This window comes from Phascolarctos cinereus, unplaced genomic scaffold (genome assembly GCF_003287225.1).
Source record: "Phascolarctos cinereus isolate Bilbo 61053 unplaced genomic scaffold, phaCin_HiC Scaffold_726;HRSCAF=1367, whole genome shotgun sequence".
NCBI lineage: Eukaryota > Metazoa > Chordata > Mammalia > Diprotodontia > Phascolarctidae > Phascolarctos > Phascolarctos cinereus.
The window spans coordinates 416,093,197-416,165,285 of NW_027556098.1; the positions used below are offsets into that span (position 1 = coordinate 416,093,197).

At 42.6% G+C, this 72,089-nt stretch overlaps 1 protein-coding gene across 1 annotated transcript; it reads left to right on the forward strand.

Moving 5' to 3' along the window:
• Positions 1–14,876: 14,876 nt before the first annotated feature.
• On the forward strand, positions 14,877–45,451 carry LOC110220154 (uncharacterized). The gene is made up of 6 exons (XM_021004072.2): positions 14,877–14,951; positions 19,262–19,491; positions 21,957–22,045; positions 38,927–39,053; positions 41,469–41,564; positions 43,459–45,451. Exons 2-6 carry the CDS (start codon positions 19,458–19,460, stop codon positions 45,354–45,356), a joined length of 2,244 nt encoding a protein of 747 aa, XP_020859731.1. The 5' UTR covers positions 14,877–14,951; positions 19,262–19,457; the 3' UTR covers positions 45,357–45,451.
• The last annotated feature ends 26,638 nt before the right edge of the window (positions 45,452–72,089 follow it).

Sequence of the window (72,089 nt, forward strand, 5' to 3'; positions counted from 1 at the left end):
TCCTTTATCTGACAATCTTTCTGCTTTCCTTTTTGATCTTGGCTACATCTGTTTTAATTGTACAAAAAGATTTCAGTTTAATATAATCACCACGATCCATTTTACACCTAATTTTGCTCTTTATCTCTCATTTATTCATAAATTCTTCACCTTTCCATAAGTTTGATGAGTATGTTCCATGTTTTTTCTAATATTCTTGTAATATCAGCCTTTATATCTAGGTCATATATCCATTTTGACCTTATCTTGGTAAATGGTGACTGTAAGTTATTGGTCTATGCCCAAATTCTGCCATACTGCCTCCCAGTTTTCCTAATAATTTTTGCCAAATAATGGATTCTTATCCCAAAATTTTGCATCTTTATACTTGTCAAATACAAAGTTATTGTGTTTATTTGCTGCTGTGCATTGTATGTCTACTCTATTCCATTGATCTACCTTTCTATTTCTTGGACAGTACCAGATAGTTTTGATAATTACTGCCTTATAATATAGTTTAAGATCTGATACTGCTAAACTTCCTTCCTTTACATTTTTTTTCATTATTTCCTTTTATAGTCTTGACTTTTTATTCTTCCAAATGAATTTTGTCATTTTTTCTAATACAATAAAATAATTTTTGGTAATTTAATTGGGATAGTGTTGAATATATAAATTAGTATGGGCAAAATTGTCATTTTTGTTATATTGGCCCTCCCAGCCTTAATCACTGAATAGGCTTTGCCTCAGTCAAACTGAGACCTGTTAAGGACCTTAGATTGAAAAGGCCAAGGCTCCCCACTGCATCCTGGACCATCTCCAGTTGTTCTGATCTATATCTGGCCACTGGACCCGGATAGCTCTGCAGGTAAAAGTGAGGCTGGTGACTTTGCACAACCCTCCCTCACTTAAATCCAATTCACTTGCATGTCATGGCATTATCTTCCTCATTCAGTGGTGTTCTTTGAGAATGAAGGACAAACAGCAGCAACCCACGAACAATTAATATTTCTCTAACTATTTAAATCTGATTTTATTTGTATAACAAGTTTTTTTTTATAATTTTGTTTACGTACTTCTTGGGTTTGTTTTGGCAGGTGTACTCCTGGGTATTTTATACAGTCTAGAGTTATATCAAATGGAGTACCTTTTTCCATCTCTTCTTGCAGAGTTTTGTTTATGATCTATAGGAATGCTTATGATTTACGTGGATTTCTTTTGTATCCTGATACAGTGATCTGTTAGTGTAAAAGCTGGTAGGTCTTGTGAAATCCTGACTGCTTTTCCACAGTATTTAAATGGGTTTTTTTCTTGTTGCTTGCAATATTTTCTTCTTAGCCTGGGAATTTTGAAACTTGGCTATGACACTCTTGGAGGTTTTCTTCCTGGGATCTTTCAGGTAGCAAACTGCATATTTTTTCTATTTCTATTTTACCCTCTTGTTCCAGAACTTCAGGGCAATGTTCCTTGATAATTTCTCATAATACTGCATCCAAATTCTTTTTTTTATCATAACTTTCAGGGAGTCTGACAATTTTTATACTGTATTTCCTCAATCTGTTCTCCAGATCAGTTGTTTTCCTAATGAGATGTTCCAGATTCTCTTCTATTTTTTCCTAGTTTTATTATTTCTTGATGTCTTATAACATCATTCAATTGCTCTTACCCAATTCTAGTTTTCAAGGAATTAGTTTCTTCCTTAAGATTTTATATCTTTTTTTCCAATTATTTAACTTTCTTTTCATAATGTTCTTGGATTATTTTTAATTTTTTCTTAATTTTTCCTCAATCTTTCTTATTTGATTATTTAATTCCTTCTGAAGTTCTTCCAAGAGTTCTTTTTGGGATTGTGACCATTTGACATTACTCTTTGGGGTAGGAATAGCTTTTTTTTACCTCACTATCTTCCTCTGAATATGAATCCAGATCTTCATAGCTATTCGTGGTTGAGTTCTTTTTCCTTTGTTTACTCATTTTTATTTTTAATTTGTTTTATTTTATTTTTAGCAGCTTGATATTATTATTTTATCAAGTTTTAATCCTGAGTTGTAAGTAATGTTGCCCAAGGCCTCAGTTCTTCCTTACTGTTGTTTTTGGAATTCTATCCAGGCGCTCAACCTCAGGGACTCTTCTCCTCTCCTAAGCCACAGTTAGGTCTCCCAGCCACACTGTCTCAAAAATGTTCTTGCTCCCTGTGGTACTCCACTCATCCAGCGTGTGCTCCCTCCTGCTAGCCCACAAACACAGCCCAGGATCACCTCTGGTCAGCACAAGTAGGCCTGCCATCCAGAAACATCAGAAGTCCTTCAGTCTTTCCCCGCTCAGCCTTCTGCTATTCCTTAGATCAAAGCTTGTAAGGCAAATGTTTGTGAAGTTCCTGAGGCTGTGAGGTAAAAGTTCCTGAGGCCATGAGTAAGGTGAAAGTTGAGGTGAAATTTCTTGAGCCCTAGTCTGGCTCCTGACAGAGCTGCTCCAGGGCCTGCTGTTTGTTGATTCAATGGAGTTGGCCTGCAGGTGTATGGCATTCTGATGGATGATAACACCTGTAGTACCTACTTGGTAGAGTCATTATGGGCATCAAAACTGTTACAAAGTATTCCCAGCTCTCCTTTGGTGACAATCACTTTGCTATCATTTTTGGCAACTGGTACCTTATTGTGACAATTTAAAAAGTTTGGAATACATAGTTTCTGAGTAATTGAATCGTATCATTAATAAGGCCGGCAAGATAATAATAAAAGGATGGTCATTTGGCCACCTCTCTCTCAGACCAAAGACAATCATGGCAGTAGGCTCAGGGCTTATATGTTCTTTTGGAAGAGGAGTAGCAATGAACTCTGATTGGTTAACACAATGGGAGGGGCTGAGAGTGACACTATGTCACCCTTGACAGAGCAACTATATCTATACCCAGACCCCCACCCCACCCCCACCCCCTTTGGGCTATCTATTCAAAGAATGTATGGCCACCCAAGCCTGACCAGGAGCAGCCCCCAGAGGTAGGGAACCTGCAGCCTTGAAGCCACATGTGGCCTTCCAGGTCCTTGGGTGCAGCATTTTGACTGAGTCCAAGTTTACAGAACAAATCCTTTTATTAAGGGGATTTGTGCTGTGAAGTTTGGATTCAGTCAAAGGGCCACACTTGCGGACCTATAGGGCCACATGTGGCCTCGAGGCTGCAGGTTCCCCACCTCTGGATCAGCAATGTCCTTCAAGAGGCTGAACTTTTACAATCAGGACTTTAGAAAAAGGGAGGACTCTGGATCTCTCTGAATCATTGGTTGTTAATAATAATTTTCTCATTATAACTATTTTAATGAAGAGTCAGTTTACTTCTTCCAACTAGGTTATACAGCTATGGTCCTCAGATGGGTCACAGAATTAAGGGGGCAGCGTTCCAATATGACTAGAGAACAGGATCTCTGTGATCCAGAGATGTGATCTGACAAATACAGGACTGTTCATTTCCAAGACGGAAAAGAGGAGAATATTGTGGGGTAGGTAAAGAGCTGTGTGAGTGGTATGGGAAAGGAACTCTATATACTACTTAGAGTCTGGAAAGAATGTATGTGTTTGGAGTGGGCTCTGCAAGACTAGAAAGCCAGTTACAATCAATGCCTCCAATTCCTTTCCTCTCATTGTCTTCTTAACCCTCTACAGCATCACTTCCAACCTCATCATTCAATTCAACCTGCTCTCTCCAAAGTTACCAGTGAGCTCTTCATTGTCAAATCCAATGAACTTCCATCATTCTTCAGCCTTCTTGATCTCTATGCACCCTTTGACACTGTTGATCACACTCTTCCTGATACTCTCATCTCTCCCTATTTCTATAACTCTCTTCTATCCTGATTCTCTTCCTACCACTCATGCTCAGTCTTCTTTGCTGGATCTTCATCTAAGTCATGACCACTAACCATGGATGGTCCAGTAGAGCTCTGGACTGCATCCTCTTTTCTTCTACCTTTATACTTGGTGATCTCATAAGCCCCTATGTTTTCAATTATTATCTCTATGCTGATAATTCCCAGATCTATTTACCCAGTCCTAATGTCTCTCCCAATCTCCAAGCTAGCATCTACAACAACCTATTGGACATTTCAAATTGTTTATCCCACGGACATCTTAAACTCAACATGTCCAAATCTGGATTTATTCAATCTCCCCCCTTCCTAATATCCTTCTAATTGCCAATGGCACCAGTATCCCCCTAGTCCGAGGCTGAAGCTGATGACCTTGGTGTCACCTGCGTCTCCTCACTCTCTCTCACTCCTCATATCTGATCTGCTGTCAAGTACTTTTTTCTACCTTTGTAAAATATATGCCCCATTCTTTGATTCTACATTTGTAAAATGCCTCCTTTCTTTCCTCTGCCACACTTCTTCTCCTTCTCTTCCTCCTCCTCCTTCTCCTCTTCCTCCTTCTCCTTCTCCCCATCCTCCTCCCCTTCATCTGATGACTTTACACAGCCCTGCTTCACTTGAATCCAAGTCACATACAAGTCAAGACATGATGTCTTTGGTCCCCTTCAAGAACAAAGGATGAACAAGATGAATGCTGCCTCTGCTCTGGTATAGAGCCTTCTCACCTCAGAGCTAGACTACTGCCATAACAATAGCCCATGGGTTGGTATCACTGCCACAAGCCTCCCCACTCCTGTCCATCCTCCAGTCAGCTGTCAAATTGATCTTCCTAGAGTCCAAGTCTTATCATGTCACCCCCCATATTCAGCAAATTCCAGTGATTCCCTATAACCTCTGAAATCAAATATAGAATCCTACTTGGTTTTGCAGCCCTTTATAACCTGGCCCCTTCCCATCTATTTAGTCTTCTTAACCCTCATTATGTACTCCAATACTGGTCTCCTTGTTGTTCGTAACACAACACTCCACCTCTCCACTCCTGGTATCTTCACTGGCTCTACCCCATGTCTGGAATTCTCTTGCTCCTCTTCTCCACCTCCTGGCTTCTATGGCTTCCTTGAAGTTTCATCTACAATCTCACCTTCTACAAGAATCTTTTCTTGATCCACTTTAATCCTAGTGCTTTCCTTCTGTTGATTATCTCCAATTTCTCTTTTCTATATCTTGTCTTTATCTTGTAGTTGTTGCATGCGGTCTCTCCCCTTACACTGGGAGCTCCTCCAAGGCAGGGACTGTGCTTTTTGTCTTTCTTTATATCCCCAGAGCTTAGCCCAGTGCCTGGCACATAGTAGCTGACAACAAATGCTTGTTGACTTGACTTGGTGGATGAAACTCTCCAGGGCTGGAATGAGGGAAAGATGATGGGGAGAGGCATTCTGTAGAGGGGGAGTGACAGGGGGGGTGGAGTTCTGTCTGGGAAGGATTTGTGGGAGAGTCATCAGGATGGGAAAAGAGTTGTCCATAGGCTCAGCAGAAATAGGGATATTGCACTGGATTCGTGGTGAATGGAAGGGGATAAACAACTATTAAACAGTTGTTTGTGCCAGATGTTGTGCTAAGCAATTTACAAATATTATCTCCTTTGATCCTCACAACAACCCTGGGAAATAGGTGATATTATTATCCTAATTTTACAATTGAGGACACTGAGGCACAGAGAGGTTAGGTGACTTGCTCGGTGTTACACAGCTAATATCTGAGGCAGATTTTGGACTCAGGTCTTCTTGATTAAAAGTTCAGCAATTATCCACTTTGCCATCTAGCAGAGGCATGAAGAGAGGGGGCAGGATGGGGGAGCAGGTAATACCGCAAGGGAGGAATACAACACAATGTTACTAGTGGTGGAAATGAAGGTGGGCAAGGGTTCTTTAGGATTAGGAGTAAACACAGGGGTGGAGTAAGAGAAATGGGCTCTGCTGGGCTGGGAGCAGGGAAGAGTATGTCTGTCTTGGAAGAGAGGGCAGAAAAATTATAGGACGCTCGAAGAGACTGTGGGGAGACAGTATATTGGGGGGAATGATCTGTACTGGATAAAAAGTGGGAATGAGAAGAGGCATGTGTGAGAAGGGGGAACCTCTGCTCATTCCAAGTATATCTGTGAGCAGTGGGAGGGGAATGGGGAAAAGGGAGGTTACTCTGCAGGATGAGAGGTGGGAGAACCGGAGATAGAAGCAGGGCTTAGAGGAGACAGGAGAAGAAAGCGGTGTCCCAGCAAAATGCAGACGACTTCTGGGAATGTGGCTGTGCAGTACTGAAAGTCCCTCCCACCAGCATCCTTCTAATAACCACAGAAGCCCATCCCATAATAGTTGTTTACAGCTTCATTATCCTTTGTCTTCCAGTGTTTAATGATTAAGGGGGAAGGGGTGATAAAAGGGAGCTGGGCTGCAGCATATTTCCTTCCCTGTATTGCCTCGGGTGCTTTCTGGAGTCCATGAACAGCAACCTGGTGCTGACCCCTGTTTTGTGGATATCTATCCTGGTGTCCTTCCCCCAGTGTGAAATGCCTGGCTGCCCGAGGCTTTTCTTCTCTTTTCTCTTTCTCTGTCCTTAAGCAAAACATCCATCCCTTGTTTGAGTCCTTTGCTGTTTTTAGCGCCCCACTCCCAGCACTCTGCAGGCCCAGGGTTGGGAAAAAGCAGGTGTTTGAGGAGGGAAGAATGGCCCTGCTAAACTGGGAGTGGGGAAAACCAGTCTGTACAGAAGATGGAAGAGGGCTGGGCAAAGGGGATTGGGCTTGTCTTTGTAAGGTTTCAGGTGGGTGGGAAAGGGTTGGGCTCCTTAACTGGAAGGAACTACTCATGCATATAATTCATTGGCTTTATTAAGGGGGAGGAAACTCTGACCCAGAGAGGTGGAAGAGGGCTCTTCAGTACCAGACATGGGGTTACTTTGGGTGGAGGGAAGCGATGTTTGTAAGTGTAAGAGCTGGGAGCATGGGAATAGGGTATGTAGGACTAGAGGTAAGGGATAGGTTGCATGAAAAAACATCTTTGTGAGAAAGAGAACATTTGGAGTGTGTGTGTGTGTATGTGTGTGTGTGTGTGTGTGTGTGTGTGTGTGTGTGTGTGTGTGTAAAAGTGAGAGGTGTAGCATTGGAGGTTGAAGGGGATGAGTGCTGGGGTTGGGGGATGTAGTCAGTGAAGAGTAATGGAGGGGAGGGTTCTCTGCATGTTCAGGAGTCAAAGGAGAGGTTAGGCTAGTGGGGGTTGGGGGGACCTGTGGACAATGGGGCCTCAAAGCCACAGGTTCCACACACATATGCTAGGGTTTGAGTATTGAAGATTTAGAGATGGGGAATGGATTGTGGATGGGATTGGGGGAAAAGGCCTTTTCATAAATAGGTATAGGAGGGAAAGGCTCTGCGGGACCCACCATGGAAGGTGACCATGGGGTAGATGCTTATACTGGGGTTTGCATGATGGGGATAATGGCAGTGTGTGTATAGGGAGTAGAGGAGCAGGAATATGGGTTTTGAAAGGATATGTGGGAAAGGGACGAAACTCTTAAAGTCTCTTGGAAGACTAGAAATGGAGTCCAAGTGAGGTGATGCCTCTCAAGGATTGGAAAAAGCACTCAAAGTTTAAGGAATCTGCTGGGCTGAGGGTAGGAGGAGACTGTTCATGTGTAGGATGGGAACGGATATCTGCAGGACTTTCTTTGAGTATGGGGGAACTGTACAAATTCTGTATGGCATTTAAAAGCAGCTGGGTGGTGCCAAGCCTGGATCAGGAAGACCTGAGGTTAAATCTGGCCTCAGACACTAGCTGTGTGACCCTGGGCAGGTCACTTCACCCTGTTTGCCTCAGTTTCCTCATCTGTCAATGAACTGGAGAAGGAAATGGGGAAGCACTCCAGTATCTTTGCCAAGAAAGCCTCAAATGGGCTGAGAAAGAATTGGATAAGGCTGAAACAACTGGACAAAAATGGCATTTAAAGCCATTCACATGCTAGCTCCAACATATTCTTTCAGTCTTACTAGATATAATTTCTGCTTCATTCCCTCTTCAGTCTCAACAAAATGGCCTTGCTGTTCCTCATGCACAACCTCCCCTCTCACATCTCCATGCCTTTCCTCAGGCTGAGTCCCACACTCTGGAGATGTACTCCATCTTCATCTCCATCCCTTGGAAACCCCAACTGCCTTCTAAGCTCAGCTCTCAAACACCCCCAACATGGAATGAGAAGAAGAGAATTGTCCTGATCCTCCCAGTTGCTAGCGCTTCCCTCAATCTTATACTGTCCTTGTTTGTTTACTCTGACAGACTATAAACTCCTAGCTGAAGGTAAGAATGGATTTCCCTTTTTTCTTTGTCTTCCCAGACCCCAGTACCTGGGGGCTTACCTCAAGTTAGCTTTGGGACCCCTTTGGCAGTCTGGTGAAGCCCCTCTCAGACTCACTGCTTTTAAATACATAAAATAAAATTTAAAAAAATAGCACTGTCTCCTGGCTTCCCTGGCCTCCTACAATCTCAACTAAAATCCCACCTTCTGCAATTCCAGGGCCTCCTTAATGCTAGGACCTTCCCTCTATGTTTATTTTTCCATTTATCCTGTTGTTATGGGAGACACATCTCCCCATTTAATTCCTGTGATAGATAACAGCTGTCAGATAAATCTATCACAACACAGAATTTTAGAGGTAAAAACCTTGCTTTTACTATGCTTAAGTACAGGTTCATGAGGTAGAAAAATAACCTCCAACAAAGATGAAGATTCTAATGAGGCTTTTTATGGCAAAAATGATGTCATGGAGACAGAGTAATGATTTTTGACACACAGCAACTTCATAAACCTCTTAGGCCATAAAAGTTGGACAAACTTAGTTAAACAGAATCATAATCTCATACATTTCCTACGGAAACAAACCAAATTCCATGGACTCTATAGATAAACTGTCACGTAACATATTAAATTACACTTAAAGGGCTCAAAATGAGCTGTTTGAGAGAAGCAGATGTACAAGTCACAAAGAGAATGAACAGCTCAGAACCAGAGAACCCTTCCACAAAGAGCTAAATCACTTCGGGAGGCTCAAACCCCCCTGTGGCTTCTTACCTGAGGAACTGCCAAAGGTCTTTCCCTGATACTGTCACTCCCTGAGCTAGGTTTTTTGCCAGGTAGGGTTCATATTAGCAGGAAACAGGCATCATTTAGCCAAATGTTCCAGAAGGACCAGCATAATTAATAACAATAAAACTTGCTTATATTTATTATATAATCTATTAATTTTAATAATATAATATATTGTATAAATATACACCCTACATATTATATATGTATGATAATATAATAATGAATGTAATCAAAGAAAAATGAAAGATGATGGTCACACCGCATATATCTTGCTTGACTCCTCCCACTTCGATTTTGAGCTCCCTGAGGCAAGAACTAGTTCTCTCTTTCAGCACCTAGGACAGTGTATACCCCTTGGTTAGAAACCCTTGCACTATAGAATCGATATCATTAGAAGGGGAGAGGAATTCAGCTGCCCTAGAAGCTGTTTTAGGAACTCTGGAAGGGATGTTCCCCAATCCTGGGTTTCACTGGGATGGGTCCACTGATCTCAGTCCTTCCTGCCACAGCTCTGGTTGGTAGTCACTTGACCTAGAGGAAAAGAAAAGCCTATACCAGAGAAGCTGACAAATCCTGGACCTACTGCTGAACAGTGTCACTCCCTCCAAGCATTTCTCCTTCTACCCCTAATGTATCCTCAACTCAGCTGCCACATTACTCAAAGTAATTAAATCAAGCGAAGGGAATTTACACTCCCCCCCACCCCCTGCCTCCACCCAACTTGTAACCTCTACAATCAAGGCTCATGCCAATGTCTTTTTCCTGACACCATAACTCAACTGAAATGACCTGAGTTCAGTAGCACTTACTTCCCAGGGTTTTTGTGAGAATCAAATAAGATATTTGCACAGGGCTTGAAAACCTTAAAGTGCTATAGAAATGATAGTAATTATTATTATTCTGCCTTTTCATCCTCATTCTCAATCTCTTTTTAGCCTAAGACACTTTGTCATTGTCTTCATTTTCCCTATCCTTATGATCTTCTCTTCTCTGTTCCTTTACCATTTTCCTTCACCAGTTTTCTTCCTCTCTTCACCATGGGCTTTCTCCTTCACTTTTTCTTCCTTTTCCTTCTGTCAAGCAGGAAGGATTTATTAAGTACTACTCTGTGCCAGGCATCCTAATGCTAGGGGCAGAAGATATCAAGAGTAAAGTGAGAAGTCCTTCCTTTCAAGAAATCATCCTTGGTACTGAGCTCAACTGAATCTTGTAGAGATAATGTGCAGATTCGTTAACCTTGCTTTCTTGGCTGAAGGAGCTATAGCTCTATAAAGAGCTGCTGATTACCCCCTCTAGTGGGTTACTATAGAGCCTCCCTGGAGGGCTGGGCTGATATAGTTTTTATTGTGTGATTCCAAGGAGAGCCTGTCAGAAGGTCGATCATACCATGAGTAAATACAGTAAGTAGTTGGTGAATGGATGAATTATATCTTGGACATTCTTGCTATGCATGCTACTTCTCTCCCCCAAGGTATGAGGGTATCCTAAGGCACTGGGATGGAGGGAGTTCTTTTCTCTACCACCAGTCTGAGACCCCACTGGCTGGGTTTTCCCATTTCTTAGGGACCATAGACTAAGGCCCCAGTTCCATTTAGCTACTTCACACAAGGCAGTTCTTTACAAAGGGATATTTACTTCAAAGATATGGCCAGAACAAACACACAAACATTTCTCTCAAACATCCTTAGGTCACACCCTTCCCCTATACCACTTCAGTCTGTGGGGAAGTAGGCTCAAAATTTTGCTCACTTCCTACAAAGTGTTAGACCCACTTTGTTCAAGTACAAAGGTGGGCACCACTGCTAGATGAATCAATTTAGCTTTCAATGACATGGGGCCCCAGAAGATGAATATCATGGCCTTGTTCCTCCAGACATTGATGCCAAGTTGAGTGCCACCCAGGCCTAGAGCCCAGGTTCTGAAGTTCAGGCATTTGATTGACCCTTGGGGGCAGAGCCAAGATGGCGGAGTGAAAGCAGTGACTTACTTGAGCTCTCCCCCAAACCCCTGCAAATAACTATAAAAAATGGTTCTAAACGAATTCTAAAGCAGCTGAAATGCAGGCATTCCAAAGTGTCCTCAGCATGGCTTTTTGAATTCACTAGGTTGAGAGGCTTCACTCCTTTAACAGCATAGTATATCAGTAAACATACTGAAATGAAAGAGGCACCCAGATTCCCCAGAGGCAAAGGAAGGGAAGAAGGGGTGGAAACTGATTTAAGCCTTTTAGAAGACACCCATAGTTCTGACAAGGTTGGCAATGCAGACTATATAAAAAGGCTCCCCTGCCCCAGTCAATCAATCAACATTTATTGAGTGCCTATTATGTGCCAGGCACTGTGCCACAGACATGGTCAGCCAAACAGAACTAGTTACAGAACATCCGCTTCTGCTCAGTCTCTCAAAGTCACTTCCCTTACAAGTCAATGGGCTTCTCCAGGAGCTATCTCCTTCACACGGAAAGGTTGCATCTGCAGAGCAAGCTGCATGCATCAGATGCTATTTTCGAATGAAGAAATGAATGTTTGCTGTTTGTCCTTCATCCTTGAAGAGAAACACGACATCAGGAACATGATGCCATGACATGCAAGTGAATTGGATGCAAGAGAGGGAGGACAGTGCAAAGTCACCAGCCTCACTTTCTCTTCTGAAGCCATCTGGGTCCAGTGGTGAGATATAGATCAAGATGACTAGAGATGGCCCAGGGTGCAGTTAGGGAACCTTGGCGTTTTCAAGCTAAGGTCTTTAACAGGTCTCAGTTTGACTGGGGCAAAGCCTATTAAGTGATTAAGGCTTAGTAAGAAATGAGGCAGAGAATGGCCTCTTTAAAAAAAAAAATAGATGGAGGGGGGAAGACCCTCAGGGTTTCTGGGTAAAACAGAAACAATTGCTGTTTACATTCATTTTGAGCCAATCTGGGCCCAAACAAAGACCAAGTAGGGCTTGGCCTGGGACCTATTATTGGCCAATAACAGAGCAAAAGTGATTAGGAGAGCCAGTGTGACTTGGGACTTAAAAGAAGTCTTTCAGAGAAAAGAGGGGGAAAGTTTCAGAAATTAAAAATTTACATTCCCTTTGGGCAGAGCACCCAAAGGTAAGGGTGTAATAGGAAGGAAGGAAGGAAGGAAGGAAGGAAGGAAGGAAGGAAGGAAGGAAGGAAGGAAGGAAGGAAGGAAGGAAGGAAGGAAGGAAGGAAGGAAGGAAGGAAGGAAGGAAGGAAGGAAGGAAGGGTTGTTGTCCTTTGTTCTGGAAGAGGGCCAAAATGACATCACTATGCTAGACTCAAGTTTCATTGTGTCTGACTTCGGCTGATCAGACCAATACAAGCTCAGAATGTTCTACCACAAGTCAGGTATAAACAGTCCATGCGAACATTTTGGGTGGATTCTCCAAATTTGAGCATCTTGTGTTGTTTTTTTTTAACTATTTCAATTCTGCTTTGCTCATAGAGCACAGCACCTTCTCTGATGAGGGTATGCCATCTGGGCTCCTGTGCCAGTGTCTCCCACATCACATAAGCAATTCCAAAGTTCTTATGAGAGACTTTGAAAGTGTCCTTGTATTGCTTTTCTGACCACTATGAATGCTTGCCCTGTGTGAGTTCTCCATAAAATAGTCTTTTTGGCCATCATACGTTTTACATTCGAACAATGTGGCCAGCCCATCGGAGTGGTGCTCTCTGAAGCAGAGAGCTTAGTTTCAGAAAAGTCTTCAGTCTCTGGTATCTTATCCTGCCGATGATCTTCAGAATCTTCCTAAGACAATTCAAATGGAAGTGATTCAGTTTCTTGGCATGGCAGCTGGTATACTGTCCAGATTTCACAGGCCTACAACATCAAGGTCAGCACAACAGCTTCATAGACCTTCAGTTTGGTAGTCAGTCTAATACCTCTTCTCTCCCATACTTTCCTTCAGAGCCTTCCAAACACTAAATTAGCTCTGGCAATGCCTGAGTCAACCTCATTATCAATGTGTACATCCCTGGAAAGTATACTACCAGATGGGGAGGAAATTTGCAACTCAAAATCTTGTGGAAGTGAATATTGAAAACTAAAAATAAATTAATGTTGAAAAAAATTAAATTTAAAAAAGTGTTCCAAAAAAAGTACACTACCAAGGTAAGTGAACTTATCCACAGCATTCAAAACTTCTCCATTTGCTGTAACTGATGGTTCCAGGTATGGATGGTGTGGTGCTGACTGGTGGAGCACCTGTGTTTTCTTTGTGTTCCGTTGTTAGGTCAAAATTAGCACAGGCAGCAGAGAATCGATCCATACTTTCTCGCATCTCAGCTTCAGAGGCTGCATTGAGTGCACAGTCATCTGCAAACAGAAAACCATGCACCAACACTCCCTCCACTTTGGTCTTGGCTTGTAGCCTTTTCAAGTTGAAGAATTTACTATCGGTAGCTGACCTTAATACCCTGTTCATCTTCACTGAAAGCATTTGACAACATGGCTGAAAACATCATGCTAAAAAGCACGGGAGCAAGCACACAGCCCTGTTTTACTCCATGGGTTACTGTTAAAGCACAAGAGCATTGTCCATTATCTAGAACAGGGTAAGCATACTGTCATGAAATTGACATACAATACTGATAAACTTCTCCAGGCAACCAAATTTTGACATAATTTTCATCTCCAGAGGACAGTGGGGCAGGAATGTGTAACTCAGTATCTCCTGCTGAATGCACTTTCCAGATATTTTTCATTGCAAACACCAACTACATTCCAGGGCAGATGCTAGGCACCTTGTATACAAATTCCTTGCCCTTCTAGCGCTTACATTCTACTTCGCAGAAGGAAGATGACCTAGTCTCCCTCCATAGAAACAGCCTGTGGAAAAACGTCTACCCAGTCTTATTTCAGAGATGGACTATTTCACGCATCAGGCAGCAAGCATTTATTAAAGATGTACTATGTGCCAGGAATTGCGCTGGGGATACAAACACAAGCAAAAACATTTTAATGGAGGAAGACGACAGATTAAAAGGAGGTTACAAACTGGAGCTGGGGGCTAGAACATGGGGACCACTGAGGTATGCCCATAACGGAGGAGGTGCACAGGGAAGGAGGTGAACGATGGGAGAGGGGGCCAAGCTGAACAGGGAGGATGTGATACCTTGAGGCTGCCCAGCCTCCCTCTCACTGCGACACTAGCACCCGAGGTTGAGGCGACCTTCCTTTTCCCTACTTTCTACCCAAGGGCACCCAAGAGGAGGACGAGCCTGTGCGTTGCGCTCCATCTCATCTCCGCTCCTCTGCACAGACTGCCCAACTGTCCTGCACTCCTGGACTGCCTTGGACCCCCGTCCCCAGCCTATGCTTCCCTGAGCGCCGCATGCCCGTCACCTCTAAACTACTTGTCTGTCTTCTGTGTAGACTTATACAATGTGCAAATGGTGTTTTCCTCACTGGGGGGTAAGCTCCCGGAGGGCAGGACTGCGTCCTTTTCATCTGTGTGTGCCCTGAATTCAGCTCGAAGCCTGCTACACACTAGGCGATTAAGAAGTGCGCCTGGCTCTACAGACCCTGTAAGATCAATGATAAGTGTTTCCTTGGCACGCGCTTCTAGTTCTCGTGGTGAGTATAAAGTTCTTCGGCACCAGGGAGAAGGGAGCCACTCAGTTCGGAATCACGTTCTCAGTGGGCACTTCCCGCTCTGAGGGTCCGGACCGGAGCAGGACCCTGCAGGTGGATCCCAACTTGGGTGTGGGAGGTGTGGCAGAGAAACTTAGACGCGTGGCCTGCCTCCACCAATCATCTGCCGCCCTCCTGCTCGTCCCGCCTCCCCATCACTAAGGCTCCACCCCATTTCTGTCGTCCTGTCTCGGCGTCCGGCCAAGTGCCTTCTGGGACTTGTAGTTCCCCTGCTTCTGCGCAGGCGCAGTTCTCAGACGGGGGATGTGGGAGGGGGTAGGGCAGTCCCCTTCAGGCATCGGTTTTTGGGTGGCTCCCGGGGCTCCTTTGGAAGGTGAGTGTGCGCTGCGGGAGGGCGTGGGGCATTGTGTGGCATTTGTGTGTCTCCTGCGTGTTGTCGGGTATGTGTGTGCTCTGTGCCTCTCTAGTGTTGTGTTTGTGTCTCCTGTGTCTGTAGGCTTTGTGTCTCCTCCGTGTTGCTGGGTGCCTGTGTGTGCTCTGTGTCTCCCTTGTGTTGTGTTTGTGTCTCCTAGGTGTTGTGTTGTCTTTGTGTGCCTCGTCTGTGTTTTGTTTCCCCTGGGTGTCCATTCTGTGGCTCTCTTGTGTGTGCTTGTGTCTGTGTGTGCTTTGTGCCCCCTGGGCGTTATTAGGTTTCTTTTCTGTATCTTGTCTCTTGTGTATTGTTATCTCTCTGTGCTTTGCGTCTCTCGGGTGTCGTTGCGTGTCCTTTCTGGGTCTGTCTCTTGTGTGTTGTTATGTCTGTATGTGCATTGTGTCTCCAGGGTGTTGTTCTTTTTTGTGTGTGCCTCTCCTCGTGTGTTGTTGGGTGCCTGTGTGTGCTCCCTTGTGTTGCGTTTGTGTCTCCTGAAGGTTGTGTTGTCTGTGTGTGCCTCGTCTGTGCTTTGTGTCCCCTGGGTGTTGTGGGGTGCCTCGTGTGCTTTGTGGCCCGTGGATGTCGTCGGTGTCCGTTCTGGGTCTGTCTCTTGTGTGTGGTTGTGCCTTGTGTGCTTTGTGTCCCCTGGGTGTTGTGGGGTGCCTCGTGTGCTTTGTGTCCCCTGGATGTCGTCGGGTGTCCGTTCTGCGTCTGTCTCTTCTGTGTGGTTGTGTCTGTGTGTGCTTTGTGTCTCCCGGCGTCTCTGGAGCTCCGTAGCCCGTGCGGTTTGTGCGCGGCGCCTCGCCGCGTGTGCACCTGCCCCCGCGTGTGCCTCGCGTGCCTCTCGGGGCGTCCAGGTGTGCACCTTCCGCGCGTGGGGCAGCGGGGGCGGGGCGCACGCGCTCTCTGCAGGGCCATTGATCAGATCGATCTGCTCGCGGCCGGTGCTGCGGGCTCTGGGCTCGGGCTCCGCGATCTCGTTGATTCGCCCCCGCCCTCCGAGGGGGCCGCCCCCGCTCCCTGGCTCCGCTGCCACATCTCCCTCCGTCCTGGCTTCCGTCCCCACCACTCAAGGGAATGTGCTCGCACCTGAGTCCCCTGGCCCCATCCCCCTCCCTGCCTTCTGAGTCCTGATCCTTCTGACCCCCCTCTTTCTGCTTGGGGGAAGGGCAGTTGTGGACGGTGCTCAGCTGGCCTGTATTGGGGTAAATTGACTGAAAGCTCCCTGAGGACTTGAACTGTTTAATATTTTCTTTGTGTTCTGCTGTTCTTCCTACTCTTCTTGTTGAGTTGTTTCAGCCGAACCCCCGCTCTCCGTGACCCCATTTGGAGATTCTTGGCAAGGATACTGTAGTAGCTTGCCATTTCCTCCTTCTCTAGACTGGGAGACAGGGCCCCAGTACAGCAGGAATTGTGGGTCAGAACTGGGGGACCTGACATATCCAGGGCCCAGCCTCAAGGCCCCTTCCACCCACCCCAAGACACACCCTGACTGGTCCCTTTCCCTCCCGGGTCTGCCCTGCCCTCCCCAATCCATTCTTTCCCCAGCTGCCACCATAATCCTCTATGGTCACTGTGACCGTATCACTCCTTGGACAAAAAACTTACTGCTTCAACCATGCCATGGGCATCAAATGCAGACCCCTCTGATGGGGGGCATGGAAGGCGCTCTGTGAGCTTGCTACTGCCCCTCTTTTTTAGACTGCTGCCTTTCCTGCTCTTGATTTTCAGGCCAGACTAGCCTCCTGGCCCTCCCCTGTCTTGTCTGTCCACTGAACTCTTCTCACTGATGCTTGTTGAAATCAAGCTGTCCCTGGAAGGGCTTTGTCTGGGCCCACTGCCTTCAGGAAGCTTCCCTTAACCTCTGCAAAAGCAGCTTCTTCTGCTTGTTTTGGAAGGCACCTAGTTCTGTTAGTATACATATAGATGGGTGTTTGTTTCCTACTTTGTATCCTATTTACTTTTTGACATAAATATGCATGGCGTAGAGAGGTGATGTAGTGGATAGAGTACTGGGCCTGAAGTAAGGAAGAGTCCTCTTTGTGAGTTCAAAACCGGCCTTAGACACTGCCTAGCTGTGTAACCCTGGGCAAGTCATTTAACCCCTGTTTGCCTCAGTTTCCTCACCTGTAAAATGAGCTGGAGAAGCAAACCACTCCAGTATCTTTGCTAAGAAAACCCCAAACAAGGTCACAAAAAGTCCAACATGACTGAACAACAACAACTATATATGCAGAAAAAGGTGACTGCATTTATGTATATATGTAAAATTGTTTTCCATGATAGACTATGTCTCTGGCTGTATCAGATCCCATTCCAGGAACTATTTAGACTGTCCCGACTGTAGCACTGTGCATTGTCTGATACACTAGACTGGGGGAATCAAAAACCCATTAAATGAGAATATGGCATTTTGATTAATTATTTATTCCTCCCAGTCTCCCCTGCATTAATTTTTTTTAAAGGGATAGACAGAATGGGAACATGTCATGGCCCCAGGGTGGTGCTGTTGTCTGTGTGGGGCCTGTGGGTGTGAGGGATTCATCAGGGAGCCCCTGATAAATTGATCCTACCCTCCAAACACTGTATACACTTACCAGATTAAAGGGTTAAATTCACAGTCCACAAATTCAGTCTGAAACTCAGAGTCTGAAAGGGGACAAGCCTTGTAATTTCCTCAAGAGGATTGGGAGGATTTAGTTAAGCTGGATCCCCTGGTACACTCGCATGGTGGGAGAGCTCAGTTAGGCCTGGGGATCCCGTGTAATAGAAAGCTCTGCTTTGAGGAATCAGGAGACTTGAGCTGTAGGCCTGTCTAGCTGTTACTAGCTGTATGACCCTAGGCAAGTCATTGAAAATCTCTTTGACCTCAAGTTGCCACCTTTGTAAGAATGAAGTAGTGATATTACTCCCCTAGGGTGGTTGTGAGGCTTAAAATGTGTTCTTTAGATGAGGAGCTTGGGAGGTTGGGCGCAAGGGAATCCTGAGGTCACCAGGAGTGGGGAGTGAGTGGATGTGGATTTGTGGAACAAGCCGGGGGCAATGGGGAATGGCAAAGTAGAAGAGCACCTTGGGGAGCCCCAGGGATAGGGGAAAGCTTAGGAGCTGAGAAGTTATGGGAGGTATGGAGAGGATAAGGAAGGAGGCCAAGGATATAAGAAGGATGCTAGAACCAGGTGAAGGGCTGCCTGAGTGCTTGGCACACAGTAAGCGACTAATACATTTTTTTCTGCATGCACTCATTCATTCATTGCACCTCTGGGCTGCAGTGGGAGCTCCTGGGCCTGAAAGCTGAGCCTCGGGCCCAATTCTTTGACTTCTGCTTGTAGGAATATACTTTGTCCACCTGGAGGTTTCCTCCTAATGGGGTTGTGGGACCTGAACCCCTAAAAGGAAAAGATCAAACCGCCACACTCCCATCTGCCCCGTCATCTGCCTTCTCTTTATCTTCTGTCGCTTCAGCCTCTTTCCCTTCCATTCTCCTCCACCGCATCTTTCCTTCTCCCTTTCCTGCTGCTTTTCTCTGTTTGGATTTTCCTACTACGGCCCTTACTCCTCAGCTCAGCTACATCTGTGTGTGTTCTATGTAGACTTAATCATTTATTTTGGTTACTAGAGTCACACCTATTCTTGGAGAGCCTATGGAAAGCAGACCTTAGCCTGTTCTTGTTAAGCTCCTTGAAAGCAAATCCCTGGGAGGGTGTAACTTAAATTATTACATAGAGTAACAATCATCATAACAATAGCGGCTAGCAATTAGATAGTGCTTTAAGGTATGTAAAGTGTTTTACAAATATTATTTCATCTGATCCATGTGACATCCTTGGAAGGTACTATTATTATCCCCATTTTACAGATGAGGAAACTGATGCAAAGAGAGGTTAAGTGACTTACCCAGGGTCACATAACTAGGAAGGGTCTGAGGATGGATTTGAACTCATGCCTTCCTGCCCCCAGGTCCAGTGATTTATCCACTGTACTACCTAGCTGCCTCTACATGTAAATGAATTAATCGTGAATGTATAATCTCATGCACTTTTGTATGGTCTCTGGGCATCTCCAGAGAGCCCCCGTGTTAGAATGTAGGACTGAGGCATCTGAGCCCCTGCTACTGATTTTTGCTGGTTTTCAGCTCTTTCCCCAGAAACCTTAGGTGGAAATCTCCTGGCCTTAGCTTACCTAGTATAACCAAGAGATGGCTCCCTTCCTGGAATGGGCTCTGAGCCCAGCCCAAAGGCCAAGGGCCGAACTAAAATGACCTCCCTCTTAAGCCCACAGGCCCCAGCCAGCTCTGCAGGCAGGCGAAGGTGTGGAGGATCCCTCTCCTGAGCAGAAATGAATCCTCGGAGGAGACACAGCTGACCTGGGACCTTTCAGAGGGCTGAAGGACAGAGCCTCCTTTTGCCTCACCAGACCCGACTTGGGTGAGGTCAGAAGATTCAGACAACAGCAGGGAGGGCCGTGGCCATGGAAACCTGGGTTTCAGTGCTGGAAGAGAGAGGTGAGAGCTTGGGGGGGCGGGGAGGGGGGCTGTGCCTGGGGGTCTGGCTCTGCCATTTTACTGACTGTGGAAGTTAGGGCAAGTCACTCAAATCCCCTCATCATCACATGCACTGATCCCTTCTGGTTCTGAATGCATGATCCTGGGATCCCCAGTGGATGTTGGGGGCGGGATTAGAGGTGTATGGGAGGAAGGCTCAAACCTACAGCTGTCTCTGCCTCTGTGTCCTTGCCATCATCCCCTTCCCACCACTGTACCCAGTTTGCCTCAATCTCATGGCAGCCACCTCTTTAGAGTCACACAATGTCCTCCCCATCCTCCCTGGCCAGCAGGTGTGGATGGATCCCTTTGGGACAGGGGTGGCACTTTTTCCAAAGGAACTTTTTACTTGGAAGCTCTGGGGAAAGAAAAGTTATTGGAACACCTGATACCACACCCCCCACCCCAGACTCGAGGTTTGTTGTCTAATGCAAGTTTACCTGAATCTTGACCCCGGCAGATTTTGGCGGGCCCAGCTCATAGGGACAACCCAGCCCTGCTTCTCTATGTTTCCTGGGGATTCCTGCTGACTTGGAGGTCCCCTTGTGGGCCCCCTTTGTCTCTTCTCTCTCCTCCAGCTTCCCACCTCCGGGGCTAGGGCTGGGTTTGAACAATGGGTTGTTAATTGGTTCATGGGAAGGAAAAATTCTTCTATCAGCTGATGATCGTAACTGACATGGAGAACTGATAGAAGGAGACAGGGTGGCCTTCCCACCAGGTTGGCCTCTCCTTCCTTACATCAGTCTTGGATGCCTTGGGGTAATTGTTTGTGACCATGGTCTGGACCTGTGATGTAGTACTGGGAACTCCCAGTATGGAAATGTCCTTTCCCAATGCAAACGTGCACCTGTTCTGCCAGGCAGAGTCCTAGAGAGCTTCCCAGGGCACTGAGAATTAAGTGACTGAGTACTGAGGGGCACCCAGCCAGCAGGTGCTGGACTTGAACCCACATCTTCCTGGGAAGCAGCCTGCCTCTGCCCGCTGATAATAGCCAGCCTTTGGAGAGTCTCATAAGGGTTACGAAGGATAAGGGAGGTTAGGATTGGAGAAGCTGAGCTCCGAGGGATCTTAGGGGCCATTGAGTCTTGCACCCTCATTTTACAAGGGAGACTGAGGCACAAGTAGGCCATGGGCCTCTTTTAAAGGTAACGCAGCCAGGAGGTGTCTGAGGGAGGATTTGAACCCAGGTCTTCCTGACTTTGGCTCTAGCACTCTGTCCTTCATGTGATGGCTGCCTCAGGGACGAGGAGAGAGGAATGTGTCCTGTCCTCACTGAGTGCCGGGATCAGTAAGCGAGTGTGTTTGGGTGATGGTGATAGTGACAGTAACTGTAACAGCTAGCATTGAAGTGCATGTTAAGGTTTGCAGCATGCTTGATATATTTGATTTTGTAACCAACAGCCCTGGGAGGTAGGTGCTCTTATTTCCCCATTTTACGTGTAGTGAAACTGAGGCAGACAGCCCCAGACAGAGGTGAAGCAGTTCGTCCAAGGTCACATGGCTAGTATCTGAGATAGGACTTCCTGATTCCATGCCAGACACTCCATCCACTGTGTCACATAGCAGCCCCTCGTACATCACACCCTCCCCTTCCAGCTGTGCTGTGGGCCCTCTGAATCCCAGAGGAGGAGGCACCGTTCTCCACTGGCTGTTCAGTATAGCCCAATCACCCAAACAGCAGCGGAGCTGGCCAGCGACCTCTGTAGTGCACAGAGAGCCAGACCAAGAGTCATGAAGACCGGAGTTTAAATCTGGCCTTGGACTCTTAGCAGCTGTGTGACCCTGGGAAGGTCACTTAACCCTGTTTGTCTCAGTTTCCTCAACTGCAAGTGATTGTAAAGCATGCAGCACAGAACCTGGCACACAGTAGGTGCTGCATAAATGCTTATCCTTTCCCCTTTCCTTCCTAACAATTGCACTCTCCCCTCCCAAGACTTCTGCTGCCCTGCCCTGAAATCAGTGGTTCCAGGCAATCAGCTTCTGTAAACTGGGGGTTATAGTATAGTTATGACAAGGCTAGATGATTCTACTGAAGGTGTTTTCTCATCTCCTTTGGGGTTTAGAAGATCCCCTCTCTGAGGCAGATGGACCTAGGAGGTCCAAGGCCTCTGCCCGTTTCCCACAAAGTATCAGCCAGTGGGGGAGAGAGGGTAGGACATGAAATGGGGACACTGCCTCCTTTCCAGCATTTACATGGAAGACCAGAGCTCATTGAGAGAACCTTAGAGACCTTGTAATGCTGCTTCTTGGGGCTCCTTCCTCCCTCTCTTCTCATATTTATTTCTCCAAGAAGCAGCTTCACCTATAGTAGAGGGCCCGCAGGCCTGGCCACAAATCCTACCCCCTGACTAAGTGATCTTGTGCAAGGGTCTTCCTCTGTCAGTGTCCCCAGCGGCTCGCTCATGTTTGTTATCTCGGCCCAGCAGATGTGAAAGGCCATCTACAAAGATGTGGAGAATGGGGACGAGAAGAAAAGGAGGAGATGACCTCTGGATTCTGGACAGCCCAGGCCAAGGTGAGTTGGGTTTCTCTTTCTTCTGACAGTGTAGACATGTTCTCTAAATCATCTCTGCCCAACCAAAGTCTCTTCCAGGCCCTGGCACCTAGTGTCTTACCTGAAAGAACGCTGTTCAATTAGCAGAATTCACAGGATTCTCAGTCCAACTCTGGGAGGGAGGTTGGAGTCCATCTCCCAGTCCAGCCCCTTCTTTTATAGGTGAGGAAGCACAGAAGGGTTCAGTGGTTTCTCCAAGGCACACAAAGCATTGCCAGGCTCTCTCCTAGAGAGCTTTAGCGCTAGAAAGATCCCAAGGTAATCCATTTAGAGCTAGAAAGAACCTTAGAGATCATCTGGTCATAGCTTTCATTTGACACAAGAAAAAATTGAGGTCCAGGTGGGTGCAGTAATGTGTTCCAAGATACCGGTGGCACAGCTGGTACTGGGACCCCAGCCTCCTGACTTCTGGAACAGTGCTCTTCCCACTAAACCTGATAACTCGAGAAATCAAAGATCTCTGTTTGCCTAGAACCCTCTCTCAGTGTTCCTTCCTTTTCCACCATTGCATATGGACTCTTCCACAGTCTGCATAATTTTCTTATTTATCGTACTCATTGGTGCCCTAGTGTTCTCTTGTGTTAGTCTAACATGGGCTGCCATGCATTTGGGTTGTTTCTGATTTTAATAATTACGTATCACATAGCTGTAAACATATTTGTTCAAATCAATCTTTTTCCCCCATCTAAATTATTTCCCTGAGATTTATTACCAGTAGTAGGTTGCCAAGTCTAAGGCTATGACCAGCTTTATGATTTGTGTTGACCTTTGCCAGTTTATTCTCCAGCACACTAGGCTGTACCAGTCTGCAATGCTACCAGCTATGTATGAGTGTACCTATTTCCCCAGAATCCTTCCAACTTTTGATTTGATCATTTTTATATATTTTTAGTGTTTTGCTGTCTCTAAGGTTGTAGATACTTCTTAATAATGTTCCTTTCCATTTTTCTAATTATTGAAGAAGCTGAACATTTTTCAGTGTTTGACTGCTATTTGTTTTAACTCTTTTGTGAACTAACCATTCATATTGTCTCACTATTCATCCATTGCACACTTTTCTCCATTCTGACATTTGTTCTTTTATGTTTTCTCAATGCTATAAATTCTGTAAATCAAGAGCTCAAGGGGTTTCATCTTTCTGAGCCTCACTTCCCTCATCTGTTAAAATGAGAAATGACATTTTAATTGATTTTGTCTACACTGTGTAAGGCATGAGGAAGGCACTCAGTTATATGGATCTTTATTGGGCAGATAGTTTTAATTTCTGTAACAGTCTAGCACTCTGGTTTGCAACTTCTGCTTGGAAATTTCAGCTATAGTAACATCTTATCTCATTTGACCTTCCCAACAGTGCTTTGAGATGGGCACTATTAGCACACCCATTTTGCCAGTGAAGAGAGTGGTGTGTAAAGAGGTTAAGTGACTTGCCCAGGATTATGTAGCTAGTAAATATCTGAGGTGGAATTTGAACCCAGATCTTCTTGTCTCCTATCTAACTTACCAGCTTTCTCCTTGATAATTTCTTCTATTTATTTCCCTCTGAACATATGGTCCAAGTATCCCAGTTTTTTCCATTTAAAAATGTGCGTGTGAGTATGCATATACAAATGTGTACACATGGGGGCTTTGTTTTTGGCCTCCGTTTTTTGCCTTTTGTCACCGGGCCGCCAGTCCGCTGGTGATGAGTGCCTCCCGACTTGACTCCATGGGTCCCTGTGTCCCACACCCATGGAGCCCATGGCCGTTCACATCCTCCAGCTGTTTCAGCCCAGGGGGCCCAGCCAGGGCCTCTCTCTCTCGGCAAAGTCTTGGAGAACCCAGAAGTGCTCTCAGGCCACTCCCTGTACTTGCCTCACAAGTGCACCTAGTAGTATCTGGCACATTACAGTAGGACCTCAGTGCCTGTTTCCTGCAGACACCGGGGCCTGACGAGACCGTCTGTCCCCTCCTTCCACCGGGGGCTGATTGCGTCCCTTTCTACATGACTCTGGGTGCCCCTTATCAGATAGCTTTCCCTGGTATGTTAAATGTACTAGATGAAGGGGCCTGACCCTTTGCATCATTTACTCAGCCAGTTCTTCTGTTCATTGATGTTTTTGTTGTTTATGATGTCTGTTCCACTTCTGGATACAAGCTCTTCCTCCATCTGTGTTGTGTGGGTGAAAGATACAGCCATCCTTTCTCCTCTGTTTAACAGCATGAAGGTTTTGTACTTAGATTGCATGGAATTTATTGTACTGTGTGGTGTATGGTACTAGTTTAAACCCATTTTCCTACATTCCAGTTTTCTTGGCACACTCTGTGTTTGTCTGGAGTCAGAAAGACCTGAGTTCGGATCCAGTCTAGCTGTGTAATCCTGGGCAAGTCACTTAACCTCTGCCTCAGTTTCTTCAACTGTAAAATATAAATAATAGTGCCTACATCTCAGGATTATTGTAAGGCTCAAATGAGGTATTTGTAAAGAATTTAGCACAGTCCCTAGCACATAGTAGACACTTAAAAAAATCCTTCCTCCCTCTTTTCCTTCCTCCCATCTTCCTCCTATCCCTTTCTTCCTCCCTTCCCTTTCTCTCTCCCTTCCTCCCTTGCTTATTCTCTCCCTTTTCACCAGTAATTTCCCAGATGCCCCAGCCAAGTGTCTTAATCTCTGTGTTCTGCAGACAGTAAATAGCCGAGGACTTCTCTACTGTTATGTCATAGTGGTTTGGGATCGGCATTAGTAGACAGAGTTCTCATATAAAGAACTCCCCCCACTGAGAGTCACAGGTGGTTTGTAGAACCGTCCTGCCAACTGCCAGGTTGACAGCCTTAGAATTACCATCTTCTTGGGGCAGCTAGATGGTGCAGTGGATAGAGCACCGGCCCTGGATTCAGGAGGACCTGAGTTCAAATCCGGCCTCAGACACATAACACATACTAGCTGTGTGACCCTGGGCAAGTCACTTAACCCCATTGCCTAGCCAAAAGGAAAAAAAAAAAAAGAATTACCATCTTCTTTTCACTCAGCCTCATTCTGCATTTATGTTATCAAGTTAGTTACCAAATGTCATCAGTTCTTCCTTCACAACATCTCTTCCCATCATATCCTCCTCTCTGCTCACACAGCTACCATCCTGGTTCAGGCCAGGATCCTGACGGATCTCCCTGCCTCCCTCCCCCAGCCTCCTGACAGATCTCCCAGCCACCTGACAGATCTCGCTGCCTCCTGACAGATCTCCCCACCTCCTTCCCTAGTCCATACTCCACACAGATGCCAAAGTGCTCCTCCTAAGGACCACCCCTGTTCCAGAAGCCCCAGGAGATTTCTTGTATCTCTCAGGTCACCCGTAAAGCCCTTCACAATCCAGGGTCCAGCCTGCCTGCTGGACTAGTTACATACTTCTTCACCTCACCATGAGCACCTGAGAGCTGATATGTTTTTGTTTGTCCTCCAGTTTCTTTGTATCCTAAAGGTTTAGCCCAGTGCCCTTCACTTGCTTAGAAAATGCACACTGCCTTGACTGGTTGTCTTCCCAAACTCTGGCCTCACTGAACTGACCTCCTGGCTGCTGACCTCCTACTTCCTCCGCTTTGCACAGTCTGTCCTTGGTGTCTGGAAGGTGCTTCCTCCTCCTGCCGAAGCCTCCCTGGCCTCCTTCCAACCTCAGCTCTAGGGCATCCTCCCCCATCAGGCCTTTCCTCATCTCCCCCACTGTCCCCAGCCCCAAGCCCCTCAGGCTACCATTTATTTACTTGGTAAAGAGCTTGTCTCCCCAGGTCGCAGGTGCCCCCATTTAGGGAGGAAGGGTTTGATTTTCCTCTTTGTGTTCGGGGCCTAATGCAGTGCTGAGTGTGTTAGGTGCTTAATACTTGTTGACCGATTGCTTGCTATAACTTTATATATTTTTTGCATAACTAATGTGCATACATTATACTCTCTCCCAGTAGAACATTAGATCTTGTAGGACAAGTCCTGGTTCATTTTTGTCCTTGTTTGCCAAGGGCCTAAAAAGAGGGCTTTGCGCGTAGTAGGTGAACAGTAAATGCACGTTGGATTTTTTTTTTAAATTGAATTGTGTTTGACATCCTCTAGAGAGTGGGGGGTTTTCCATCCCTGATCTTGCTGAGACAGTGTTTCTGTATTATAAATCATGCTAGCTCTTGGTTATAGCTAGACGCTTTTGATGCTGTTAAAGAAAGATCCTTCATGGCTCTGCTTTTTAAGCACTTTTTGAAAACATAAATCAGTACTGCATTTTGTGTAAAGGCTTTTCCTGCTGCTATTGATATCACTGGGATTTTTGCCTTTCTTATTAATGCCATCAATTATGTTAATGGTATTCCTCCCATTGAACTATCCTTCTAGGCATGTTCTAAATCAGACTTGGTCGTAATGAATCATTTTCAGATCTCTTGCAGCATCTTTGTTAATATTTTATTTAAAATTTTTGCATCGATATACATTAGCGATGTCAGTCTATACATCTCCTTTAACGTTCCCCGGGTGGGGTCCATATTTGTGTCATAGAATGAGTTTGCTAGAGGAAGTTCTCTCTCTTTCTGAGAGCAGTTTATACAGCACAGGAATTGCACTTTAAATGTCTGATAGAATCTGCTTATAAATCCATCTGGTCCAAGCCGTTGGGGTTTTTGCTTTCCTTCGGGTCTCCATTCTCGGCTTGCTTACAGCTTTTTTGTGAGATGAGCTTCTTTATGCTTTTCTATTTCCTGGATTGGTAATCTGAATGCTTTATATTTCTTAAGAAATTCAGTTTTGTTAGCATATAATGGGATAGAGTTAATTTCTGCTAACCTTCTTTATTTCTTCTCCTTTCATTATGAATTCCTTCTTCATCTTTTTTTTTTAACCCCGGGTAATTTGGTTTTCTTTTTTTTTTTTTCATTAATCACATTAGCTAATGGCTTATTGATTTTGTTAGTCTTTTTAAAAAAAAGCTCTTTTTTGTTTATCCATTCAATAGCCTTTTAGTTTTCAATTCTATTTCTTCAAATTTCAAAATCTGCTATCTGTTTTGGGATTGCTAATGTATTCTCTTTGAATTGGTGTTCTGTTCATTGTCTTCTTTATTTGTCCTTTGTTCAGAGCTGTAAATTTTCCTCTGGCAGCTGCTTTAGCTGCATCCCATAAATTTTGGTCCATGGCCTCACTGTTATTGTCTCTACTATAATTATTCATTCTCTGACTTGTTCTTTGATCTACTTATTTGCCCTGTTGTAATTTAGTCTCCATCTTTTATTTATTTTACCTTTATTGAAATAGAATTTCAGAGTAGATAGAGGGTGAGCCTTGGGGACAGGAAGGCCTGAATTCGGGTGCTCTGACACATACTGTCTGGGTGAACATGGGCACATCACTTATCTTCTTCCTCTCCAATGCATAACTTCAAGTTAAAGGTGAATTTCTGATCTATGTTGGTGGGTAAAGCTTATACACAAGGATGTCACCAGTCTGAACCAAAAAAATGTCATTCAATGTCTGCCACGGACCTAATATTGTGTTACTGTGTTGTTATTATTGTTATGTATTATTATATTCCTATCTGTGATGCCTCTGTACCTACAGTTTCACTACTCGTTTGTCTCGATGGTCTCCATTTGTACTGTTGGCTTATCATGTCCATGTCATGACCACAGCTCTTGCTTAGGATTCATCTGAAGAAGCTTCATCACTTTCATTCCAGCTCATTACATTAACTCTGTGTGCGTATGGTTAAACATGTTCTTTATACTTCAGAAATAGTTCAATTCTGTCTTCTGCTCCATTTTGCAATTTTTCCTATGGACAATGCATATTCGTCATCCCATTTGTTTTCTTTCTATGGATGGCCAGACCAAGCTGCCAGATCACCATGCCGTTAACTCATCATTCACACATAGGGCAGCCTCTGAAGGACCTCTTTTCTCTTGTGACACTGGTGACACATTTGAACATGTATCTCCTTGTTTTTATGCCTCATTAAAACTGATGCTCAAGTCACTGAACAGTTATCTTCATGGTCACAAGTCATGGAATGTTGTATGAGACCCTGTCTTTAAGGTGTTCCTTTAAGGGTGTGTTTTTACTCTGTTGAACCAAATTCTTATTTTTAATTGACAAAAATTGATTGGCCAACAATAGGTCCCAGGCCGAGCCCCACTTAGTGTTCTTTGGGCCCTGATTGACTCAGAGTGAATGTAAATAGTAATTGTTTCTGTTTTGTTGGCCAGAAACCCTGAGAGTCCTGTCCTCCCAGATTGATTTTTTTTCTTTTTTGACTAGGTAAAGAGGCCATTCTCTGCCTCATATCTTACCTAGTCTTAATCACTGAATGGGCATTGTGTCAGTCAGACTAAGACCTGTTAAAGACCTTAGCTTAAAAAGGCCAAGGTCTCCCACTGCATCCAGGGCCATCTCCAGTCTTCCTGATCCATATCTCACCACTGGACCCAGATGGCTTCAGAGGAGAAAGTGAGGCTGGTGACTTTGCACTGTCCTCCCTCACTTAAATCCAGTTCACTTGCATGTCATGGTCCTTTTCAAGAACAAAGGACAAACAATAAGAGAGACTATCTTTGAGTGTTGCTTTAAGGGCATGTTTTTACTCTATTGAGACAAATGCTTCTTTTTAATTAACAAAAAGATATAGAAGGAGAAATGCAAGCCCTGGGGCCCTGCTCTCCTAATTGGTACCTGCTTCTTCCCAACTTCTATTTCAGGAAAAGCCGGAGCCATTCTTCATTTCATTCCCAATGCTGGCCATCTCCTATGCAGGCTCCTCACTGAATGGCGACCCCTTCCTCCCCACCCCACCCTCTTCACCCTCCGGTTCTGAATCCATAAACCACAATCAAACCGTCTCTATTATTGGGCCTGGTTAGCAGGGTACTCCCTTCTGGCCGCACTTGCTGCCCCTGGAACCTTCTGGACCAACTGGCCACCATTCTGTGTTGTGTGTTATCTTGTCCATTAGCATTTAGAACAAGGGACTTACTTTGCTTTTTGCATGTCTTAGCACAATGTTTAGCACATAGTGAGCAGTTAAATGCTTTTTTTGTTTTTGGCCTTAGTTTTTGGAGTTTCTGTGACTCCAGACTGTTATCACCCGACAGCCGGTAGCATCTCCTCACTTGACTCTGTAGGTCTTTCTATCCCACAACTATTCGTTCATTTCAGGCTCTTATATGCTCTGCACCAGAGATGTCAAACTGGCAGCCAAAATAAATAAGAATACAATAAAACCTAGATAATGTTAACATGTGATTTTCTACTTCGATATACTGCCCCTGAATTTAACACCATTGTTCTACATTGCTTATCAGTTGCTTGACCTTGAGGATTTGGTCTACTTTAGAAAATTCTCTTTGAAATCCCAGAATCCTTTGCACATTTTCATCAAGAATGGCTTTGATGCCTGAGTAAGAGCTTTAGAGCTGGAAGGGCCCTTCGAGGCTACTAAATCCAACCCCCTCATTTTTATAGAATGAGAAAATAGACACATAGAACTATAGTGATGATTTTTCAGTCATCTTCTAATGGTGATAATAGCATTATCAATTGGATTCCTTCCCTCTGAAAAAATCTTAAAAATTGTCTCTCGAGGGCCTTTAAAATGATGCTGATGCTGGAAAGGTTTCTTCTATTTTCACTCAGCTCCCACCAGTTTTCTTGACTTATCTTTTTAGATGCCACTGCCGCTTCCTTATGTGGTGTTTGGGGGTGCTGCCGGCTCAGAATCTGAATGCAGGGATTTCTCGGTTCCCACTGCTGAGAACAGATTGCCATAAGCCTCATTCCTGGCTCTTGGCAGACTTGTTCTCTGATCAAATCTATTTTGCTGTTTTATGGAATGACAGTCTCCGTCGTAGTCTTCCTCCACCTATCATAACGCTTTGTAACTGACCTTATGTCAGTATCACCCATGGCTGCTGTCATTGCTTTTGGCTAAGGTGGTTTGATATTTCTTTCAGTCTCATAACTGTTCTTCATTGACGTCACCTCCCGAGAAAGGCTGGTCATTGATGTCTTTACTTTTGTCCGTTTCCCAGATTTAGACATCAGTAAACTCGCCTTTCCCAACCTTGAATTCTAGGGGTTTTTTTTTTCCTTTTAATCTCTACTTCAAGACCAGGAACTTTGTTTTGCTTATCACTCTTCCCACCCCAGTATTATCATTGCTTTTAAACCCTTCTTCCCTCATCCTCCCTTGATCCCATGTCCCATTCAGTGGATTTAGTCATCATAGTGTTTGTGCTTGCATGTATTACACCCTCCTTTGTCTGTTTCATATAACAGTGAGGTTCGTCTAATGCCCACTCCCTCTATCCCTTCCTCCATATTGTGTATTCTCTTCATGAACTCCAGTTATGAGAAATGGATGGGTTCACCCCCTTCTTCCTCCTTTCTATAATAGAATATTTCTTTCACCCTCCCTTTTCATTCCCTGCTTCAGGTCCCCAGAACAGAGCAGATCCACCCCTGCCCATCTGTATTTTTCTTATTTAACCCCCTCGATACTCTTTCCTGATATTTAGGCTGTGAAAGGATGCTTGATCTGTCTCCCCATTAGAGCATTAGTACCTTGCCATCTACCCCTTTCCCAATGCTCAAGTAAATTTAGCGTTTGGTGCTTTTCTTGACGTTTGTATTTTTATTTTGAAGTTCCTATTCAGCCCTGGTCCTTGGACAAGAAGGTTTGAAAGTCCTCTATTCCATCACAGGTCCGTTTTTAATGTTGTAGGATTTTACTCAGCTTTGTAGGGCGAGTTATTCTGCTTGTAAAGCCTGTATCTTTTGCCTTTCGGAATGTTCCGATTCAAGGTCCCCTTAAAAAAGAAGCTGCCAGGTCTTGTGTGATCCCTACTGAGGTCCTGTAATGCTTGAACTCTGTCTTGCTGAACTCCTGGAGTCTTTTTTTCTTTGACATGGGACTTTACATGTGACATTTCTAGGACTTTCACTTTTGAGGTTTCTCCCAAGGCAAGGTGAGTGGCTTCTTTCTACAAGTTAAAGCATCAACCCCAACCCATCTCAATACTGGCTCTTGAGAAAAAGATAAACCTGGGTTGCGGACTGTACTTTAGCCGTGCAGATGAGCAAGCACATCCTTATCACGGCCTTTTCAGAAGAAATGAATCAGGGCTTTTCCCAAATACAACTTTATTGCATTCAGAGGGGGTTCACTGTCTTCTTAATGTAGTGTAAGTGCAGATATGTATGAAACCCCTTTTTAAAGGGGCCATGCTTCCAGGTTGGCTTCAGTTAGATGGCAGTTTGGAATTGTAACAGCATAAATGTCACATTAGACAATTCTACCCCATAGAGCCTCCTGGTTTTCAGGTTTGACATAGAAACTCCTTAAGCTGCTACCTAAATTGTTAAATGCCTGTTTGAAGCTTTCAAAACAAGATGTTTAACCAATTAATTACTACTAGTAATACTTAGCATTTATGTAGTATTTAAGATTTGTAAATCACCATATATATATATATATATATATATATATACACATACACACACACACACACACACACACACACACATATATATAAAACTCAATTTTGTTCTTCAAACAATTCTGTGAGGTAGGTGCTATTATTATAATCCCTATTTTTATACTTGAGGAAACTGAGAACCAGAGGCTAGGTGACTTGCCCAGGATCACACAGCTGTTATGTGTCTGATACTTGACTCAAACTCATGTCTTCCTTCCCCTAGGCTCTGTGCTTTATCCATTACACCACCTAGTTGCCCCAATAATAGCTAGCATATATATGGCAATTTAAGGTTTGCAACTTTACAAATATTATCTTATCTTACCTTATCCTCACAACAACCTTGGAGGTAGGTGGTAATATTATTCACACTTCACAGGTGAGGAAACTGAGCCTGATAGAGGTTAAGTCACTTTCCAAGGGTCACAGAGCTAGTAAGTGCCTGAGGCTGGATTTGAATTAATGGCTTCATAAGTTCAAATGCAGCCCTCTGTCCTCTGTACCACCCAGCTGCCAGTTTAAAGCCCACTTATTTCCAGAAGCCAAGCATATGACAGAGTTGACAATTAAAAGAGATGCATAAAAGAGTCCCCAGAGAATAGAGCCTTCAGTAGAAAACAACAAAGATTTGCCATCTTCGGAGGCTTTTGTGTATGTACTTAGGGGAATAGCCATTCACAGGGTAAATCTTTTAGGTGGCTGTGGGCCTCCGTACATTATACTTGACCATGCGGTTTTTGCTGTTAATGTTCATATTTTAGCATGGCATACATAGCCAATTCAAACATATATTCAGTCTTACTAGTTAACTATTTGATAATTTGAAAATATATTGTTTTATTCGCTAAATTCAGCCTTGTGAATTAGGTCAACAAAAGTAAATCAGTCCAATGCTTTGTTCCTGTGGGCCCTTACTACATAAATAGAAGTAATGGCACAAATCCAAAGGTACAATGTGATATTCCTCTTTGAATTATTAACTCATATAGCATAGATTTACTGGGAAGGATCCCTCCAGTTATAAGTTCCCAATGTAAAGGTTACTGTCTAAATTCTTTAAAATTATTAGTAGATGTGCTTCTGAAGCCATCATTTTCCATTCTTACTCACTTTTCTGAGTTTACATGTGAAGCCTCTCCAGCTATTAATACACAAGTAAAAAGTATGACGTGCCCTCATCAGAGAAGGTTCTGTGCTCTGCAAGCAAAGCAGAATTGAAGGAGCTCCAAAGAAATGCAAGATGTGCAAAATTGGAACATCCAGCCCAAATGTTCACATGGACTATTTGTGCCCGACCTGTGGTAGAGCATTCTGAGCTTGTGTTGGTCTGGGCAGCCACAGTTGGATACACTGTAACTTAACTCCAACATAGTGATAGCATTTTGGTCTTCTTCAAGAAGAAATGCCAACCATATAAAAAGTCATTGTTTTTTGTTAATTACTTCTCTTGGACTGTGTGTTCCCAGGTTGTTTCAAATAGCCAATCATATAAATTCCGTTAATTTCTTCAAAGAGCTGAGCAAGCCTATAAAAAAGTCAGCTGAAATAGATTGTTTCCACCTACTGTTTACTGAGTGTCTACTGACCATTTGTTTGACTGACTGTGCAATTGAATTTAGTTAAAGAATGAGGACTGGTGATTTCGGTTGGCCTGATCTACTTTAGTATGCAATGGTGGAAAGCTGTTACCTGTGATTGATGATCTCCCTTTGTGCCTACATGATACTTCCTATAGATTTCCATTTTGTAAGGATAGATTCCCTTAATTTGTTCTTTGTTTTAGAGAAATAACGTATATTAGAATGAAGGAATTCCCTATTTTGTAGGGGGTTTTAAGCAAAAATTTCAACATGGACCTACTTCATCCCCACTCCAGGTTGGCAGGTCTTGAAGCCCTCTGGCAGCCTGTCTTAGGCAGCTATCAAGCAAAGGGATGATTAAACACATGGTGGAATAAGAAAGAGTGAAATAAGTGCCAGTTTTTATTGTGTCACATTTCACGGGATTTCCATTGAAATTATGAATTTTTTTCTTCAATGTAAAAATGAACATTACGAGAAATATGCAAATTGACACTTAATACTGTTGATTCCCTTTAGTCTTAGTAACACACTAGATAGGGGGTGAGGAGGGAGAAGAGTAAATGGTTACTCTAAGTCTACAAATTTGAGTGAATGGAAAATTAATAATAGTCAATAAAAACTACTATTTATATTGCACTTACTTTGTGCCGGGCACTGTGCTAAATACTTTATAATTATCTATATTGCAACCTCAAAGTCGTCTTCTCTCTCACTGCCCCTTGGCCCCATGTCTGGTCTGTTACTAAGTTTTCTTGATTCCACCTCTAAGACATCTCTCACATCACACTTTCTTCAGTCACAAACCACATCCCAGTGAGGCCTTTATCACTTCTCAACTGAAACCTCACAGTTCCTTGCTGGTTGGTCTTCTTTCCCTCTCCAATCCATCCTCTCCACCATTGCCAATATAATCTAATGCACAGGTCTAAATGTCCATTCCTCTGCTCACAAGTCTTCTTGGTTCCTTGGGGGACATTTGTGCTGTTCCACAAGCTGGCCCCTGCCTGCCTTCCCAGATTTATGTCATGTCATTTCCCAGAGTGCGCCCTGTCCTCCAGTGTACTCCCATCTCCATGGCTGTTTCCCATGTTTGGAATGCATTTCTTCATCACCACTTTTCAAAATCTTCATCTTCATGTTCATGCTCAGCTCAGCAAGAAGCCTTTCTTTTTTTAAATTAATTATTTTGAATTATCAACAATCATTTCCATAAGCTTTTGAGTTTAAATTTTTCTCCCCCTCCTTCCCTTCCTCTCCAAGCCAGTGCAATCTGATATAGGCTATACATATACATTCCTAGGAAACATATTTTCACATTAGTGATGTTGTAAGAATTATAACCATTAGGAAGAACCACCAGAAAAAGGAAACAAAACACAACAGAAGAAAAAAAAATAGCAAATAGTGTGCTTCAATCTGCATTCAGACTCCATAGTTCTTTCTTTGGATGTGAATAGTATTTTCCATCATGAGGCCTTTGGAGATGTCTTAGATCTTTGAATTGCTGAGAAGGGTTAAGTCTATCCAAATAAGTTATCACACAACATGGCTATTACTGTGTACAACATTCTCCTGATTCTGTTCATTTCACTTAGCATCAGTCCATACACGTCTTTCCAGGTTTTTCTGAAGTGAGCCTGTTTATCATTTCTTATAGCACAATAGTATTCCATTACATTCATTTACCACAACTTGCTCAGCCATTCCCCAATTGATGGGCATCCTCTCAATTTCCAATTCTTTGCCACCACAAAAAGAGCTGCTATGAATATTTTTGACATGTGGGCCCTATGCCCATTTGTATGATCTCTTTGGGATACAGCCCTAGAAGTGCTGGGTGAAAGGGTGTGCACATTTTGATAGCCTTTTGGGCATAGTTCCAAATTGCTCTCCAAAATGGTTGGATCATTTCACAACTCCACCAACAATGCATTAGTGTAACATGAAGCCTTTCTTAATCTCCTCATGTACTCACTTCTTTTCCTTCTCAAATTACCCTGCATTTCCTTATCTGCGTGTACATTATACCTCTACAGTAGAATGGATGCTCTTTGAGGGGGGAGACTGTGTTGGGTGTTTGTCTTAATGTCTCTAGTGCCTCGAAGTGTCTGGCACATAGAGGGATCTCATGAGGCTCAAATAAGATAGTTACTGTAAAGCACTTTGCAATGTTAAAGGGCTGCTTAAATGCCAGTTATTATTATTAATTGTTATCGCTACCCCTCCAGCTTCTGAGCCTTCTAATGGACCCCTCCTGAGCTCAAACAATGTTTCTAGAACCATACTGGGGAATGCTGATAAATGTTTAACAATGAGCTCTCTGGGGGAAAATGTTTGTTGCACATATAGTTAAGTTTAATCGTCATTATTTTTTTAATTGAGTAATTTATTTTAGTTTTCAACATTTGCTTCCATAAACTTTTCAGTTTTAAATTTTCTCCCCCTTCCTCCCCAAGATGGCGTGCAATCTGATATAGGCTCTATGAGTACCTTCCTATTAAACATTTAGCCATCTTTATTAATACTCTCTGAAGTCCGGGTGGTCTACCAAACAATAAACCAAGCCCTGAGGTGTAGCATTTGTATTTCTGAGGTGTAAATGCTCACCCCTAAAAATTTAACAATGGGCTCACCTAGAAGTGGCACACAGTGGCCACTTAAATGTTTGTTGAGTATAATTTGATTTGGTAAGAACAAAATCTAGGCAAAAAGTATAAGGGTTTCTCATGCTTATGTTAAGATCAGTTCAGTGACCCTCTGATTATTCATCAAAAGCAAGGCATAAAACAGAGAGACAGACATAAGCTTCCAGAGTTCTTTGGCACTGTCCTGGGGAATGCCCTGTGCCAGACTGGTAAGGTCCTCCAAGTGCTACTGCTTGCCAGGGATATTGTGCTGGCTCTGCTAAACCCTTCAGTGAGATCCCTGCTTACTCCAGATATCAGCCCAACAGGGCAGACAGGAACAATGTAGGGGATGCCAAATGTCTGTTTCCCATACTCTGCATGCAGTTGGATGGCCAGTCCAGTGAATGAGCATATTGATTCATGTGTCTGAGACCAGCACTGCCGATGGACACTGATGTCAGCCTAGAAGGATACGGGACACATTGCATCTGGGGAATTGTCTAGGGCTTTCCATGATCCCTTACACAACACAAAAAGCCATCTTTTTAACACAAACATCTCCAAGCCAAGTTGCACATTTAAGAATGTTGAAATACGACACTCTGAAGAACAAAGTTGTGGTTGACCCCAAGGGAATTGGAGAGCTGTATGGTAGGTGGAAGGAGGCAGTACCATTTTTTCCACTGACGACCTAACTGGGAAGAATGGCGCAAGAAATCTTTGGTGGAAAAGGATGTCGGCCAGTCACGTAGCAAGAGCAAAGGGTAAAGGTCAGCCATTCCAAGTGCTGTGCTAGGACCCACAAAATGGAAAAAAGCCCTGGAGAAAGGCCTTTAGCCTATGGGGTGGACCTTCTGTGGAGGATCTCGGATAATAGAGACAGATAGTGCATGGGATAAGAAAATTTGAACGGGGTACAATGTGTACTCATGGGAATACTCACATCAAGATCACAGGACTTCCCCTCCCCTGCATTCAGTACTGGCCATTGCTAGCATTTTGACTTCTTTTGAAAAGCAATAACAGCAGTAGATAGCCTTGCTTTCTTATAATTTTTAATGGCATTGCTTCTGATATATGCAAATAAAGTTGGCTCTTGGTTTCAGTTAAGTTTGTTGAATACTTTTTTTGCGTGTATTGCTTAGAGAGTCGTCCCTGGAGGCTCATTCCAAGACTAGTGGTCTAGCCTTGGAGCCAGAAAGACCTGGGTCCAAAGTACCGTGAGTGCACTTTTGAGGGAAGTAATTTGTAGGGACTCCTGTAGTGTCTGACTAGAATGTAGGAGGTGGTTAAAGGTCAATTATTTGGGTAAATTGTTAAGTCCCAGATAGCTACCACTAGAAAGTATGTTTTATTAGACAGTATAAGATTATATACTTGTAAATCTTTGTATGTAGCAGAAATAATAGATTAGTTAGTATGTGACCGTGAAGGAATTGGTGAATTCATTGGAGGTGTGTGGGAGCTTTTGAAATGAAGAGGTGCTCAAGCTCTCCCATCAATGGCCCCCACCATTTAGCAGCAGATGTTCCCTAAATGGGGGATTTTGTAATGTCAGCAGCTACACCAAAGGAGACCACAAACTTTTAGAATCCTACTGAAATTTATTGAAGAACCTTTTTTTTGACAGCCAGCTGAGGGTGGCCTCATGCTCAGACCATGGGATCCTGTTTTGTTCTGCTAGTTCGCACCTTACTTTGTGTCTGTAGGTTGTGTTTCACACCGATTATGTGGATCACATGACTCCTGTATTCTCTGAGCAGTTTGCAGAGGGTGGCCCCATCAAAGATTGCTCCCCTCCTTTTCCGATGTTTTAGTTATGCCTCCCCAGATAGAAGATTCCCAGTGATTCTGTGTAACTGACTGACCTACATGGGGATGGCAGGCATAGGATTGGATTGCTAATATTCCATGTCACTGTCAAGACCTCTTAAACTGAGGGATTTAAGAACAACATTGCCTATCATCTCAGAAGGCAAAGTATCATAAAAAAAAAAAACTCTTCCACCAGGGCCCAAAATGGGAATTATTTATGAAGTCTGATTTTTGGAGACAAAGAAAGATCTTAGGTCTGTAGATATGAAGAACAGCACAGCGAATCAGTAAACTGCATAGGTCTGTGGGAAACAAAAAGCCTGCAGTCAACATTAATTTTAAAAATTCTGTTTTCAAACCAGCTGAGTTCCCTTATCTCTAATTACTCAATTATTGCCAAAGAAGCAACCTCAAGGCCTGTTTCCAGCTGAATAGCAAGCAATGCCAACAAGGCTCATCATCAAGGGGATTGCGGCTTGCTCTTGAGATCTTACACATTCATACAGGATTGGATTTCCAAAAGGGGAAAGGGAACTGCAGTTATAATTATCAAGGGGACACCTCCATGCCCTTTTGTATATGAAACTTCATTTAACACACACAAAGCATGGAAGCATTACTGTTGATATAGGTGTGGATTTTAACAAGGGAGAGAGGTATGCAATCATAACTGTGAAGGGGAAAATTCCATTTCATACCCAAAATGTCATGAGGTCATGAATATTCACATAGGCATATATATGGTCATTTTCAGGGAGCAGTCTCCTTCATCTTCATAAAAGAAGGCTAGCAGTACAGTGACAAAAATCCTAAATAACAACCAGATCTTTATATACGGTATAGGAAGGGGAAGTTGCAAAAGCCACAAAACCAGATGTTGTAGGGTGAGTCATGCCAGATCCTGACTTGCTGGCCTCAATGATTCTTACACTAGATGGTCTCAAAGGTTGTTTCCTGATTTACAAATCCTATAACATTATGACAGTGATTATGTGTAATGAAAAATTAACATTTGGGCAATGGTGTCCTGTGTCTGATTTCAAGCTGTATCTTACATGAATTATGTGCTTAGATTAGGGGCTTAATAAGTGAAGGAGGTGATTCCTCGGCATTCCTATTGGGAGATGAGGTGTCAGGGGTATGGGGCTACAGAATAAACCAGAACTTCTACATGCTACACAGTTCAGTACAAAGTGCAGCAATTCTGAAGTGGCCAGTAAACATTTGAGGGTGTCCACTCAGGACTCTGATAACTGTCCTTATCTTGCCTTCTACTTTCACCTCTCCCCACATCATTTGGGGCCAGAAGGAGCCCTAAATAAATAGGAATGTGTTTGATCTTTCAGGAATCAGTCACTTTCAAGGATGTTTCTGTGGACTTTACTCGGGAAGAGTGGGGACAACTGGACCCTGCTCAGAAGAACTTATACAGGGATGTGATGCTGGAGAACTACAGGAACCTGGTCTCCTTGGGTAAGGATGGCTTTCTTCAAGGACAAAGAACGTTTCCCATTAGATATCTTTCTGTTCTCATTTTCTGAAGTCTGGAGTGGGAAAAAGGATGTGACTTTGTTAGCTGAGTTTTGGCCTGGCATACAGAGCGAGGCTATTAATATTTCATCACACATTTATTAAGCACTAGTATGTTCCAGACACCATTTGAGGTGCCTTGTCTGTAAAATGGGGCTAATAATAACATCTAGCTCTCAGGGCTTTTGTAAGGATCAAATGAGATAATATTTATTAAACACTTGCAAATCTTAAAGTGCTATATAAATATCATTACACCTTTCATTATTATTAAGTTTTATCCCAAGAGTCCATAACCTAAGGTCTGTGAATTTAGATGAGAATCATATTACATTTTTTTCCTACTGATCGAACTAAAATTTAACATTTACTTCAATTATAAATGTAGGCAACAATCCTTATTCTGGGAAAGGGTCCACGGGTGTCACCAGACTATCCACCAAGTGCATGACGCCAAAAGAATTAAGATCTAGCGTAAAGAGAAGAGAAGAGAGCCCAGGACAGAACCTTGGCAGGAGGTGTGCTGAGCTAGTGAGAGATGGCTGAATCTTCATGAAAGGAGGTCGAGAAGGAACAGTCAGAAAAGCCGCCCTTCCCAGCCTAGCCCCTTCCTACCTTCCCATGCTTCTGATACTTCTCGCTTGTGTTCTCAGACCCAGCCACACTGGCCTACTTATGGTTCCTCACACACGACATTCCATTCCCATCTGCATGCCTTTTTCTGGGAAGGGAATACCCTACTCCCTCACCTCTGCCTCTTTGTTTTCCTGGCTTCCTTCAAGGCTCAGCCCAAACCCAATCTTCTGCAGGCTTTTCCCAGGCCTCCCAGCTACCAGTGTCTTCCCTCTGGGATGACCTTCCATCTAGTCTGTATGTATTTTGTTTGTACCTTGTTATGTCCGTGTTGTCTCCTCCATTAGAATGGGAGCTCACTGAGGGCAGGGACTATGCTTTTGCCTTTCTCTGTATTCTTAGCACTTAGCACAGTATTTCGCATATAGTAAGCACTTAATGAATGCTTACTGACTTGACTGATGAGGAGGAGGAGAAGGAAAAAAGAGCAGTGCCATGGACACCTAGGGAGGAAAGAATATGTGGGAAGAAAAGATGGTCAGTCGTGAGCTAGAGGTAAGGAGTGCAAAGACTTGGCTAACAGTGATAAGATCATTGGTAACCTGGAAGAAAGCTTCAGTACAGCTGGAAGCCAGAACGCAAGAGGTTAAGAAGTTGAGACATGAGGAGGTGGAGGGAATTAATCTAGACAACCATCTCTGACGGCTTCTGTGAAAGGGAGGTGGCATCTTGAATGGGTAGGATGGCCAAGTGAAGATTTCTTAAGGACCCAGGAGACCTGGGTATGTTTCTGCTTAACAGGGAAGGAGTTGGGATGGGAAGAGGTTGAAGATAAAAGGGAGAAGGTATGATTGACAGGACAAGCTCCCAGCAGAGATGGAAAACCAGAAAGTAGAGAGGTTAGCTTTAGCAAGAAGAAAGCCCACTTCTTCCCCAGAAACTAAAGTAGAGAGGAGAAAATGAAGGATAGCCTCGTGAGGTTTTGAAGTGTGGCCTCGGGGAGAAGAGAGAGACAAGAAACAAGAGTGTTTCTGCACTGTGCTCTCTTTGCTTTAAATGGTTGGAAATTGGCAGCTTCACCACGATCCGGGACTAGACGTTCCATTTCCTCAGTCAGTAAGCTGTTATTAAGTGGTAACTATGTGCAAGGCAGTGTCCTAAGCCTTGAGGACACAAAGGAAGGTAAAAACAAGGTCCTAGGAACTCACATTCTAATGGGGGACACAACATGTAAATAATGAGGTACACACAAGATACACAGAGTAGCTGAAAGGTAATCTCAGGGAAGGCATCAGCCCATGGGGCTTGATTGAGGACCAGGACGGGTGTCCTGTGAAAGGAGGGATTTGAGCTGAGTCTCAGAAGAAAGCCAAGGAAACTTAAGAGGCATTTCCAGCATGGGGGACAGCCAGTTCAAAGACACCGGGAAGGGGACATGAAGTGTCGTGTTAGAGGAACAGCAGATCAGCCAGGGTAGCTGGATTATAGAGTGTGTGGATGATGTCCTCTTTCAAGGACTAACTCAAATGCTTGAAGAGATTGATGGTTGAAGATAGTCTCTATCCTAGCAGGAAAAGGATCAAGTGAAGTAATTATTGGATTCTCCAATCCATTGTGCAATTGTATTTCATAGCAGTGTAATTAGAAGCCTGCTTCCAAGGCACAGTGTGCCAGCCGCTGCCCTCCCCTTCCTAACATGCCCTTTTCCTAGGAGTAGATGGGATTGGGAATGAATTCCTGATGACCATGCTCCAGACACTTTGCTGTTTCCTTTTCTACGAGCAGGGCTTCAGGTTTTTAAGCCAGATGTGATCGCCAGGTTGGAGCGAACAGAAGTACCGTGGACACTGGAGAACAAAGTCCTCAGACCCTCCTGTCTAGGTAAGCGAAGGAAAACCAAGAGGTGGGAATAACCAGAACAACAGCTCTGCCACCAAGTCAGGGAAAACCATTTCTGAAATTATGCACAAGAAGCACCCCCCAAACCCCCCCTATGTCCTCAGGCCTGTGGAGAAGGGTGGAAGTCGTTGGGCATCAATGCTGAATGACACTTTGTCTGCAGCCTTTTCTTGTTTCTTCGACAATGAACGGAGACCCTTCCTCCTCCTTTACCATGCAGCCGTGTTCCTGACATCTCTCTCCAAGTTCTCTCTACTCCAGGGCTAAGAGGTGTTTTTCCTTGTTTTCCAGGCTAATCCTTCCACGTACATTCAGAATCCAATCCTTTCTGCTCCCATGAGAAGCAGCACGATACAGGAGGAACAGCACAGGCTTTGGAGTCAGTCAGTCAACAAGCTTTTACTGAATGCCAGGCACTTTGCTAAAGTAATGGGGGTATAAAGAAAGGCAAAATCACGATCTTGGCCCTAAAGAAGCTCAGAGTCTAGTGCGGGGAACAACACACAGGTAGCTATGTACAAATAAGCTCTATCCAAGATACTTCAGAGGTAATCAGCACAGAAAGTGTAAAGTGGGGTCTCGGGATAGCTTCTGGTACAAAGTGGGATTTTGGCTGGGTCTTGAAAGAAGCCAAGAAAGAGAGACAAGGCCAGAGAGTTTCCAGGCATGTTTGAGGGACAGCAAGAAGGTCGGTGTTGCTAGGACATCGAAGTGAACATGGGAAGGAACAGAGGAAGAAGAATGGAAAGGGAAATGTCTATCATGAAGGGCTTTCAAAGCCAGAGAGGGGAGGCAAGGACGATAGCCTATTATAGGCATCTGGTAGGAAAAGAATGAAGGCCTGGGTTTTAACTCCAAGGTGTCTTCATAAATACTTCTTGGTCCTTTGATATTTCCTATTGTCCTTATCAAGAGGAAGCCCCGAGACAGGAGTCAAGAGAACCTGAGTTCAGGTCCTACCTTTGACACTCACTAGCCTTGTGACCCTAGGCAAGTCATCTAACTAAGTTCTAGGAGCTCCTTGAGAGCAGGGACTGTTTAGCACAGTTCCTGGCACATAGTAGGTGCTTAATACATGCTTGTGGACTGACTGATGAATCTAGGCCTACATTTCCTCATCTGTAAGATGAAGGGATCGAGCTCAGTGGCCTTTACAATCCATGCCAATTCTAAATCCATGATCCTTTGGTCTATCAACTTATTCTCTAACACCAGGGACCCTCATTCAACCACTACCTTCCCACCTTTTTGGTTGACCTCTCCTCAACCTTTGTCCTTTTGGTACTTTATGATTTGGAAATTATTGAATCCTTAGTATGTGTTATATCCCTTTAAATCTACAAGCACTGTGTTGTGTTAAGCACTGAATACTGGTACCTTCTAGAATGAAGCAGAAAGAGCGGTTCAGAAACCACAGGTCCTATAGAATCCACCAAAGGAAATACCTGATGCGGGGTCAGGAAGACTGCCTCCCTACCTTTGTTCCCAAGTCTGCTTTAACTTGTGCTATGAGCCAGGGCCCTCTCCTGCATCACTGTACCAGGATTCTTCCAGGAGGCAGGAGGCCTGCCTTCGTCTTTAGAATTGGAGAATTTCTCCCAGTCTGAATTCTCTAATGATGAAATAAAGCCAATGCACTCTCCCATGTTCATTTTATTTGCAGGGTTTCTTGGTGATATCCCTTCACAGATGTTGATATTCACTGCATGAGTAAGGTCCCATTGCATATCATTCCTCACTGGTCTCATTAGCTCTTAATAAGTATCTGTTGAAAAGTGAGGACTTGTTTCTTCTCTCTTGGCACAGAGAAAAGGGAGCACAGGTATGTGTACATGTATATACACACACAAACATGGATTTTTTTTTCTCCTTTCAGATTGGAAAAGGCAGCCTGAGATCAAGGAGGCCTTTTCAAAACGGGGCATGTATATGGAAGAGTCATTGCTGGAAAAACTCAAGAGTGATGATCCCTGGAATTGTCCCTCAGGACAAGTATGGGAGTATGATGGGAAGTTCAAGAAGCAGCGCAGGGGCCAAGAGAAAGAGTCAAGGGAAGTAACAGTTGTCCCCAAGAAAATACCCAGTGAGATGAGAAGCCAAGCAGGTAATTTGGGGAGGAGTTTTGGACAAATGTCATTTCTTGTTGCACCACAGAGCGTTGCTACAAAAAGGAGTCTTCATCAATATGATACAGATGGAAATAGCTTTAAACAGTATTCAGAACTAATTAAATATAATGGAATTTCCCCAGGGTTGAAACCTTATAAATATGAATACAGTAAAGCTTCCAATTCCAACTCATACCTTCTTCAGTATAATAGAATACCTCCTATAGAGAGAATCTCTGATTTTGACAAATTTGGCAAAGCCTTCCCACAAAAGAAGCACCTTATTCAACCTCAGATAAATCATGCTGGACACAAAGTCTATAAGTGTGGTGAGTGTGGAAAATTCTTCAGACAGAGCATGCACCTTATTCAGCACCAGAGAATTCACACTGGAGAGAAACCATATAATTGTAACGAATGTGGAAAAGCCTTCAGGCAGAAAATTCACCTCATTCGACACAAAACGCTGCATAGTGAAGAGAAACCCTTTAAATGTAGTCATTGTGGTAAATGCTTCAGTGACAGCTCGTCACTCAATGTACATCAGAGAATTCATACTGCAGAAAAGCCCTATCATTGTAATGAGTGTGGCAAAGCCTTCAGTCTTAGTCAATACCTTATTCAACACCAGCAAATTCATACCACCGAGAAACGCTTTAAATGTAGTGAGTGTGGCAAAGCCTTCAGCCTGAGTCAGTACCTTATTCGGCATCAGAAGATACATACTGGAGAGAAACCCTATGAATGCAATGAATGTGGGCAAACCTTCACACAGCAGGGAAGTCTTACTCAGCATCAGAGAAGCCATGCTGGAGAGAAACCCTATAAATGTAGTGAATGTGGAAAAGCATTTGGTCGGAGTTTGTATCTCACCCGACATCAGAGGATTCACACTGGGGAGAAGCCCCATATATGTGGTGAATGTGGAAAATCTTTTAATGATACCGCAGTCCTCGCTTTACATCAGAGAATTCATACCGGAGAGAAACCTTGTAAATGTAATGTTTGTGGAAAGGCCTTCCGCCACACAAACCAGGTTACTCAACATCAGAGAATTCATACCGGAGAGAAACCTTACAAATGTAATGAGTGTGGGAAAGCTTTCACTCATTGTGCTGGACTTACTCATCATCAGAGAATTCATACTGGAGAAAAACCCTATAAATGTGACGAATGTGGAAAAGCGTTCAAACAGAAAGTTTACCTAACACAGCATCAGAGAACTCATACTGGAGAGAAACCCTATAAATGTGATGAATGTGGTAAGACCTTCAGGCAGTGCTCAGCGCTAATTTCTCATAAAAGAACTCATACTGGAGAGAAACCCTACACATGTAGGGAATGTGGAAAGGCCTTCAGTCATAGCTGTAGCCTCACTCTCCATCAGAGAATTCATACTGGAGAGAAACCCTATAAATGTAATGAATGTGGCAAAGCATTTAGCCAAAATATATTCCTTACTAGACATCAGAGGACTCATACTGGGGAAAAACCTTTTAAATGTAGTGAATGTGGGAAAGTGTTCAGCCAGAGTATGTCTCTCACCCGCCATCAGAAAACACATACTGGGGAGAAACCGTACAAATGTGATGAATGTGGAAAGGGCTTCATCCAGAAGATACAGTGTATTCAACATCAGAAAATTCATACTGGAGAGAAACCTTAGAAGTAGAGCTCATAAGAAAGGCTTCCACTCAGTGCAGATGCATAATCATTCAACATCAGAGAATTCATATCGGGATAGAAAAGTTATAAACATAATGAGTGTTAGAAGGCCTTCAAGTGTGATTTCTTCCTCACCGCAGCTTTCAAAATAGGAATTAACAGAGTGTTTAAAGCTTTAGTCATATTTGTCATTTATTGAGCAACAGATCTTAAACACCCATTTTGTTCCACGCACAGGAAATAGAAATAGAAAGAATGAAGCCATCCCTGCTCTCAAGAAGCTTACATTAAATAAGATTCACAAGAACAAAACTGAGAAAGAAAAAAAATAGTCTTCTCTTTCCTGCAGTATGCTACTGACATCAAGTGGTAGTTAATTTATACCCTCCTGAATAGGAAATGCACAGGGCTAAAAGTCTAAAATAGGACCTCTGAGAAATGTGGACCTCCAAGGTCACTTGTCGATCTAAACCAAAGAGCCTGTTAGCCATGTGACTGATGTAGAACACAGACAGCAGATTCAGGTGAACACCATACGACATGATTTCCATGACATGCATGGGAGCCACACTAAGAGGTAACCGAACAGTTCTAACACAACATACGATGACATAGACTTCCCTTTGTTTGAGAGGCAGAAAACTACAGGCGCAGAATGTTGCATGTGCTGTCCAACACAACCCTGGTTTAACTTTTTTTTTTCATTATGAGGGAGGGTTCGGGGGGTGGATGGGGTGGGAAAAAGTAAATTAAGGAAATCATGGTGCTGTAAAAGGGGCCCAAATAAAGCAAAATAAAACTTCCTAAAACACTGTGCTTTCTTGAAAACAGAAGGGGAACCTAGTGAAATTTTAGTATCCAAACTTAAACTCGGATGACATTTTTGGTGTGAGAGAATAAATAAAATCTACAGATAATTGATAAGCCTCAAGTAGATTAATTTTCTCTAAGGTCAGTTATGTCTGGCTTCACAGAATATGAAACACTTGTTCATATCCACTGCGCTTGGGAGATGTTGGCTAGTAACATGTAGTGCCATCTTTGTGAATCAATCCTGAAGTTTTCTGATGTTTTAGTTAGAGAACTAGGATAGGGGCACTGTAGATCTCAGCTGCGTTCTGGAAGAGTATCTCAGATGTAGAAGTGGTATGGATCTTCATTCTCAGTGGGAAGCAGAGGAAATGAGATGGGAAGCTGTCCTGGGACTGGAGAAACTGGACTGGCTGAGGACAACCATTGTGGTCAGGGAAAGAAGAAAATAAGCGTTTATGAAGCACCTACTATGTTCCAGGCATTTAACTAAGCGCTTTACAAATATCTCACTTGATCCTCACAACATCTCTGAGACATAAGTCCTATTATTATCCCATTTTGCAGTTGAGGAAACTGAGGCAGAAAGGTTAAGTCATTTGCCCAGGGTCATACAACTAGTTAGTGTCTAAGGCCAGATTTGAACTCGCACCCTATGTTTTGGATGGGGAAGGGACGTATTTGTTCTAGTTTAGAAATTAGCTTCACCCATCAGAGTTGCACAGTCCAGATAACTTTCCAGGCAGTAGTGGGGGCCATGTGATTCTACCAGTTGTCCCCAAGAACTCAGACCTGCTCCAGAAGGCTGTGCTGGCATTTATAAACTTTACTCTGGAGACGCCAGGGTCTGTTTTTAGGTGCGGCGTCTCTAATCTGTGCTCAGGCGTCCCTTCATCTCTCTCCAAACCTCTGGAAGATCTTGTATAGGGCCATGGTACAGCTTGGCCTGACCCAATCATGGGTTAGAGATTGGGCCTGTGATTTCACTGGTAGAGGGAACTCACTCCCTCTACCAATAACAGGACATTGCCTTCCCTACAACTTACGAGTTGTCTAGGCTCAGATGTTAGTTGGTCAGAGTTGACACATAACCCGAAATCTTGACTGACACCATCACAGCACCAAGCATCCTCTTTTGATTTTCACCAGTAAAATCATCCCAAAACACCAGGATTCAACCAATCAGTGAACAACTTTGCACTTAATACATAGGCTTGGAGTCCAAAATAGAAGTCATCTTTTGTTAAGTAGCCCAAGGTTTCAGAATAACACCCTCTATACACTCCTCCCAGATACAAATTTGCATTCTCTGAAAATCCAACAAGGGTGACTCCCAACTACATTGCCCAATGTTCCCAATTCCAGCTGTCTGGGCCTTTGGAAAGACTACATGATGCCCAACAGATTGTCAGCAAATAAAGCAGTTCCCTTTCAGAGTACTTTGCCTGAGTGACACATCTTCCTGTTAGAGTCACAAGGCCCAGTATTTAGACACACCCAAAATGAGGGTCCAGACCTCCCAAAATCAGGTGGCCTTGCTACTTACAATCACTCACAACACATAATTGCATAAAGTTTGTCTGGGTTCATACCTGCTTCGGTGCTTTGTAAAGGTTTGTCTCAAACCCCAGAAACAAATAAAAATGAAGAAAATGCAATTAAAATGACTGAAAAAAATCTAAGATGGAATTCAAGATAATGTAAGCAGAAAAGAAAAACATCATCCCCACAGATACACTTGTGTGGTGTGATTTTGAAGCAGTCTGTCCTGACTCAATAGCATTGGCCTAAAAGAAGTCATTCCCAGACAAGCCCACTACAGGATCACATAATCCTTGGGACCTATATGGTCCCTCAGATTTAGAGTACAACCCTAAGTGCTTGGGACTCCCCTGAAAGGAACTGGGCACTTGGGGCTACCCAAGAGGCAGCTCCCTTTCCGTCCAGCCTGTGTGGTCCAAAATAACTCACAGTAATAGAAAGGAAGCCAGCTTTGCTCCCTTACAGCGTGGCCAAGTCCTTTGCCACTCCCCCTTAGTGGTCATCTTCTTGATCTCTAAGAGGCATTGTCTACATGCCCCTTCTCTTCCTAGAAGTCTGGTTCCCAGGACCCATCACTCCACAGGAAGACAAGTCCAAGAACGTTTCTGTCATCCCACCACTGCTCTGAGTGCTGCTGTTTCTTGGAGCCAAGCTGCCATCTTGGGCCACCATCTTGGACACCAAGAGGTTGAACCACTGGTTCTCCACATCCGGGAACTTGGGGTGTGGCTACTCTTGCCCCCTCCCACTGCTTCCTGCTGCCACCATTTCTCAGGTTAAAAGGCCCTGCCACTGTCTCCATGGCAGTCACTTCTGGCATCACGTGGAATGGAGCAGATGGTCCCAAGGGGACTGTGCTTGACCCGCCTCAGCCAAGGGTTACTCTCTGGTCTCTATATAACCCTCTGTCTCTGACTCTCTGTCTTCCTTTTTTGGCTCCACCCACTCCTACCCTCTGGCACATCTCTCTTTTGGAGGTCCAGAGTGCAGCTCATATCTAAAAAGAGTCCCTCACATGTTGCCCACATGCCAGGATTGAGTCAATCAATACAGCTGTTTGCACTGATCAGGGACACACAAAAGTCCTAATCAAAGGCCTCGTCTTTTCATCTTACATTGCCTACTCATATCTTCTGTGTAAGCGGCTTTCGTGCTTTCCATTTTTTTCAGGGGAGGAGGCAACAGCGGACTCCATCTTTACCATCTCACAACTGAACCAAAGATGTAAAGAATTTAAGATCTCACTGTGCTTATTTTTGTTGATACACACACACACACACACACAAATGCATTTTGTTTTTTTTAACTTATTTAATTTATATTATTTTATTCACATGGAACAAAAGACTTTTTTTTTAACAACCAAGTATCTCCTATCCATATGGGAAGACCATTCAGGATTCCTTTGAAGAGGTAACAACAGAACTAGTCCTGTTCAATGACCAAACATCAGGTGAGGAATAAAACAGGGAGATCCCATCCTTTTCTTGCTTACAATATAGTATCATGACACAGTGAACATTCATCTGGTGACACCACAAGGGTCAGGATACATGTGTATACCATAGCCCTTTAATAAGAACAGTCATTTTTTTGTTTCATAATTTGCACATTCAAGTCTGACCTGTTTTGAGACTAATGCATATGAAAATGCATAGGAAAAAAATTTTGTGAATACTACATCATATTGTACATACCAAGTAAGTAAAATTTACATTAAACAAAATTGTAAGTTTTCTTTTTATCAATAGCAAAATTTTTTGATATACCTAGTAAAATTGGCTGTTCTACATACAAGAGGCCCTTCCTTTTGCCTCGGCCAAATCTAACTGCACTGAAATCTGGGTGGGGACTCACCCAAATTAAAAAAAAAAAAAAAGCAGATTCAGCTTAATCTTCAGTGCTGTCTTTCCCCATTTCCAATGAGATAATGGAAACTCAATCCCACCCTCCTTGACAGAATTTAATAGTTTGTTTATGGATTCAAGGAAGGGTGACAGCCCATGTTCAAGGAGTTTGCTTAACTATAATGAGTTGATTTAACAATGACACAAATACAGGTGCAGTCACCTAAGGCAGTCACATTTATCCTTTTCCTGAGAGATGTCACATCCCAGGTAAATGCCAACCAGAGGCTGACCAGCTTTGCCACAGCTCAGTATATTGATTTTCAGTAGTCTACTGCCCTCTACCTTATTCCCTTAGTGGAACATTCCTTTATGCTCATTAGTAAACAAACTACTGAGGCCCACTATTTAAATACACTACAATCAGAATTTCAGAGTTGGAAAGGAACCAATTAGTTGAAGAAATCACTTCTATTACATAACTGGTGCATGTTCTCTGGCCTGTATTCAAAAACCTTCAATGAAATTGACCTCCATTAGATTGTGAGGTCCCGGAGGGCAGGAACTGTCTTTTGCCTCCTTCTGTATCTCTGTGCTTAGCACAATGCCTGGCACATAGCAGGTACTTAATAAATATTGATTGATTGATTGATTGAAAGGAAACCTCTCAAGGCCAGCCATTCCACTTTTGAACATTTTTAATTCTTGGAAAGTTTTACCTAACACTAAGTTCAAAGTTTCCCTTTTGCAACTTCCAACCACTGCTCCTGGTTCAGAACTCTAGGGTCAAACGATCAGTCACACGTGAGAGCTCTTCAAATATCTGAAGACAGCTATCATGGCCCCTTGAGTCTTCTCCAGGCGAAAGACCTTGGTACCTATGATCAGTCCTCACCTCACATGTACTCGGGCCCTTTCCACATGCTGGCTATACACAGCTTCTCTCACTTATCAGACTCCTTCCTAATCTATGACGCCCCAAACTGAATGTAACACTCCAGATGTGGTCTGAACAGGGCTGAGATGATATGGACTGAAACTTCATTCTCTAAAGTTATAGCTTTCTTAATGTAGTCCAAGGGCGCTTTAGCTACAGCACATTTACCCTCATATTGAGTTGAAAATCCACTAAAATGCTCCAGACCTTTCTCTAAGTGCCATCTAACCATAGTTCTCCTGTCTATACTTGTGAATTGATTTAACATAAACGTGAGAGTTTATCCATATTGAAAATTTTACATTTATTCCCAAGAATTTGGTGTTATTAGATTCAGCTCAATGCTCAAATGTGTGGAGATGTTTTTGGATCTGGACTCTGTATTCAGTGTTTTAGTTCTCTCCCAGCTTAATGTCATCTGCAAATGTGATATTGCTGCCATCTGTGTATCTGGTATCCAAGTCATTGACAAAAATGTTAAACAACACAGGGCCTTGGACACTCCACTAGAGACCTACCCACCAAGTTGTCATTAGACCATTAAAGACTAATCTTTGATGCCAACCATTCAACTAGTTTAAAATCCATCTAACTTTTTTATTATTTAAAAAAAACAATTATCAAGCATTTCTTTTTTTTCTCCCTCCCACCTTGCCTCACCCACTGGGAAGGAAAGCAGAGAGGGAAGAAGGAAGGAGGGAGGGAGGGAGGTAGTGAGCGCTGTATCATATAAGAATAGTTAACAATACAAATTCCCACACTGGCCACATCCATGAATGTGTTCTTCATCAGTCTTTTAGAATCATAATTGATCATTTAGTTGATCAGAGATCTTAAGTTATTCAGAAATGTTTATTTTCACAATATCGATATTATAGTATAAATCGTTCTCCTGGTTCTGCTCACTTTGTTCTGCATCGATTCCTCCAGGTCTTGTAGGACATGTCTCCTATAAAACCATCTTTTTTTTTCATTCCTCAAAGCACAATAATATTCCACTAAATTCATACACCACAGTTTGTTCATGTGTTCACCAACTGATAAGCACCCCCTCCCCTTAGCTCTTTGCCACCACAAAAAGAATTACTATAAACATTTTCATGCATATGTGTAAGTACTTTTCCTCTTCCTTTGATCTCTTTGGCATATAGGCCTGGTCGTGGTAATTATACTTTTGTCCAGCTTACATCTCTCCATTTTCCCAGAAGAACTGTGCGAGATATTTTATCAGATGTTTTCATAAAATCACAGTAAACCATCATTACACAATTCCCATGACAGTTTAGTAACTCTGTAAAAAAAAAAAAGTAAGTAAGGTCTGGAATGACCTGCTCATTATGAAGCCATACTGACCTTTTGTGATCATCACTTCCTTTTCTAGATTTTCACTAACCATCTCTTTAATGATTTGTTCTAGCATTTTTCCAGGAATCAAAGTCAAGATCATTGTCCTAAAATTTATATATTCTATTCTCTTTCCTTTTGAACATCAGAAAGCCATTTGCCCTTTCCAGGCCCATGGTAGCTCTCTGGTTTGCCATAATCACATCACTGACGGTAGTTAGACAATCATTTTTGTTAGTGTTTTCGGTGCCTAATGGCACAGGTCATCTGAACCAGGTGACATGATTTCACCAAGGGCCAGGAGATGCTCTGTTACTGCTGTCTTACTTATCCTGGGTACCAGATCCCTCTTAGCCATTTTTATTCTACCATTTCCAGTGTAAATGTTCTTCTTCTTGGCAAAGAAAATTGCGTAAAAGTCAGAAATGAAAAGCTCTGTCTTTTCTCTGTCATTAGTTATCACTGTCCCATCACCCCAAGCAGAATTCCTATTCCTTCTCTGATCCTTCTCCTTATTCTCTTTTCCCTGAAAAACACCTTTTTGTTATCCTTGGCTTTCCATGCCAGCCTTAGTTCATTCTGAGTTTTAGAACTCCTTAAACTGTGATTGTGAAACTCTGCTATGCTTTTGTATTTATCCTGTTACATACCCTTGCTCCCATCTTCTCTACATGTGTTTTTAAAATCTTGACTGGAGGATCAGATTCTTATTCTTATAATCTAGCCAATAGCTTACTAATGTTCAGACTCCTTAAGAGTCTGCCCAATATGAAGGATGTTCTATTAAACCTTGTCTTTGGCTGAAAGAAGGCTTGGGTCAAATTCTTTTGGACAGGACTGTGTATTGTGATTTTGGGGTCCCAGCACCCCTAAACCTCTAAACCTCAACATATTGGTGGCCTATACAGGGAAACCGCCTAACCCCGAGTTCTTCTCTAGCCAAGTATGTAAGCCTCCCCGCTTCCTTTCTTGCTCTGCAGTGGGGGTCGCTCTCCAAGCACCATGGCTTAGAGGTGCTTTTTGGGCAGACACTTACAAGACTGTCTCGCACTCAGCCTGACTCTCTCAGGCTCTTGGTCCACTGGTTCAGTTCAAGGCCATGGACATGGGTGCACCTTCCAAGGCATAGAGGACAAAGACAGACACACTATCCAGAAGCAGTGCCCAATTCTGTCAGTTCTCTTGGTACTAGGGAATTGGGGAAAACTACAGTTGCTTTTTGGTTCCCTGAGGCTTACTTACTCCCCTCTATACTCCTGAATCTTCCTTCACGGAGATTACAGGGAAAAGTTAAAATAGCTAAAAACTTCTTGGCAGATTTTCCCTTGTTGCTTCTTTCACATTTTGAAAGATGAAGTTATCATTAAGGAAAGCCAAGAAGTTTTAGTTGCCCTGTTTTTGTTTTGGAGAGGGGACACAGAGAATAGAGAATGTATAGATGTATGTATTCTAATGTATAGTATACATAATAGATGTGTCAATAATTGAAGTCACCCATCATTACAATATCATGTCTCCATGCCAGGACTGTGATGTTTCCCAAACTCTTCGTCTATTTCCACTTGCTGTCCAGGTAGTCTCTAGTATATGCTGATGACAAAATCTCTTTTATTTGTTCCTCCATTGATCTTTACCCAAAAGCTCTCCTGGGTTTCTGGATTTTTTCATAGGCATATACCTTATTCTATGACCTTCCCCTAGCCCCTTTAATCTATTTTGTTTTTTCAAACACGTCATATCTCTCTAGAGCCATATTACAGTCATAGCTTCCATGCCACTGAGTCAGGCCTATGAAGCTATGAAGCTCATGAGGTCAAATTCACCTCCTTGAATTGGGACTTCTAATCCTCGTCAGGCATTTGCTTACAGACATTTGAGCATACAGTGACTTCCTTCTTGGATTTTGTCTTCTGGGAAGTTCTGGTTGTGGTTGTTGTGTAGTCATTTTTCAATTGTGTCTCACTCTTTAGGACCCTTTGGGGGCTTTCTTGGCAAAGGGATTGGAGTGGTTTGCCACTTCCTTCTTCGACTCATTTTACAGATGAAGAAACTGAGGCAAACAGGATATTAGGCTACCTACCAAACCAAAGGTCTATAGAGCCATTGTGCTGACCTCATTGTTGTATATCTGTAAATGCTAGAAGTGCTAGAAAACTGAATCTCTTCCACTGAATTGTGTTAGGAAGATGCTGAAGATCACCTGGCAAGAAAAACTACCAGACATTGAGGTCCTTTCTTGAACTGAACTGCCAAGCATTCAAACTCTACTGCAGAGAGCACAACTCTGATGTGCTGGCCATGCTGTTTAAATGTGAAACGTGCATTTGCCTAAAAGACTATTTTACAAAGAACTCACCCAAGGCAAGTGCTCCCACAGAGGTTAGAAAAAGCAATACAAGGACATTCTCAAGGTCTCTCTGAAGAACTCTGGAATCAACTATGAGACATGGGAGACACTGGCACAGAACCACCCAGCATGGCATGCCCACATCAAAGAAAGCACTGTGCTCTATGAGCAAAGCAGATATGCGGTAGCTCAAAAACAACATGAGATGCGGGAAAATTTAGAGACATCTTCATTCCAAATGTTCCTATGGACGATTTTTGTGCAACCTGTGACAGAGGTTTCTGAGCTCCTGTTGGACTGACCAGCCATAGTCGGACACACTGTATCTTGAATGAAGCTCATTGGAGGGAGACAGAAACAGAAGCATTTTTGCCACTGGAATATACCACAGACCACCTAAATAGGAAGAAGAAATAGATGAATTTAGGAACTTGATTATAAGCTTGACACAGAGACGTGATGGACTGGTGATGAGGTGCTTCAGTTATCCAGACACCTGATAGAGATCTCCCTCTACCCAGACCACAGAAACTAACAATTTCTTGAATTACCTTAATGATGATTTTTCTCCTTCACAAAATGGAGGAACCTACAAGGGGAGCTTTTCTTTCTGAATTTGACTATGATTAACAGGGAGGAACTGGTTGCTGGGATGGAAATGATGGGGTTGTAGAGGAAAAAGGACCACTCTCCCTCCTAGAGTTTATGAAAGAAAAAGAGAAGAAATCTGGGCTTTATCTGACAAGCCCTCTAGATTTGGGGAAGGCACATTTCTAAGGGTTCAGGAGAAGGATACAGTTCTGTAGACTAAAATTCTGTGGAGAGGTGAATTATGGAGGGATGGGAAACTCAAGAACAAAATTCTGAAAATACAAAGGGAAGGGATGTCAGTGAGGAGGGGGAGAAAAAGAGCTATCTAAAGAGACTGATGTGGATGCACAATTTGCTCACCTACAGACTTGGATATTTAAAAGATATGCATACAAAGAGGAATCAAGGACAGGTAACAGGATGAATGCAAAAGTACAGCACTGACCTGTATAACAGTGTTAGGGGTATGAACATTCAGAATGAGCTGAGTCTGACAAGGAAAACTAAAGCCAACAAAAAAGGAGACATTTTCTTTAAGCTATATTTGGGGAAAGAAGACCAAAGAAGGAATAGGACTGCTGCTTGGGGTGGGTGGGAAGATGATAACTGACAACATAAGATAGAGCTGCTTAATTCTTCTCTTGCTTCATTTTCTCTGCCATGAACAATGATGTAGGGACTGGCAAAGATTGAATAAAAATGGCTAAAAAGGAGATATGAAAGATAAATTAAAAGTTAAAATTTAACTTCCTTTGGTGAATTCAGATCACCTGGCCCACATGAACTACAGCCTTGAGAAATTAAAAAAAAAAAAACCAGATCAATGTGATTGCCAAATGCCTCAAGCCTGTGCCTGCTCCAATCCACCCCTTACAGAGCTGTCAACGTAAGGCTCCCACAGCATAGTGCTGGCCATGCGAACTGCTCCCTAAGCTCCAGTAACTCACTATTATTATCTCCGGGGTCAATTATAAACTCTATCGACATTTAAAGCTCTTCAAAACCTAGCATCTTCCTACTGTTCCAATTTTCTTATCCTTTATTCCCCCCCACCTGCTTTTTGATCGAATAACACTGGCCTGTGCAGTTCAAGAAAACACCGCACTTCATCTCCCATCTCCAGATCTTTTTCATTGGCTGCCGCCCGTGCCTCGAATGTTCTGCCCCCTCACCTCTGCCTCTTGGTTTCTAGGCTTCCATCAGTAGGCCCTTCACAATCCCCCAGCTGCTAGTATTTTCTCCCCTCAGATTACTGCCCCCATCTACTCTGTATATATCTTGTAACTATCTATGCACATGTTGTCTCCTCCATTAGAATGTGAATTTCTTGAGAGCTGGGACTATTTTTGCCTTTCTTTGTATCCCCAGTGTCAAGCACAGTGTAGGATTACGTAGTACTATATGTATGTAGTATATATAATAGGAAATATAGATATAGATATAGATATAGATATAGATATAGATAGATATAGATATAGATATAGATATAGATATAGATATAGATATAGATATAGATATGCATAGTAGGGTATATGTATGTAGGATATATGTAGTATTGAGCACACAGTACGTGCTTAATAAAGTCAAATGATTGACTGACAGAGAGTAAGAGGGGACTGCAGGGATGGGAAAGGGCAAATCTCTCTATTTTTTCAAAAATATTTAATATTTTATTTTTCCCTATTACATGTAAAAACAATGTTTAACATTCATTTTTTTTATTTTGAGTTCCAAATTCTCTTCCTCCTCCACCCCTCATTGAGAAGGTAAGCAATTTGATATAGGTTATACATGTACAGTCATGCAAAACATATTTCCACACTGGTCACGTTGTAAAAGAAAACAGAAAAAAAAATAAGCAACAAAAATAAAGTTTAAAAAGTATGCTTCAGTCTGCATTTAGACTCCATTAGTTCTTCCTCTGGAGATGGATAGCATTTTTCATCGTAAGGCCTTCAGAACCGTATTGGATCATTGTATTGCTAAGAACAGCTAAGCATTCACAGTTATCATTGTACAATATGGCTGTTACTATATACAATGTCCTCCTGCTTCTGCTCACTTCACTCTGCATTAGTTCATATAAATCTTCCAGGTTTTTCAGTAAGCATCCTGCTCACCATTTCTTGCTCAATAGTATTCCATCACAACCATATACCACAATTTGTTCATCCATTCCCCAACTGATGGGCATCCCCTCAATTTCCAATTCTTTGCCACCACAGAAAGAGCTGCTTAAATATTTTTGTATATATAGGTTCTTTTCCTTTTTGTTTTTTATTTCTTTGGGATATAGACCCAGTAGTGGTATTGCTGGATCAAATGGTATACACAGTTTCATAGCCCTTTAGGGATAGCTCCAAATTGCTCCCCAGAATGGCTGAATCAGTTCACAACTCCACCAATAGTGCATTGGTGTCTCAATTTTTCCACATCCCCTCCAACACTTGTCATTTTCCTTGTCTGTCACATTGGCTAATCTGATAGGTGTGCAATGATAACTCAGGTGTTTTAATTTACATTTCTCTAATAATAGTGATATAGAACTTTTTTTTCAAATGACTATACATAGCTTTGATTACTTCATCTGAAAACTGCCTGTTTATATCCTTTGATCATTTATCAGTTGGGGAATGGCTCTTATTTTTATAAATTTATTCAGTTCTCTATATATTTGAGAAATGAGGCCTTTATCAGAGACATCTGCAGTAAATTTTTCAGTTATGATTACTTTGTATTTCTCTCCATCCTGTTTCCCCGTTTAACCTACTCTCTCTCCTTTCACCCTGTCCATCCTCCAAAGTGTTATGCTTCTGACTACCACCTCCCTCAATCCGTCCTTGCTTCTGTCATCTCCCTTTCTCTTATTCCTCTCCCCTCCTACTTCCCTGTATGGTAAGACATTTCTATACCAAACTGAATGTATATGTTATTCCCCCTTTGAGCCCATTCTGATGAGAGTAAAGTTCAAATCCTCCCCCCACCTCCCTCATTTCTCCCTCCATTGTAAAAGCTCTTTTGAGCCTCTTTTACATGAGACAGTTTACCCCTATTCTACCTTTCCCTTCTATTTGTCCCAGGGCATTACTCTTTCTCACTCCTTAATTTTTTTTAGACATTAGCCCATCATATTCAACTCACATCCCTGCTCTCTGTCTATGTACACTCCTTCTAACTGCCCCAATAATTATAAAGTTCTTAGGAGTTATAAATATCATCTTCCCATGTAGGAATGCGAACAGTTTAACTGTATCAAGTCGCTTATGATTTCCCTTTCTTGTTCACCTTTTTATGCTTCCCTTGAGTCTTGTATTTGAAAGTCAAATTTTTTGTTCAGCTCTGGTCTTTTCATCAGGAATGTTCAAAGGTCCTCTATTTCATTGAATATCCCTTTTTTCCCCTGAAATACTCAGTTTTGCTAGGTAAGTGATTCTCGGTTGTAACCTTAGTTTTTTTGCCTTCCAGAATATCATATTCCAAGCCCTCTGATCCTTTAAAGTAGAAACTGCTAAATCTTGTGTTCTCTTGACTGAAGCTCTACAATATTTAAATTGTTTCTTTCTGGCTGCTTACAGTGTTTTCTCCATGGCCTGAGAGCTCTGGAATTTGACTGCAATATCCCTGGAGTTTTCCTTTGGGGATTTCTTTTAAGAGGTAATCAGTGGATTATTTTCATTTCTATTTTATCTTCTGGTTCTAAGATATCCAGGCAGTTTTCCTTGATAATTTCTTGAAAGATGATATCTGGGCTCTTTTTTTTTTTTGACCATGGCTTTCAGGTAATCCAATAATTCTTAAATTATCTCTCCTAGATCTATTTTCCAGGTTAGTTGTTTTTCTATTGAGATACTTCACATTGTCTTCTATTTTTTTTTTCATTCTTTTGATTTTGTTTGAATGTTTCTTGATGTTTCCTGGAGTCATTAGCTTCCACTTGCCCAGTTTTCTTCAATAAGCTTTTATACCTCCTTTTCATCTCTTCAGTGGATTTTTGTACCTCTTTTACCATTTTCCTATTCTGGTTTTTGACAGGGGAAGGGAGGTTGGAAGTAATTAGGGTTAAGTGAGTTGTCCAGGGTGACACGGCTAGTAAGTATCTTCATCCAGATTTGAACTCAAAACCTCCTGATTCCAGAGCCAGTGCTATATCTACTGTACCACCTAACTGCCTCCCTGTTCTGTTTTTTAAAGGTTATATTCCCCAGTATATTTTTGTGCCTCCTTTATCAAACTAATGATACTTTTTCATTATTTTCTTGCATCACTGCTATTTATCTTCCCAATTTTTCCTCTACCTCTCTTATTTGGCTTTTAAATCCTTTTAGAGCACTTCTAGCAATTCTTTTGGGGCCTTAGACCAATTCTTATTTTTCATTTACATGTGGCAATTTTAACTTTGCTGTCCTCTATTGTTTTTGTTTTGCTCTTTCCTAATAGTAACTTTCTATGGTTAGGATCTTTTGGGTTTGGGTTTTGGGGGGTTTTTTTGCTCATTTTTCCAACCTAATTCTTGGCTTTTAACTTTTTGTTAATGTTGGGCTCTGCTCATGAGGTACAATGGGCACTATCCTAAGCTTCAGGTTTTTTGTGCAGCTGTTTTCAGAGCTAGTTCTGGGAGTCTGTAAGTTTTCAGTTCTTTCAGGGTGGCATGATCTATAAAGACGTGTGTCCTGGCCTGTGCTCTGGTCTGTGAGTCACCACAAAGCACTCTTTTCTACCCTGGAACTGTGACCAGGGTCCCTGCTCCCATGGAAGCTCTGGTTTGCTAGTCCTCCTCCTCATCCTGGGACTGAGACATTTGCCCTTTCCTAGCTCTACAGTCCCCTCCTACCTTTCATAATCTTTAAAATATCACTGCCAATCAGCTGACATTTATTAAGTACCTACTTTGTGCCAAACAACATACACACACACACACACACACACACACACACACACACACACTCTTTATTGTGATGCCTGCTAAATCTTGTGTCATTCTTATTGTGCCTCCTTAGTGCTTGAATTCTTTCTTTCTGGCTGATTATGCTGTCTCTTCTTTAACCTGGAAGTTTTGGATTTTGGTTATAATGTTCCAGGCAGTCTTCATTTTGTTTGTTCTCAGGGGGTGATTGGTGGATTCTTTCTATTTCCACTATCTGGACCATTTTCTTTTATGTTTGTTTGTTTTTTAATATGATGAATAGGCTCGTTTTTTTCTCTTTTTTTAGTTATAACTTTTAGGTAGTCCAATTATGCTTAAATTTTCTCTCTCCTGTTTTCCAGGTTAGTTGATTTGCTATGAGATACTTCATATTTTCTTTAGTTTTTTTTTACTTTTTTAAATATTTCTTGTTGTCTCACAGAGTCTTCTATTTGGTCTATTCTAATTTTCAGGCAGTTTGTTTCTTGGTTAAGATTTTGTGCCTCTTTTTTCAAACTATTTTCTTTCTAATTTTTTCTCTCATAGTATTCATTTCTTTTCCCATTTTTTTTCTCTAGTGCTTTAATTAGATTTTTAAAATAATTTGAACTTTAAAAAAAAAAACCTTCCTTTATCTTTTCCAGGAATTCTAGTTGAGCCTGTGCCAAAGCTGTTTTTCTCTGAGGCTTTTCTTATTGATGTTTTGGTGACATTCTTTCTTCTAGGATTATATCTTGAATTTCCTTGTCATAATAGCTCTTTATGTTGAGATTCTTTTTGAGTTTGCTGATTCTTCCAGCCTGCTTCCTAACTTTGGACGTGCTGTTAGGGTTGGGCTCCGTGTGCTTTTGGGGAGAATATTGGGCTGAGCTCTTGGGTCCTTCTGCTGTGGACCTGCCAACATAGCAGAGGGAAGGTCAAGGACCAATAGTAAATACACTGTCTCTCAAATAAATGCATACGTACAGGGAATAAACCCTCCTGTAACCCCATTCTGTTTGTGTAGGGGCTAGTTCTCATGTTCTTTCCTTTGACTCTCTCTCTCATCTTGGACCTGCAGGATATCTGTGCTCCCAAAATGCAAATTCTGATCACTGCCCCCCTAATCTGAACTTTGTAAGTGCCAAATCTGGGTTTGGGTCTATGCAACACATTTGTGGGCTTATTTTTGGTTGGAATTCCAGTAGACTCCTGTTGTAATTAGCTTTTATGAGCCAGATGGAAAGCTCTGCTTGTTCAGTGACAGAACTGCAGGCTCCCTTTTGGTCTGGGATTCTTGCCCTGTTTATTCCCCTGTAAGCATCAGATTGGACTGGGAGATAGAAATAAGACCCTATTCAGCTTCTGGGGTCAAAGCTACACAGCTGCTATTTGCTTATGAACTTGCTTCTAGCTCAGTACATAGCCTGGGGCCTGCAACTCTTCCTCACCCTGGAAAGCTAGGCAGAGATCCCCCCCTTCATCTATCCTAGACATTGACCTGGAAGTGGGTGGTGACAGAGTGGTCAGCAGGTATTTGTTCCTGCATCCTCCACAAGGTTGGGCCCATCTATGATCTAGGACCTCCTCCTGCCCTTGTACAAAGCGTCTCCCTGCCCTGGAGGACTCTGCAGATCCAGTCCCAGTGTCTGCTAATTCTCTGTCTGACTTCCCATGCCAAACTAGGCTGAAAACATGATTCACTGTGATTCTTTCCTTCAGTTTCCTGATCATGACTACGTTGGTGCCTTTTTCTAGATTTTTATGGAGGACTCGTGTAGGAGAGCCAAATTGTGCTTGTTTCGCCATTCTGGTTCCACCTGCCCCACCCACACATTTGCAGACCATGAGCTCTTTATGGACAGGGAACATTTTTTCTTTACCTTTGTATCTTCAGCAAAAGCACATAGCAGGACCTTAGTAAATACTTGTTAAATTAAGCTGCATCTATTGGATCTTAAGTTGCAAGGAAAGAACCATGAGCACTAGCTACTGCACAAACAGAATGAGGGCATGGGAGTATTCACACCCTGTGCACACGCATCAACTTGGAGGTCAGTGTGGGCACTGTCGCTCCCTGACCTTCCCTCCACTGGGTCTTTTCATGGGCCTTGGAGTAACACAGGCAAGCCTAGGGTTATCTAAAGGCTTTGTTGATCCACATAGCTACACACCCCAAGCACAAAACAGCTAAAACTCAACTTCTCTGAGAAATAATGGAACTTCACATTAAACAAGGCATTTCACTCCCTCCCCAAATGGCATTCAGACAATGACCCAGGATATCTGACCTCTGTTGTTTACTTCAGTGTAATATAATAACTCATTGATATTTATATAGTGCTTTAAAGTTTGCAAAGCATTTTGCATACGTTATTTGAGCTCCACAACAACCTGTGAGGTAGGTACTACAAATATTATTATTATTATTCTTACAAATGAGGAAACTGAGACTCAAAGAAAAAGGTGCTTCGAATCCACTTTACTTAGAGTATTTTTTCCCAGCACTAAACTCCAGATTTCCCAGGCCTTGCTGTGGTACTTTGTCCTTTGTTCTCAAAGAGGACTGATGACTCCAGGAGGGTTATGTCTTGACTTGCAAGTGAACTGGATTTAAGTGAGGCAGAGCTTGCAAAACCATCAGCTTCACTCTCTCCTCTCATCAGAATTCAGTGGTGAGACATAGGTCAGGATAGCTGGTGATGGCCCGGGATGCCTTGGAAGATCTTGGCCTTTTTAAGCTAAAGTCTTTCCCAGGTCTCAGTTTGTCTGAGGCAAAGCTCATTCAGTAACTAAAGGCTAGGTAAGAAGTGAGGGAAAAGATGGCCTAGTTTGCTGTCATAAAAGAATCAGTCTGAGAGGGGGAGACCTTCAGAGTTTCTGGCCAGAACAGAAACAATTGTCAAGTCACAACGGGCTTTAACAAAGCCTGGTTTTCCAGAGCTATATTTAAGAAACCAGAAATGAAAACTACATGAGACAAAAGAGTTAATTGTCCCAGGTTTTGGGGAAAAAACAATAATAGAATAAATAGGAAAGAAAAAATCTAGACCCCAGACCCCAAGATATGTTTCAAACAATGATCGATAAGTGGTAGTAGCTGCCCCCTGGGGACCCACCGGCCGGTTCCAGTTGCTATTTCTTCTCTTTCCTCCTCCTCCTCTCCCTCTGTCCATATCATACCCTTACATGTGGGTGCTTTATCCAAAGGAATATAAATTTTGATTGCTATTCCTTCACAAGGTATCTTGGGATTCGGGGGCTAGATTTTTGTTTTTCCCTACTTATTTATTCCATCATTGTTTTTTCAAAAGTGAAAGTGAAGACATTACTCTCCTGATGTCCTTGGTCCTCCTTGAGAACAAAGGATGGACAACATGTCTCCCCAATATGAATTTTTATATCAGGGCTGGCTTTCTGCTTAAAGCTCAACCACATTCACTGTGTTTATAGGGTTTCTCCCTAGTACCCATTCTCAGGTGAGCTGGTGCTCAAAACCTTTACCACTTTCCCTGCATTTATAAAGTGTTTCCCCAGTGCATATTTGCATATGTTGTATAAAGGCTGAACTCTTGCTTAAGGCTCTCCCACATTCACTGCATTTGGAAGGTTCCTCTGTAGTATGAGATCTCTGATGCTGAGTGACATTACATTTGCAAGGAAACTCTTGACCACATTCACATTTAGAGAGTTCCCTGCTGTGTGAGCTCTCTAATGCTGAGTTAGTCTCCCACTGTGACTGAAGGCTTTTCCACATTCCTTGCATTTCTAGAATTTCTCTCTAGTACAGATTCTTTAATATTACATAAGGCTGTCAATGTGACAAAATGTTTCCTACATTCACTGCAATTGTAGGGATTTTCTCTGTTATGAATTCTTTCATGGTGAACAAAAGCAGACGTCTGTCTCAAGGCCTTAACATATCTGGTGTATTTATAGGGTCTTTTTCCAGTATGAATTCTCCGGTGTGTAGTAAAGTTTCCCTTGTGGGTAAAGGTTTTTCTGTATTCACTACATTTCTAGGGTTTCTCTCCAGTATGAATTCTGTGGTATTCAATCAAGTACATATTCTTTTTTAAAGGCTTTTCCACATTTGCTTTATTTATAGGATTTCTTTCCAGTACGAATTTTGGATATTGAGAAAGGTGTCTCCCTATAAAAGCCTTTTCCAATCCATAAGGTTCTTCTTCAGTAGACATTATGTGAGATCAAACAAGGTCTGAGGGGTAATTGAGAACTTTAATTACAGTCACTGTGCTTGCAATTTTCTTCCCTGAGGTGACTCTATCATTTTTAATTAGCTGTGAATGCTGTTTGAAGCCATTCCTGCATGCATCACGCACAGGATGACTTTCTTGGTAGTAGCATTCTGCTGTGTAACAGTGCTGTCAGACTGACGCTCTCCCCAGATTCACTACATTCTCGACCTCTCGCCCTGAGAATGTAACCATTGCTTGTCATCTCTCTCCTCACTGCTCTGCCGCTTCTCCAGCCTTGTTGCAGGGACCATTCCTCTTGAGTCTCTTCTGCCCTGAATCATCCATAGAAATTCCCTGAGCTGAATCTGTTTCTTTAGTTTGTGACTTAGCATCCCAAGCTCAAAGAGATTTATAAAATGTATTATCTCCTATGTTGAGAAAAGAGATACTGCTAGAAGGCAAGTCCTCATTGTTCAGCATGGATACTTTTCCAAGGGTAATAAGAACACAGAGATTCTAAACAACAGGGACTTCCTAATGCAATGAAAGTGGGAAAACTAGAGAATATTCATCTTACTCTCAGGGAATGTTTACTGGACAGAACCCTATAAACAGGGTCAATGTAAGGAAGTCTCCAGCAGGTACAAAAGCTTCATTCAATATTTGAGAATGTATTCTGGAGAGAAGCTCTGTAGCTTTTAAGTTACAGAGCACCTCTCTTCAGGCAAATCTTATTCATTGTGAAAGAACCTTGGTTTTCCACTCTACTAGCCAATTATCTGGGTCCAGGTGGAAGGGGTTGTTCCCAGTGCAATACAGCTATTTTGAGTGTGTAGGGGACACTGATGGCCTGTTTGCTAGCAGAAGCAAAAGCAGACTTTGATCCTGCTTTAGGAATACAGAGGGGAGAATCAGGACTTCTCTGTATGGGTATGTATGTTATATAATTTAATGTGTAGCATGAGAAGATATGACAAGGAGCAAACACATTTGAAGGGACACAGATTAAGGATTAATTCATTTTAAATGACAAAGGAATGACTTGACAGAGATTAAGAACAGCCTAGACAACAGGAGGGAAAGATGTAAACAGTCACTGGGTAAATGGAGTAAGCAGAGGGAATGGAAGTGGAAATATTAGAGGAGGCACAGGGACCAGTAGAAACAGTCTGTAATTGGAATTAGGGCCCTTTTCATTTCTAACTTTGATTAGTGTATTGAATTAACTACTCATTCAGTCTTGTTTCTCTTTCTTGCACATAATAACCAGATTATTCTACCTATAAAATCTGTTTCATACTGTTCTTGCTTTGGTAATAATCATGTAATTCCCTTCTCTCCTCCCCACCCTCTCAACCTTGCTTTAAAAGATACAGTCATTATAATTGAATCCTACCCATCCAACTACTAATCTTGTAGTCATAGTTGTAGTCAGCAGAGGAGGAGAAAAAGGAGGAAGAGGAAAAGGAAATACTACATAATACCTTAAATTTTACAAAGCACTTCACATACATTACCTCATTTTATTTTTACGGCAACCATGTGAGGTAAATGTTATTATCCAGTTTACAGATAAAGAAATTGAGGCTGGGAGCAGTGTTAAATCATTTGTCAAAGAGTAACTGTTGGAGGCAGGATTGGAATATTCCTGACTCTAAGGCCAGCATTACAGCCATTATACTATGCTGCTCCCCAGCAGGCAACAAAGAAACCATCAGAGAGTCATATACCATGTCTAAGTGTAATTTCATGAGAGCCCCACTAAGGGAAGAAGAGGACTTCTAGCAACCATGAGTCTTTGCCTTATGGCTCAAGAAGTTGGAGCCCACTTTTCCCCTAGACTCTGCATGTATTTAAGAGATATCATGACCTGGTTTGGAACAAAGCTATACAGCCTTATACCAGTGGCTCTTAGTATTCTACTTTAGCAAATATCCATTTCTAAAGGCTAATTAAGTCTGACGAGATAATTGATATAAATCCATAATCTTGTGGGGGAGGGAGACAGAGACACACCAGTGAGAACTCATAAGCTAGAGTATTATAAAACTGCCTCTAACCCCTCAGGGTCCCCTAGTGGCCTGTGAATGGGGATTTGGTATAATAGTCCCACAGCACCTGCTACACATAAAATGAAGACGCTAAACTAGACAATCTCTTAGACCCCTCTTATTTTCTATGATCTCATTGTGAATAGTGACTTCCTAACAATTAGAGTGCTGGGGCAGCTAGGTGGTGCAGTGGATAGAGTACTGGCCCTGGAGTCAGGAGGACCTGAGTTCAAATCCAGCCTCAGACACATAACGCGTACTAGCTATGTGACCCTGGGCAAGTCACTTAACCCCATTGCCTAGCCAAAAAAACAAACAACAATGCTCAGGCATGGGTTGGGCTGCTTTGGAAAGTTTATAAAAATGAACACAATAGAATTATAAGGAATTGGTGAGGTTATGTAGTTGAATTTTACAGATGAAGACGCTGAGGCCCAAGGATTTAAGTCACCTCCCCAAGGTCATAAATAGCAATTCCAGGATTCAAAACTATTTCCAACTTCAAATTCACCACTATTTCTTCTCCAAGACCCTACCTCCCTACCCCTGGAATTATCCAAGAAGATAGTGAATGGTTACTCACCAGGCATGCTGTAGAGATGATGTGCAGTTCCCATGTGGATTAGATAGGATAACTTCTGAGGACCCATCCAACACTGTGAATCTTTAATTCATATAGATAAAGGTGTGAGAAGTGATGAATAATATAAAGGGGTACAGATGGATAAAGCAAAGCAGAAGGCTAAAGACAGAACCCTGAGGGGACACCCAAAATTGGTCAGGAAAGAAGAAAGAAGATGAAAAGAATGATGGAACAATAAAAGAGGTAGGATGCACAGTGTCTTACCAGTTAAAAGCAGAGACAATTTAACGACGAGTGGTTTGATAACACCAGGTAGAGATCAAAGAATATTAAGGCTGAGGAAAGGTCCTGGGATTTAAGTAGAGGGCAGAAATAACTGTGAAGACAGTTTTCAGTATAGTAAGGAGTATAGGCCAAATTAAAGCAATTTCAAAAGAGAACCTGGGTAAAGGAAATAGTTAAGAAATATTTGAAGGTTTGATTCAAAAGAAGAAAATGGACACTTGTTAATACAGGCAACAGAGTGAAGGAAAGCTTGTCACCTGTCTGACCAGTCTTCAGTTTCCATTGCTGGATAATCATCCATGATTTACCTTCCTAAGGCTCTGTCTTTGGTTCATTCCTCTCTCATTAGTTCCAATAGGTTCAATTATCATCTTCATGCTCACAATTTGCAGGTCTAAGTATCTATCCCTAGTCTCACTTCTAAGCTCTAGTCTTTCATCACCAACTACCTATTATCTTCCCCCCTCCCTGAAGCATGCCTCTCTTCCAAACTTTCCTGTTCCTGTCCAGGGCACTGGTCGTCCCAGAATCGTCCTCGACCTGCCCATTCCCACTCACCTTGCACACCCAATCATTTGTCAAGTGCACCTGATTCCCCCCTTACTCCTCTCTTGAATCCGTCCCCTCTCTCTGCTCACAGTCACCACCTCCATTCAGGCCTTCATCACCTCTCACCTCCCTTCCTTAAGTCTCTCCTCTCTCCAACCCAGTCTGCACAAAGTGATGTTCCTAAAGCATGCATCTGACCATGTCATTCTGTTGCTCAAAAAGCTCCTGTTACCTCCCGTATAAAATACAAATCCCCCTCTCTGGTATTTAAATTCACAATCTGGCTCCACCTCTCTGCAGCCTTATTAAGTGTGACTTCCATTCATTCAGTAAACAATCAGAAGTCCAGTTGGATGACCTGTTACTCATACATGACATTCTATGGCCTGTCTCAATACCTTTGGACTGGATACTCCCCCAGGCTTGGAATGTACTCACTCCTCCCCTCTGCCTCAACTTCCCCATCTCTCTTCAAAGCTCAGTTCTTGCACCACACCTAATAGATAGAGGAGGTCCTAGGTGATACATGGGACTGAATGCTGGAACAGGATTCAGGAAGATCCAAGTGCAAATCTGTCCTCAGACATTTAATAGCTGTGTGACCTTGGGCAAGTCACTAAGGCAAGTCTCGCTTGCCTCAGTTCCTTATCTGTAAAAATGAGATGGAGGAAATGGCAAATCACTCTAGTATCTTTGCCAAGAAAACCCCAAATGGGGTCATGAAGAGTTTATACAACTGAAATTACTAAATAACAGCACCTCAGTTTCCTCATCTGTAAGATGGGGATAATAATAGCACCATTATCTCACAGGGTTGTTGCGAGGAATAAATAATATTTGTAAAGCTACCTGCAAACCTACATAAATGTTAATTATGATGTTGATGATGATGAAAAATGGGCAGAAGACAGAGTCTCAGGCCAACATATTGAAGCATCTGATTTTCATTCACAACTTTATTTCTTTTTGCTTCACAAAAGCAAATACCTTTCACCTCAGAACAGGTTGAAGAATCACTTTGTCTATTGGCCTTAAAGGGATCAGAATTTTCAACTGATGCGTGCTAGACCAGAACTCAATTAAACATGTCAGATACCCAATGACCTTTAGAAATAAAGGACACAGAAAAATCTCTAAGTGCAAATTCTTTGTCCCTGGAAGAATATATCCTTACCTACAGAGATCAGGTTCCTATAATACTCCAGCATCATATTCTCATACAAGTTCTTCTGATCAGGGTCCTTAGGTGAAAATGACTGCCACATCCTTGAATGTCACTGATTCCTGAAACACCAAACACTTTTCTCATCATCTAGGAATTAACTTTGCATGTGACCCTGGGAGAAATGAAACTGTCACAATATTTAAGGGCTGGTTCTTACAGGGTTTAGCACCCCGAATGTTACAAAACAAATGTTGATCAATCATTTCAGCTGTGTCTGACTCTCCATGACCTCATTTGGGGTTTTTCTTGACAAAGAAACTGGAATGGTTTCCCATTTCCTTCAGCTCATTTTACAGATGAGAAAACTGAGGCAGACAGCGTTAAGTAACTTGCCCAGGGTCACACAGCTAGTAAGTGTCTGAGGCTAGATTTAAACTCAGGCCTTCCTGACTCCAGGCCTGGCTCTCTATCCACTGTGCTACCCAGCTGCCCCAAACATTCATTCATTGCCTCAATTTGTGTCTCAATTTGTACAAAATAAAGATAAGTATTTTCTTCCATTCAAGTTCACAAATTTCTGGAAATCTAACCATTTTAACTCAGGTTTAGTACTACTGCAATAAGTGGTACAGAATGTAGACTTCTGGTTGAGTCCTCATGTTCTCCTTCACAGCATGTCCCTGAAAGTAAGACCTGAGGAGTCATTCATTTCATTCTTAAGCCCCCAAACCACATAATCACCATACAATCAAGACAGGCAATGTACAACTTATAATTAAATAAACAATACTACCATCAGTGATCCCACTCTAAATGTTCTATTTTAATGAATCACTTTCATAGGATTGTAGAATTTGGGGCTAAAAGAAAAAATCTCAGAGAGCCATCTAATCCAACTCCTTTATCATCTATTACTAATTTATTATTTCTGTTAGGTAACAATCACTAACATCTATAATCTCTCTATAATTACAAAATTTTACCCAGATAGATAAAATATGCTTGTATTTCCTACATAGCACCTACCTTTTTATCCAAATACTAAGCTTATGTACTCAAGCAAGCACAAAAGAACACTCCACATATTACTTCCTTGCAATGTTTACCTGCATAGTTACACATTTCAATGATTCATATGCTGCATTTTTAAAAATCATAAGTCTCATTCCTACCAGCTTCCCCCCATGACCTCATAATAGATGTGGTTTCTGAGCTGAGTCTGAGCAATGTAAGTGGGAAAAAGATCTTATCTGGTAAAATTCAACATCCATTTACTATAAAATAAAATTGAGGGATTGTTTTTTGCCATGATAAAATACATCCGTACGAAACCAAGAACCTAAATTATTTCTGATGGAGAAAAACTAGAAACAATAAAATCCAAAAGGGGAGACAAAGCAAGGATGACAAACGAGGAGAGAGAAAACTGTCAATACACATATATGTGCATATATACATGTGTATAATATACATTTATGTATATATGTATATGCCATAGGGCTAGAAGAAGGAGAAGGAAGATTAGCAGTAGAAACAGCCAGAAATTTACAGGAGACAAAGTCTAGGAATAAAGTCTGTGGTGAAACCCAAAATCTCAGATTTCTCTGCAGAAATATACAAGGCATATATCATAGGATCCTAATTATGTATGTGTATGTATATATATACATATATATATTATTGTTGTTGTTTAGTCTAATCCCTTCATTTTACAGATGAGGAAACTGAGGCCCAGGGAGTTTAAGTGACTTAACAAGGTCAACTAGAAATCATAGATAGGGCCTGAAATGTGACTCTGGAAAAATGCTCTTTATCCAAAAAGAATGGAGTGGAAAGGAGGTAGAGGGGAGAGGGAGGGAAGGAGGGAGGAAAAGAGAAAAAGAGAGAGAAAGAACATCAGCGAAAATATCTAGTTGAAGATCAATGGAAGGAGAAATAAGTATTATTATCCCTGGTGTAGACTACAGACCTTATGGCCAGAAAGGAGAAATAGATGAGTTCGGGAAATAGATCCCAAGCCCAGCTCCGAGGAACAATAAAGCAGCGATGGAGGATGTCACTTATCCAGATGCCATGATGAGGTTTCTCTCCACCAAAGGCCGAACAGCTAATAATGCTGTAGCTTACTGACTTCAGTGATCATTTCAACTTCATCGATCGAAACATGGAGGAATCAATGAGGGAATTATTCTTTTTGACCTGACTCTCACCGACAAAGAAGAATTCCTTGCTGTTCCCAACTGCTAGTACCCTCCCTCTCAAGCTATCTCGTCTTTAACTATTTTGAGTTTATTTTCTATTAATTCTACATATGTGTTCTTATCTCCCCTATTGGAATGTAAGCACTTTACAAATAGACATTGTTTCATTCATTGGCGTTCATATCCCCAGCGCCTAGCTAGCACAGCCCTGAGAACAGAATAATCAACCAAACAATTAATAAACATTTATTAAGTGCCGACTACAGCTGATCAATTTTTTATGGTCCCGTATTTCTTTTTTTAATTAATTTTTTGAATTAACAAGCATCTGCCCTTTCCCTCTCTCCTCCCCCCCAAAAAGCAAAAATAGAAGGGAAAAAAACCTGAAACAAATACATAGAGTTAAGCAAAATACATTCCCACATTAGCCGTGTCCAAAAATGCATGTCTCTCTCCCTATCTAGTTCACCCCCTCATTATCAGGAAGTTGGTAGCATTCTAAATCATTTGTCCTCCGAAATTGTGGTTAATCATTTCATTGATTGGAATTCTAAAGTCTTTCCGATTTCTCCATTTTTACAACGTTGTTATAATATAAATTACTGTCATTCTGTTCACGTCACACTTTTTGTTTAGTCATTTTTCAATTGTGTCCGACTCTTCGCGACCCCTTTATGGGTTTTCTAAGCAAAGATACTGGAGGGGTTGCCATTTCCTTCTTCAGTTCATTTCACAAGAGGGAACTGAGACAAAAAAGGGTTAAGAGACTTGCCCAGGATCACACGGCTAGTAAGTGTCTGAGGCCACATTTGAACTCAGCAAGGAGGCTTCCTGACTCCAGGCCTGGCACTGTATGCACTATGGTGCCACCTAGCAGCCCACACTGCATCAGTTCAAAGTGAAGTTCACGTGATGCCTACTCCCCCTACTTTTTCATTTGTATAAACTTCTATTTGCAACCCTCATTATGTGAGATAAGCCTACCCCCTACTCTTCCTCTTTTCTTCCCCTAGATATTCTCCTCCTCTTTCCTTTCTCCTTTAAGATCATCAAAAACACAGCAAAAATCGCTCCCAGGCCTCTCGCCTTGTTTGCCTCCTTCTATGACCACTGATGATATTAAAGTTCTTAGAAGTTCCACACATCACTCCCCCTCCCCCATTAGCACATAAACATTCCTTCCTTGTGTTTTCCCATTGCTTGATTGCATTTACTTCTATTTCTTTTGCTCCCAAGTTTATACTTCAGAATTTCTACTAAGCTCTGGTGTTTTCACCTGAAATGCCCGTCACTCCTCTATTTCATTTAAGATCCTTTTTTGGCCAGTGGGATTATACTCAGTTTTGCTAGGTAAGTTATTTGTGGTTATAAGCACATATATTTTGTCTTTTGAAGTATTAT

What these genes read in the sequence shown, in the direction of transcription:
- LOC110220154 (XM_021004072.2), top strand. Translation starts at nt 19,458, where the DNA reads ATGGAAACCTGGGTTTCAGTGCTGGAAGAGAGAG. An exon ending in TTCAGTGCTGGAAGAGAGAG is followed by an intron (nt 19,492 to 21,956) that starts GTGAGAGCTTGG and finishes TCGGCCCAGCAG; the next exon opens with ATGTGAAAGGCCATCTACAA. An exon ending in CCTCAGACCCTCCTGTCTAG is followed by an intron (nt 41,565 to 43,458) that starts GTAAGCGAAGGA and finishes TTCTCCTTTCAG; the next exon opens with ATTGGAAAAGGCAGCCTGAG.